Below are 72,089 nucleotides of genomic sequence, written 5' to 3' on the forward strand. Positions count from 1 at the left end.
TGGAGCGATCCACCCATCTTCCCCTGTCAGCTTCTGGCAGTCAGAGATTTAGGGTCACCCTGAGCATAGGGTTTCATCCCTGACCATCATGGCTAATAGCCATTGATAGACCTATCATATATGTAGTTACCTAGTTCTTTCTTGAACCCACTTATATTTTTGGCCATCACAACTTTCCATGGCAATGAGTTCCACAGGTTGACTCTGCATTGTGTGAAAAAGTACGTCCTTTTGTTTATATTAAACCTGCTGCCTATTCATTTCACTGAGTGACCCCTGATTTTTGTATTGTGGGAAACAGTAAATAACACTTCTCCATTCACTTTTTCCACACCATTCATGATTTTATAGATCTTTGTCATACCTTCCTTTAGTCATCTCTTTTCTAAGATGAACAGCCCTAATCTTTTTAGTTTCTCCTCAAATGGAAGACTTTCCATACCCTTCATCATCTTTTTTGCCCTTCTCTGGACCTTTTCTAGTTCCAGTATATCCTTTTTTAAACAGGGCAACAAGAACTGGACACAGTATTCAATGAATGGGTGCACCATAGGTTTATAGAATAGAGTTATGGTATTTTCTGTCTTATTTTCTATCCTTTTCCTAATAATTCTTAACATTTTGTTAGCATTTTGACTGCTGCTTGCACACTGAGCTGAAGTTCTCAGAGAACTATCCACAGTGGCGCCATGATTTTTTTCTTGCACGGTAACAGCAAATTTAGAACCCAGCGTTATCTATGTGTAGTTTGGATCATTTTTTCCAACATACATTACTTTGCACTTATCAGTGTTGAATTTCATCTGCCATGTTGTTGCCCAAGAAAGACAAGGTGGGTGAGGTAATATTTTTTATTAGATGAACTTTTGTAGGTGAGACAGACAAGCTTTCGAGCCACACAGATCTCGTCTTCAGATCTAGGACAGAAACTCTCAGCTTCAGAGTGAAATGCAAGGTGGAACAGATTGTGTAGCATAAGTAGTTAGCACATATTGTAAGGGATCATTCAAGGTAGATGGACAGATTAACATCTCTGCAGTCGGGACAAAAAGAGGGGGTTAGAGAGTTACAGATTATTATAACAAACCATAAATCCAGTGTCTTTATTAAGATCATGATTTTTAGTGTCTAACAAAACTATGAATTTAAGTTCCCAGGCTCATCTTTTGAAAGTGTTGTGCGGTTTCCTTTGAGGATGAGGACTGAGAGGTCAGATATAGAGTGATCGCTTTGCAAAAAGTGTTCACCCACAGGTGATAGGGTGTTTTTCTCTTTTATCATTTTCTTGTGTTAGTTCATTCAAAAGTGTAGTGCTTGTCTGGTTTCACTCACATAGTTATTAGGGCATTTAGTGCACTGGATGAGGTATACCATGTGTTGTGATAGGAATGTGTAGGATCCACGGATCTTGAAAGCTGCCATGAGAGGACCTTTCCTATTATCCCATGAATACTTAGTTTCTTTAATAGTCTTTAGTGAGAGACCTTGTCAAAGGCCTTCTTAAAATCCAAGTACTCTGTATTGCAGGGGTGGGCAAACTTTTTGGCCTGAGGGCCACATCGGGGTTCTGAAATTGTATGGAGGGCTGAGTAGAGAAGGCTGTGCCTCCCCAAACAGCCTGGCCCCCACCCCCGATCTGCCCCCTCCCACTTCCCGCCCCCTGACTGCCCCCCTTAGAGCCCCCAGCCCATCCAACCCCCGCTGCTCCTTGTCTCCTGACTGCCCCCTCCCAGTACCCCCCACCCCTAACTGCCCCCCAGGACTCCACCCCCTATCCAATCTCTCCTGCTCCTTGTCCCCTGACTGCCCCAACCCCTATCCCCCCCTGTGTGCCCCCCCCGGACTGCCACTCCTATCCAACCCCCCCAGTTCCCTGTCCCCTGACCGCCCCCCCCCCCACCGAGAACCTCTGCCCCATCCAACAGCTTCCTGTCCCCTGACTCATGCCCTGGACCCTCTGCCCCTTATCCAACCCCCCCACTCCCCACCCCCTTACCATGTCGCTCAGAGCAGCAGGACTGGCAGCCACATGGCCTGGCCAGAGCCAGCCATGCTACTGTGCTGCCCGGCAGGAGCTCGCAGCCCCACTGCGCAGAGTGCTGGTGGCACGGCGACCTGAGGCTGCGAGGGAGGGGGGGCAGCGGGGGAAGGGCTAGCTTCTCTGGCTGGGAGCTCAAGGACCAGGCAGGATGGTCCCACGGGCTGGATGTGGCCCGTGGGCCATAGTTTGCCCCCCTCTGCTATATTGACTGGCTTACCCTTATCCACATGTTTGTTGACACCCTCAAAGAATTCTAATTGATTGGTGAGGTATGGCTTACCCATACAAAAGCCATGTTGACTCTTCATCAACAAATCATGTTCATTTATGTGTCTGATTATTCTGTTCTTTACTATAGTGTCTACCAATTACTATAGTGTCTACCAATTTGCCCAGAACTGAAGTTAAGCTCTCCAGCCTGTAATGTCAGGGTCATCTTTGGAGCCCGTTTTAAAAATCAGTGTTATCTTAGCTACCAGTCATCTGGTACAGAGGCTTTTCGGTGATAGGTTACATATCACAGTTAGTAGTTCTGCAATTTCATATCTGAGTTCCTTCAGAACTCTTGGGTGAATGCCCTCTGGTCTTGCTGACTATCAGTGTTTAATTTATCAGTTTGTTCTAAAATGTCTTCTATTGACACATCAATGTGGGACAGTACTTCACATCAGAGCTATCCTTTTTGGGTGTTGAAGTCAGTGGATCTACTCACATGCTTAAAGTTACACCCTGATACTGTAAGCATGTATCTAAGTAATTTTCTCATGATCACATAGTAAAACAGTGGTTGCACTGAAAATAGAACTCAAGTCTTATTATGCATGGTCCCCTGCCCAAACCACTAGATTATGCTCCTTCCCATAAATTAATTTTGGAGGAGACCTCTGATTATACCAGCTGAATTCTTTGGAAGTCCCATAACAAGACAGTTATTATTATTTAATATTTATGTTACAGAAGTGCACAGATGGCCCAATCATTAGTAATGCCCCATTCTGTTGGGTCTTGTTAAAACACAATGATGCCCCAAGAGTTTACAACCTAATCTAAGAAGGAGTTTACAATCTAAGGCCCAATCCACCTGCAGGAAAGGGGTTTAAACATTGTCTCATCATTATTACACTTCTAGTAGGGTTCTAAGGAAATAAAGTTAATTGTTAAGGTACAGTGATTTCCAATTATCTTAAATTGGATTGAACTAATCTTTAGTTCTATGGACATTTTAAATACCTTAATACTGCCATCCATTATCAAAATATTATAATACAATAATGGTTTGCATTTGTACAGTGCCTTTAGTGCAAGATTCCCAATGTGTCTTATAAATATTAATTAGTTAGGCACCACAGTACCTCAATAAGGTATTTTAATATCCCTTTTAAGAATAGGAAAACTAAGGCACAGAAAGGTTAAGTGGCTTGCCCCAGTTTGCTTAGAGAATCAGTGGCAATGGAATGGTTGAAGGAATGGAGTCCAGGAATCCAGACTCCCAGTGCTCTGTTCCAGTCATTAGATAATATTGACTCTGCAATAATAATGGCCCACAACATTGGACTTTCAAATTATGGTACTTTCAAATTATGCAGTGTTTTGAACCATTGCTAAATATACTGTAATAATTTGTAAGAGTTTTAGTGCAGTTATGTTCTGAAAAGTGATTCTGTGACAATGTGACTGATATATTTTTTGTTTCTCCATATCAAATTTGCCTTGTTTACTAGTTAAAAGATGTTTTCCGAGCTGAAAACTCAAGTTGGGTTGTGAGAGTAAAGTTCAATTCTTTCAGAATCATAAAATCACGAGTAATAATTGAAGTTTCTGTAACTGGAACCTAGTTAGCAAGTATACTGATGATGTAGAAGCCAGAAAAGAATTCATTACACTTTCCTACTGCTCAGTTGACTCTGCACTGATAACACAAATAAAAAGGGATAAAAACGTACTAGCATCAATAAAGTCAGCAGATCTGACTTTGCATAGACACAGGTAGCAAATCTGTTCAATATGCAGGTGTAATTTTTATCAGTTGAATGATTATATACATTCTCTGAAATCAGCAACCAAACCCCATATCCTGTGGTACCTATTTTCTTCTCACAATTTAATCTAATGGATCTATCTGAGCAGTTATACCATGGCCACCACAATGGTCCATAGATTCTAACGCCAGAAGGGACCATTGTGATCATCTAGTCTGACCTTCTGTATAACACAGGCCATAGAACTTCCCCAGAATAATTACTCTCTGAGTTAGAAATTTACATCTTATTTCTGAATCTGTCTAGCTTCAACTTCCAGTCAGTGGATTGTGTTATACCTTTCTCTGCCAGATTGAAGAGCCCATTATTAAATACTTGTTCCCCGGGTGGGTACTTATAGGCTGTAAACAAGTCACCCCTTAACCTTCTCTTTGTTTAGCTAAATAAACTGAGCTCCTTGGGTTTCTCACTGTAAGGCATGTTTTCTAATCCTTTAATCATTCTCATAGCTCTTCTCTGAACCCTCTCCAATTTATCAACATACTTCTTGAATTGTGGGCACCAGAACTGGACACAGCATTTTAGCAGTCCCCACACCAGTGACAGATACAGAGGTAAAATAACCCCTCTTTTCCTATTAAAGATTTCCCTCTTTATGCATCCCAGGATCGCATTCGCTGTTTTGGACACAGCACCACTCTGGGAGCTCACGTTCAATCGATTATTCACCACAACCCCCCAATCTTTTTCAGAGTCACCACTTCCCAGGATACAGTCCCCCATCCTGTAAGTATGGACTACATTCTGTGTTCCCAGATGTACACATTTACATTTAGCCATACTAAAACCCATACTGGTATCAGAGTGCCTAATGGATTATTGTATGTAACCCCAGCCCTGCCCCCAACCCTTAAAAACCCCACAACAATGAAGCACCAAGAAAATCCCTAACAGGAAAGAGGAGCTTGGGTTTCATTCTCTCCTGTGTCAGGGGAAAGGGAGTGTTTGTTTCTCCTTTTCCACCAAAACTAAACTACAATCAAAACATCTTTATAACTCTGTCCTCCTGATGAAGAAGCATTAGTAATATTATATGATGTATGACTGATTGCTGATATACTCAAGCATATATCAGTATATATTTTAAAATCTGCTGCTTCAGATGGTGGTACATGCCATACCACCTCATCTTGGGCCAGGCCCAACACCTGCTGAAGACACTGGAAACTTTTCCATTGACATCAGTGTGCATTGAATTTTTGCCTTCTGTAGGATGTAAATGCACTTAAAGGGAAGAAGCAGTGGTAAACCCTGCTGTTTCACTTCTTTTTCCCAGGTTTGTAAGCACACTTATGCTTTACACTAAATATCAAGCATATATTTAGCTGTAGGTTAAAATGAGTTTGAATACAGAAGGTATCTCTAAAACTTATGTTGGTGGATTAAAAGGAAGCTAAAAGTCAAAGTGTGGAGCCTGTAGCATATTAAATAGACCTAAATGAAAATTAATAGATGAATCTAGAAGAAAGTTAGTCTAAAGGATTAATTTCTTTTCTATGGCCCCAGTTCTGTAATCAGATCAGGGGTCTGTGCTAACAGATCTGATTGCAGGATATGGGCTACATTTCTTGCCCTTTTTACCAAATCTTGTTCTGATTGGTAAGATCCCCAATCAGTTTGGAGAACAAGTTCTGTAGGGTTTCTCCCACTAATAAAGCAGCAGATTAAGAAGTAAGATCACAGAAGAAAAGGCAAATATCAGCCCTGAGAGAGGAAAAGAAACCTCATTTTGTTTGCTGAAAAGGAAGTATTTTAAAACAGCAACAGATCATTTAGATTTACCAGCTGCTTATTTACAATGATATTAGAGATGGGTTCAAACAGCAAAGTTCTGGATCTGAACTTCCCCAAAGTTTTGGAGGTGTTTAGATTTAAGGCTTAGATTCAGGTTTAGCTCCAGAAAATATGAAAGTACTAGAGATAAAATACCGAGGTAAAGTAGGAAGTGGCTGCTTTGCAACAACAGTTGGGATGTGTATTAAGGAGTGAAGAAAAACATGGCATTTTTTCTCTAAGGACAATGAAATCACTAGGGAATTGTTATAAATGCATACATCATGAGTTTTATAATACAATTATCACCAATGGCATTACAGTCTATGAACCCTATTTTTCAGGGAAGTCCCTAGATTTCCCTAAACACTTCCTCAAACTTCACATCTGTTTACTCTGGTTTATCAAATACTAGGAGATAAGGTGTACAAACTGTTCCCCTGGTATTATATTACCATAAAAGTACTTAATATATAGGTTAATGGCAAAGAATGGGTGGATTACCAGAATATAAATCAATGGAGTAGCATGAGACAGGCCCTTCTGTCCTATTCCATTGTTAAAGAAATATAGCGATAAGATACAATTTTATGACAAATTTTAAACAGTTTACTTTAAAACATTTCAATTATTTAACTTCAGAGAGAATATTTATATCCAATGACAGGAAAGAAAAATCAGAGAACAAACAGAAGCATCAGAACTAAATTAACCCTTGACATAACAGGTGCTAATCCACTGGTGTTATATGCCAGTGGTGAATTTGTTCCTCTGTTTTTAAAAGATATATTACACTGAACTAAAGAAACACCAGTAAAGAGATGGAGGGTGAACTCTTGATCCCACTGAAGTCAATAGGAGTTTTACCATTGATTTCAATAGAGCTAGGATTTCACCTAGGTAGTTGCACCTTTTAAATAAAGATGAATTTGGATTAGCCCAAAAATCTAACTTGATAAATAAAAAAAAAATAAAAGAACATAACTTCATGGTGCCAAACCTAGAAATCAACAACTGGTTCTAAACTGTAAAAGTCTGGTGTTTGAAGGGATGTTAAAAATAGATATTTCTGGAATAGCCATAGAGTAGTTGACTAACTGGGAAGATTTTTTTATAGCTATATAGTCACATGGATCATTAAAACTCTTGACTGTGAGAAATTTACATTAGAAATAATTTAATATATTATTAATTATTATTTGGTTTGCACTTCTATAATGACTTTGATCCTAGGATCTGAAAGTGCTGTTTAAATTGATATTTTAAAAAGATGGAAATCTGGACTAGTCCCCATTTACTAAAGCATTTGTTGGAAGTACTTCCCAATGGCTTTGAACAAGCACTCTGCACAGTCTTATAGGAGACCTGTTTGGTTTCCAGTCCGTTTCCTGCTCCCCAAGATGACAAAGCCTGAGAACATTGAGGAGGCAGTATGCTTTCTTCAGCTGGAGAAGTGGGAGGAAGGCATGCTTCTGAAGAATTCAGTAGCAGTTTCTCTGTCTCTCAGGGCTGTGTGGTGAGCAGCCTAGAGTAGGCTGCTCAGTATCTGTGCCAGAGAGTCAACGGTCATACTGGGGCCAGCCCAGGTCAAAACTGCAAAATCAGAGACCATTACCAAACTGAGTTCATAAGGCAAGAAGTGGGGTCAGGCTATGCCAGGGTCTTGCACCAGGGTCAGCAGTGGCTCTAAGCCAAGATCAGGGTCAGGAACCAGACTGAGGTCAAGAGCCAAGAGTTTGGGATCCAGGCAAATCACAGAGAGAAGCGGTACATGGGGTCTGAGAAAAGAAGCATACCAGAGGTTTACATTGCTTAGACACGTTCCCAGCCATGCCTTCCTGCTTTATATGGAGAGTGTCAGGAAATCACAAAGGACTGTCGTTCATCCCCCCACTTCCTCCAGGGCTTAGCGTCTCAGTACTTTTCGGTGGCATCTTTCCATGGACTGATGAGGAAGCAGTGCCTGCCTCAGATTTGCAGTCCTCAGTTCTAGGCCTCTGGGTTCTTACATGACTTTCCCTCTTCAGGCTTCTCCTCTTTGGGGTGCAACCAGGCCAGGCTTGTCTGGATGAGCTTTTGAAACTCTCTCACCAGGCTGGGGGCATGGATGAGGAGGCAGGTTCCCAAGTCCTCTCTTTGGATCCATATCCTTCCCAGTCTACAAGGTAGTATAGTCATCATTAGGTGCATTTGGAATTGAGGATGGCGTGCACCTTGTATTCTTCATGGTTCTCGTCTTCAGCAGGTGGAGGTGGAGGAATAGTTTGGCCAGGGAAAGGGTTTTCAACATAGGGTTTTAGGAGGTACGCATGGAATCCAGGGTGTATCTTGAGGGATTGGTTAAACTGTAATTTGAAAGCAACTGGATTGACTTGCTGGCAGAGTTAGAAAGGTCCCAGAACAGGTGGTCCAGTTTGTGGGAGAGTCTACTGGATGGAAGATGCTTTGAAGTGAGCCAAAATTTCTGTCCTTTGGAGAAGGCCGGGGCCTCCTGGTATCTCTGATCAGCATATCACTTATAAGCTCTCTTTGCATTCTCTAGTTTCTCCTGAGTATGATGGATTTGTTGGACCCAGTCAGCATCAGCTGGATTCGGCACTGCTGCTGATTGTGCTGGGTGGAATAGGGAGTGGAACTCATAATTTGCAAAGAAGGGTCTCTTTCCTGTAGATTCATGGTCCACATTGTTGTAGGAAAATGAGGCAGGTGGTGAGAGGTTGTACCAGTTACCCTGATGACAGTGAAGAAACTGAGGTACTGTTCCAGTACCTGGTTCACCCTTTCAGACTGTCCATCGGTTTGAGGGTGGTAAGTGGTGGAGGTAGCGGCATAGAAGTCCAAGAGTTGCAGGATTTCATGCCAGAAGTATGAGGTGAATTGGGGTCTGGTCTGAGACAATGGGGTCAGGGAGCATCTGAAGACAAATAATACGTATTATCAACAATTGGCTGATTCTCTTGACCGAGGGAAGGCAGCTGCAGCAGACAAAGTGGTCCATTTTCATCATACAGTCCACAACTATCAGGATGAGAATGTGACTGTCAGAGCTGGGGAGTTCTACAATGAAGTCTAATGTAATCGATGTCCAAGGCTTTGGGGGTATTTCTAGGGATATTAAAGTACCAAGGTTCAAGGTGTCTTGGTGTGGGCACAGAGCTCACATGAATCTACATAGGCTTCAACTTTGGCCATCATGTGGGGCCAATAGAAAAAGCGGGCGGTTGTGTGGGATGTCTTATGATAACTGAAATGTCATGACAGTGGGTTGTTATGACAATGATGTAGTACCTTGCGGTGGGGGCCCTAGAGGGGCATGCATGTGCCCACAGAAATATGTTATTTCTTCTTTTTGTGGAGAAGGCATTCAAGTGCTCATCCCGAGTGCTCCCGAGTGTTCAGAGGCATCCCGAGTGCTCAGGAAGTGGTTCCTGGGCAAGGGGGTTCTCCTTCAAGGTGGACTGAATAAGGGTGATCAGAACTTGGCAAATTGCCACATTGAGGAAATTACTATGTTTGAGGAGGCATGGTGGTTTGGAGGATGGTTCCTCACCCTCCTGTTAATGCTCTCCTTTTTGCAACAGGTGTTGGTCTTCCTTTTCAGGACTTAAGCTGGTAGGTCATGGTGAACTCAAACTGAAAGAAAAACAGGGTTCGCCTTTGGTTTAACACTCAGGTCTTGCAGAGATACTCAAGGTTCTTGTCTGTGAAGACCTGTGTAAGGTGCCAAGTCCCCTCAAGGTGGTGGTGCCACTCCTCGAATGCAGTTTTAATTGCGAGCAACTCCTTATCTAATATTTTGTCATCTCTTTCCACTGGGGTGAGGTTGCGGAAGTAAAATGCACAGGGGTGCAAAACTTGCTGGGGTCTGAGCTTCTGTGAGAGTACCATCCAAGGGCCACATTGGACGCATCAGCTTCCACTATGGACAGCCAGGCTGGGTCAGAATGCACCGGATGGGGGCCATTGTGAAAGCAGATTTGAGCTATGTGAAGGCATGCTGGGTTTCGGGCGACCACGTGAACCAAATGGTCTTATGCAGGAGCAAAATCAGAGGAGCCATTTTTCCTGAGAAGTCAGTGATAAATAAGGCTATGATTTTATCATGGAAGTCACGGAATCCATGACTTCCAAAGACCTCCATGACTTCATCCCTGGGGGCTGGAAGCTGCAGGGTCCCATCACTTCCACAGTGGCTGGGAGCTGTGAGGTACCCCTGCCGCCTGAGGCAGCGGGCGCCTAAGCTCCAAGCCACCCTGGGCAGTGGAGATACCCTGCAGCTCCTGGCCACCGTGGGTAAAGGGGATACCTCGCAGCTCCCAGCTGCCATGGTCGACAGGGGGACCCCCGGCAGCTGTGGTGGCAGGGGGATTCTGGCAGCTCCCCCGCCTCTGCGGCGGGGCAGGGGGATCCCCGCGGCTCCCCACCACTGCAGGGAGGGGCAGGAAGACTCCCACAGCTCCCCGCCACCGCTGGGGAGAGGGGACCTTGGAGCTCTGAGCCCCACGGGTGGTGGGGGCCCCAGAGCTCCCAGCCACCCTGCAGCTGCCCAGCCCCTTCCCATTTTATCATGGATATTTTTAGTAAATGTCAGGGACAGGTCATGGGGTTTCGTGAATTTTTCTTTATTGCCTGTGACCTGTCCATGATGTTTACTAAAAATATCCATGACAAAATCTCAGCCTTAATGATAAACCACTGATAAAAATGGGCAAAGCCTATGAAGTGTTGTAATTCACAGAGTTCCAGGGAACTGCCCAGTCACAGATTGCTGCTATTTTTTATGGATCCATCCGAATGTCCTATGTGGAGAGATGTAGCCTAAAAACTCCAGTTTGGCTAACAACCTGTGCTTCTGCAGCCTTTCTAGAACACGTCAGACATGACAACGGTGTTGTTCTTGGTTCTCCGAAAATATCAGGTTACTGTCGAGATAAACGATGACATATTGATCCAATATGTCCCTGAACAGGTAGTTCACAAAGTGTGGGAAAGTTGCGGGGACAGTGTTAAACCAGGGGTATTCAAAGTGCCTGTACTGGGTATGGAAGTTGGTTTTTCATTCATCCCTGGCTCTTATATGCACTAGGTTGTAAGTTTCTTCAAGCTTTAGCTTCATGAAGATCCTGGCCATTCACATGCAATCTAGCAATTCTGGAATATTAGGCAGAATATACTGGTTGTGAATTGTGACCTGATTTAGGGCTCAATAGTCCATGTAAAGTTGCAGCAATCCATCTTTCTTCCATACAAAAAAGGATTGGTGCCCTGAATGGGGAAGTAGATTAGCAGATGAAGCCCTTCTCAAGATTTTCTTAGATATACGTGCACAGTGTTTCCAGTTCTGATTAAAACATGGTGTATGTTCATCCATTAGGGGCCTTTGCCCTGGGCTGCAAATCTATGGGGCAATCATAGTCCCAGAGAAGGGGCAGGATGTCCACATTTTTTTTCTCAAAAACATCAGTGATTTCTTGGAGGGACATGGTTGTGGGCTCAAGGTACCTCGTTTCTGGCTGGCTCCCACTGCCCGGGATGTCTCCTGGGGTGGTAACATCCCTTCCTGGAGAACAAAGGTTAGCTCATATGGGGGTTGGAGGCCCACTTTTTCGCAGTAATTGAAAGAAAAGTTGACATTCTGTCTCCTCCAGTAGATAAGTGGTAGGAGATGTACCTGCTCTTTCCATCATCTGTTGAGAGATTAGCGGAAAAGGGAAGTCTGGGGGTGGTCGGAGCAGTCTTTTAGGGCTGGGTTGTGGGTGGCCTGTGGGCATGGGGTGAGCTGCTCAGTGTCTAAGCTGAAGAATTGAACATCAGTCTGGTGCCAAGCCAGGTCAAAATTGTGAAGTCAGAGTTTAACAAATTGAGAGCATGAGGCAAGAATTGAGTTCAAGCCACCTTGGGTCTGGTCCCGGGGTTAGCAATGGTCCTAAGCCAAAAAGAGTAAACCAAGATCAGAGTCGGGAGCCAGACTGAGAGTCTGGGATCCAGGCAAGTTGCAGTGAGGAGCAGCAAGCAGGGTGTGGGGTATAAACATACAAGAGGTCTGTGTTGCTCAGACAACTCCCAGAAGTGGTTTCCTGGGTTATATGCAAATTGCCAGCCAAACAGGGAATCAGAGGGTAGTCTACACAGCAAAGAAAAACACGCAGCTGGCCCATGCCAGCCAACTCCAGCTCACAGCGCTTGGGCTGTGGGGCTCTTTCATCGCTGTGTATGCTTCTAGGGTTGGGATGGATCCCAGGCTCTAGGACTCTGCAGGGTGGGAGGGTCCCAGAGCTTGGGTTCCAGCCCAAACCCAAGCCAGGAAGTCTACACAGAGATGAAATAGCCCTGTAGACCAAGCCCTGTGAGCCTGAGATGGCTGGCACAGCCACGGGTTTTTCTTTGCTGTGTAGATGTAGCCAATGAGGCCAGTTGTTTAGACCCTGTTAGGCAAGTCTATCCCTTTCAAGTTCTTCTCAGGGATAACTCTGCCTGGGTCACCGGTGGCAACGAGGTAGCAGCACCTGACTTAGACCCTCTGGTCCTACGTTCTAGGCCCATGGGTTCTAATAGTGACTGATTAATTAATAGTGTTGACAAACTCTTGCAGGAGTACCCTTCATTTCTCCTCATCTGAATGACTGTGACACAAGCCAAAACGTATGCTACATGGAATATAATGACTGAATTGGTTAGATATTGAACATGCTAAAGTAGCAAACACATGAGTCCTGTCCCTTAGATCCCCCCAAATGATTAATTATCATCACAGTAGTACCCAGAATTCCTGTCAGGATAAGGTCCCTGCCATGATAGGCACTATACACATACACACAGCAAGTTCTTACTCTGAACACACAGGAGTCTTTCTTCTGAAGAGATTACAGTCTGCTTTGAAAAGCTGAATTTTCCTCTCTCCGTAATTATAATATCTGCTATGGCCTCATTTTGGGGAACTTGTTTGAGAATGCTAAAATTTGCAATAGATTTTGGAAGTTAGATCTAAATCTTGTTAGTTATGTAAAAAAGGGGAAACCTTAATTAAGATTACAGACACACATAAAAGTCTGGAAATAGAAATATTAAGATTCTTGTAGTAGACTTAACTCACTCACATTGCTAGTTGCTATTAATCTGTAAATGTACAAGCGAATCAATGTAATGGTGCTAGCAGAGATTCTAGTTGTAAATTTCCATTTGGTTCCTGACGCTAGGCCTTGGTATTGAACAAAAGGTCTATTGGGCTAGATTGGTTCCCATGGTACTGGTTTCCCAGTAGAAACAGATTGAAGCTTTCTGATGGAGTCTTCTGGAATTTCCTCAAGGGTAAGAATTTTACTTTCTGAATCTAACAGTTCAGCACATAGTTGCTTTGGGGGGGGGGGGGAGAGGTGCTTTATGTATGCAGATAGATAGATTTCAAGTAAAAAGAAAAGGAGGACTTGTGGCACCTTAGAGACTAACAAATTTATCTGAGCATAAGCTTTTGTGAGCTACAGCTCACTTCATCGGATGCATTCAGTGGAAAATACAGTGGGGAGATTTATATACATAGAGAACATGAAACAATGGGTATTACCATACACACTGTAACGAGAGTGATCAGGTAAAGTGAGTTATTACCAGCAGGAGAGCGGGGGGGAGGGGGAACCTTTTGTAGTGATAATCAGGGTGGGCCATTTCCAGCAGTTGACAAGAATGTCTGAGGAACAATGGGAGGTGGACGGGGGGAAATAAACATGGGGAAATAGTTTTACTTTGTGTAATGACACATCCATTCCCAATCTCTATTCAAGCCTAAGTTAATTGTATCCAGTTTGCAAATTAATTCAAATTCAGCAGTCTCTCGTTGGAGTCTGTTTTTGAAGTTTTTTTGCTGAAGAATTGCCACTTTTAGGTCTGTAGGTCAGTAGGTTTCCGGTATAGGGTGGTGTTTATGTGACCATCACTTATTAGCACCGTAGTGTCCAGGAAGTGGATCTCTTGTGTGGACTGGTCCTGGCTGAGGTTGATGGTGGGATGGAAATTGTTGAAATCATGGTGGAATTCCTCAAGGGCTTCTTTTCCATGGATCCAGATGATGAAGATGTCATCAATGTAGCGCAAGTAGAGTAGGGGCATTAGGGGATGAGAGCTGAGGAAGCGTTGTTCTAAGTCAACCATAAAAATGTTGGCATACTGTGGGGCCATGCAGGTACCCATAGGAGTGCCGCTGATTTGAAGGTATACATTGTCCCCAAATGTGAAATAGTAATAAACACAACCCTGTACTGGAAACCTACTGATCGCCATGCCTACCTACATGCCTCCAGCTTTCATCCAGACCACACCACACGATCCATTGTCTACAGCCAAGCTCTACAATACAACCGCATTTGCTCCAACCCCTCAGTCAGAGACAAACACCTACAAGATCTCTATCAAGCATTCTTACAACTACAATACCCACCTGCTGAAGTGAAGAAACAGATTGACAGAGCCAGAAGAGTACCCAGAAGTCACCTACTACAGGACAGGCCCAACAAAGAAAATAACAGAACGCCACTAGCCATCACCTTCCGCCCCCAACTAAAACCTCTCCAATGCGTCATCAAGGATCTACAACCTATCCTGAAGGACGACCCATCACTGTCACAGATCTTGGGAGACAGGCCAGTCCATGCTTACAGACAGCCCCCCAACCTGAAGCAAATACCAGCAACCACACCACACAACAGAACCACTAACCCAGGAACCTATCCTTGCAACAAAGCCCCTTGCCATCTGTGTCCACATATCTATTCAGGGGACACCATCATAGGGCCTAATCACATCAGCCACGCTATCAGAGGCTCGTTCACCTGCACATCTACTAATGCGATATATGCCATCATGTGCCAGCAATGCTCCTCTGCCATGGACATTGGTCAAACTGGACAGTCTCTATGTAAAAGAATAAATGGACACAAATCAGACATCAAAAATTATAACATTCAAAAACCAGTTGGAGAACACTTCAATCTCTCTGGTCACTCGATTACAGACCTAAAAGTGGCAATTCTTCAACAAAAAAACTTCAAAAACAGACTCCAATGAGAGACTGCTGAATTTGAATTAATTTGCAAACTGGATACAATTAACTTAGGCTTGAATAGAGATTGGGAGTGGATGGGTCATTACACAAAGTAAAACTATTTCCCCATGTTTATTTCCCCCCCTCCAGCCCCCATTGTTCCTCAGACTTTCTTGTCAACTGCTGGAAATGGCCCACCTTGATTATCACTGCAAAAGGTTCCCCCCCACCCCCTCCCCCCCACTCTCCTGCTGGTAATAACTCACTTTACCTGATCACTCTCATTACAGTGTGTATGGTAACACCCATTGTTTCGTGTTCTGTGTGTATATAAATCTCCCCACTGTATTTTCCACTGAAGGCATCCGATGAAGTGAGCTGTAGCTCACAAAAGCTTATGCTCAAATAAATTGGTTAGTCTCTAAGGTGCCACAAGTACTCCTTTTCTTTTTGTGAATACAGAATAACACGGCTGCTGCTCTGAAACCTGTCAAAAGATTTCAAGTAGGTTTTTTGTACCTAAATATGTCACATTAACAGTGCATTAACAGTTCTTTTTATTATTTGTGTATTAGCATTAGGAGAGGAGATTGCATTTAATTTCCTTTGTGCTTCTACCGCCCACACTATATTTTATTAATACACACAAAAAAAATCTGCCAGTGCATGTTAGCATTTGCATGGTCTCATTTTAGTTGTACAGTTCATAGATTTTATAGATTTGAAGGTCAGAAATTACCATTATGTTCATCATTCTAGTCTGACCTCCTGCATAACACAGGCCATAGGATTTCACCTAGTGATTCCTATATCTCCATTCCTGCACTTACACATACCTCATCAAGATGAATGGCCTCTGGGTAAAGAGATCGCACTTCAGGAAGGTGAATAAGGCAGGGATGAGCTCACATCTTTGTTGTTCTCTTCCTTCAATGCTCTCAAGACCCACTTCTGCAGTGATGTCTATGAGAAATCAGCCAAATTAACAATGGCCATTTAAGTGACACTGTGGAATAAATGGATCCTGTTTAATTCATAATAAGAAACTGCAAATGCGTATCTCTGTATACAAAAATAGTATATATTTGAATGCGTCCCTCTTCCTACACTTTGTGTATTACTGGTTTTCTTAGGCTCTGATTCTGTAAACTCTTTATTAGTATTATTTATTATTTGCATTACTATAGGACCCAGGAGACCCAGTCACGGACCAAGACTCCTTTGTTTTAGGCACTGTATAAACACAGAGCAAGAAGACAGCCTCCGCCCCAGAGCGCTTATGCATGTGCTTTACTTTCCACATATAGGTAATTTGAAGGAGACATCAATTGAACTACTTAGGGGTATAACATGAAGCAGATACATAAGTTTTTGCAGAACGGGGGCCTTACATTCAAAGCTGTTTGGGGCAGGAACTGTCTCTTAATATGCCTTTGTGCAGCGCCTAGCACAATGTGGCCCCAATCCTGATTGGAGTCCCTGAGTGTTATTGTAATACAAATATTAAATGCTGAAAATAGTAACAAGGGCAACAGTAATAGAGAGAAACCAGGGGGCCAGTCCTGCAGTCCTTACCGCAGCAATCAGTCTCCTAATTTGTGTTATGATGAAGGCCTCTGCTTTATGTTTCAATGAGATACTTATTGCAAGACAGGCCCACTGTATTTTCTTCTGGCTTCCATCTGCCTCCTATATATTGTTCCAGCAGCAGCCGTATAATCAATGAGGACATGCAGGGAAGCTGTACAAAGTGATGTCACAGAATGGCCAGAGCTTCTTTAGGCTCTGATAAAATCTTAGCAGATGCCCACTGAGCATGATCACTGTTCTTTTCCAGTTCAATATCTCTCTGTTTTTAATGTCCCTTTCACGCACCCACCTCCTAAATTAACGAAGAGCCTTCTCCTGGGTAAAGACTATTTATATGCAATATTTGTTTGGAGGGGTTTTGTGGCTTTTGCTTTTGTTAAATATTTTTGAGTTATCCTTCAGCCAATAAATAAATAAACAAATAAATAATTGAACAAATAAAGAAGGTCTTAAGCCTTGATTCAGCAAAACACTAAGCACATGTTCAACCTTGCTCATATAGTCCATTGGCTTCATTGTTGAAGCCAATGGGATATAAGTGCTTGGCAAAATTGAAGCCTGACTGTTGAAAATGTGCATTTTGTGTGTACTAACGTAGTAATGTTCACTTCTCTTATTTCAGAACAAAATAATCATTTTCAAAACAGCAATTTTCATCAGATCTCAAAGCACTTTACAAACGTGTTCAGTATCATTCCCCATTTTGCAGATGGAGAAACGAAGGCACAGAGAGGCGAAGTGAAGTCACTTGCCCACGGTCACCCAACAGGTCAGGGGCAGAGTTGGGAATAGAATCCACATTTCCTGAATCCCTGTCCATGTCTCCATCCACTAGGCCACACTGCCTACTAAGCAAACTAGGATGCCTCCACATTGCACAATTACCTAACACACCCATCCATGCAGTCTTATTACCCATGGTCACCTTTCTGTTCCCATAAACCCTTTGACTTGTGCACCTGTCTTGTCCCTATTTAGGTAATCAGCTCCATATGGGTGGACCCTTATGCCTCTGTAGAGTTGCAATGAAATCACTGGAGCTCCACATAGCAGTAGGGGTCCATCCATGTGGTTATTATCTCTTATTCTATGTTTACACTGTAAATAGAACCTAAACCTGACTTGGACCTCTGGATGCTACTGCTATTCACTGGCATTGTGGCTAAGTTAGGGACTTAGACTCGAGATCTGGGTTCAGTTCCCTGCTCTGCTATTGGCTGCCTGCATGACCTTGGATAAGTCACTTAACATCTCTGTCTTAGCCCTATTCTACAGATTAGGACATAATAGTATTTTACTTTCTTTGGCTATTTAGATTGTAAGCTCTTTGGGGCAGAGACTGTCTCTTACTACATGTCAGGACAGCTCAAGAGGGATGGGGGTCTCTAGGCTCTATTGTAATACAACTAATAAATGAATAATAACCTCCAATAGCTGACAAATAGCTGAAGGGATTGTCCTCAAAAACTCACCTTTGGGCTAAAACTAAGCCTGGAGAGAGTCAGCATCAATGGGATATTTTCATAAAAACATAGGGTTCTAATGCAAATCACTAGAGCAGGTTTTCAATAAAGTGAAAAAATAAATATAAAGAAAAAGAATTATTTTTTTTCAAATTTAATACAATATAGATGGTTTAAAATCTTGGATAAAATATCACCAGCCATCCAGCTTTCCTTCTTTATGATCGTAGATGTGGAAAGCTATCATTATAGTTTGCAAATAATGTTACCCTTTTATGTATGTTGTCTGAGCTTTTTTATGACAAGTCTTCCACTAGACAGTTTCTTACATGACGGCATTCTTCTTTTTACTTCAGAGGAAGCTGTTAGGCAATGATTTTTCACTGGCAGATTTTGTTAATAATATCCACCGAAACCTGCACCTTCAAGAAATTTTCCACTTTGAAACTGTCATGACATATTTTTTCTTATTAGAATGTTTGCCTAATGCTAGACATAGAAACAAATATTTATCACTCTAGGTATGCTTACACAAATCACCATTATTAATCTAAATCACTTCAATTAAAATTGACACAATTGAGATAATTAATACTATTTTGATTGATAAATAAACCCTTGTTCCTTTTATCCTGGCATTCATTAATTACCTGCCTAATGTTGTTGCTGACCGGGAGGGATATACTCCTGTTCTGTGGATGTTGTGTATTTGTGTGCATTCCATTTTACCAGTGATTGGCTGTGTCTTGAAAATAACAATATTTTTGGACTATGATATAAAGTTTTGTCTATTTGTCTGTCTAATTGCTGGGGTAGAGTGTGCATTACCTCACATAGAATAGGGTAAATATTATTTGCTATTTGATTTGAGATGAAATTCCAGTATTATTTCATTCCCATATTTCTTCCTCCCCACTTCCCCCCAATTCTATGGAGCACTGGTATCCACCACAGCACTCTAGAATAGTGAGCAGACTGCGACACTGTTGCAGGGTTTCCCTACAGCAGACCTGTGCCAGTACTATTGATCAAGACACAGGCACTAGCTAAGCAATGCAAGGTTGTTCTAATTCCCTGACTTATCTCCTCCTCCCTCTACCCACTGGAAATAGTAAACCCTGGTTCTCAAAATCAAACTGCAGTCTTCTGACTGCAGGGAGTCTAAGTAACTTTGATTGCTGAGTCATTCAATTGACCCACATATATAAAATTTCTGTGTGTAGCTAGTGATCATATAAAATGCTTATTGTAATCCTGTAAAATTGGAAGCTCTAACTAAGCACTATTTTAAAATATATTCAGCTTGAGATTCTACAGGCTCCCCAAATCACCATTCACTCAATGTTCACCAAATAATATTTCATTATATCCGCTGAATTAGTATGTTCTTAGGGGTCCTTTTTTTCATTCACAAGTCATCTTAGTGCTAATCAGCAGTCTGGTCTTATACCTGCTACTGCTGAGAAAGTCAGATCTTGAAAAGCCACAATTTCAAGACAATTTTTTCCCGTCAAAAATCATATATGGGTTTTTTGGATCTAGTATGTGATGTGGAGGAAAACTGAAGATTGACTTATTTTCAGCTATGTATTAAGTCTGTTTTTAAGCAGCCAAGACTTCTCTCTGCTCTGCATTATGAAATTCACCTTGTAACCCACTGCATCTTTTTGTAAACATTGTTTTTAGGAGTGTGAGCTGTTTTTTGGAGTAGCTGATCAAAATGTATATTCCAGTACCACTGCACCAACATGAACTACTAGTGTTAATGTTGTTTGAGGGGCTCCCACCAATCCCTTCCCCCATTTCTAAGGGTGTTATAACTGGGCCAGGAACATTTTGGTCTCGTCTGAAACTTGACAAAATGTATGTCATGTATGCATGTAAAGATGGATGCATAAAAGGTGATTCCTGCATCTATATTTTGTTGGGCAAGTTATTAAACTGGTCTCAATCCTTCAGGATGAAAGTTGCTGTGTCAATGTGATTGTAATAATTATCCTTCATTAGGAAAAATGATACTTCTTGTTAACCAGTGCAAATAGTGGATGAGAATGGATGCTCCAGGTACACTTTCAAACTGGCTAATTCATAACAGTCAGGTTACAATTCATACCAAAATAAGACAATTTAAATAAAAGGAGAAAAATCAGAGAAGACATGATCAGATGAAAAGGTATGTGATCAATCTACAATATGAATGAGCTTCTTCTGCAACAAATCTCTTAAATTGCCTTCTTCACTGCCACGTGAATCAGAGCTCATCAGCCAGCTGTCCAAGAGAAAAGGAATTTTTCCATCTACTTTATTTTCACTTTTGGGCTGGCCAGTTTGGGATGTATATGCTGTATTCCAATCACTGCCCGGATAATCTGGTGTCTTGCTGAAGTAAATGGGAGTGTGACTCTGGCAGACAAGGTGCAAACTTATGTCAAGATTTCTAGACCTCACTGAGTGCTGACAAATGTATAGCTAGAAACCAGTCTGGCTCGCCTGTGTGTTAGTAGTGTTAAAATGGGTATTAAAGTTATAAAAATGTGTTTAGACTTTATGAAATGCTTGTGAGTTTCTTCATGCATTAATCTCTGTAATATCTGTATCCCATTTGCTCTGAAACTATAAACCCTCATAGTCAGGAGAGATGCATTACCAAGTTCTCCACAAGAGGTGTCATCTTCTGCCCAACAAAAGAAGGCCCATAGACACCAGATGAGCCACTGTGGAACATCAGAGGAAAAAAACTTTGTTGATTGCTTCCCCCACACCCATGAAGAGGAGATGTGCAGGTGGACTCATCCCATCAGTTTGAACTCTGGGAGAACGGAATAAAAATCTCTGACTAGAAGGAATTGTATCTCTTTATGCTGCTTGGACTCTGAGAGGCAAAGATTTCTAAGCATAAGCAAGAGATCCCCAGCTGCTTAGCCTGGCTTAGCCCTAAAGGACACATAGAGCTTGCATATCACAGCACTTCTACCACCTTTTGAAACCTAAGCCTGTAATTCATTTGTGGGTGTATGTTTACCTACTTTAACCTTGTAAATAACTCATTTCTCTTTCTTAGTTAATAAATCTTTAGAGAGTTTATTATAGGATTGACTACAAGCATTGTCTTTGGTGTAGGATGTAAGGTGTGGTTGACCTTGGGTATGTGACTGGTCCTTTGAGACTGGGAGTAACTTGAATGGTGTAAGAGACCATCTATCACAAAGGCAAGCTTGCCTGAGTGGCAAGATAGATGGGAGTACACAAAGAGACTGTCCGTGACTCCATGACAAGGTTGTTCTAGTGCTTGAGGAGTTTACACTTGATATTTGGTTGATGAAATCTAAGTATAGAATTCACAACCAGTTTGGGGTTTGTGCCCTGCTTCTTCACAGTCTGTCCTGAGGTTGGTATTCATGCTCGTGAGCCACTCCAGACAGCTTGACAGGAAGTCTTTTCATTGATTCGTAGATTATAAAGCCAAAAGAGGCCACGTTGGGATAATCTAGTCTGACTTCCTGTATAACACAGGCCATAGGACTTCCCTGAATTAATTCCTGTTTGAACTGCAGTGTATCATTTAGAAAAACTTTCAATCTTGATTTAAAAATTGCCAGTGATGGAGAATTCACCACAACCCTTGGTAATTTTTTTCAGTGGTTAAATTACCCTCACTGTTAAATATTTGCACCTTATTTCAAGTCTGAATTTGTCTAGCTTCAGCTTCCAGCCATTGGATCTTGTTATATCTTTGTCTGCTAGATTGAGGAGCCCTCTTTATCAAATTTCTGTTCCCCATGTAGGTTCTCATATACTGTGATCAAGTCACCTTTTAACCTTCTCTTTGATACACTAAATAGATAGAGCTTCTTGGTCTTTCACTATAAGCAGGTTTTCCAATCCTTTAATCATTCCTCCAGCTCTTTACTGAACCCTCTCCAATTTAACAGCATCTCTCATCCAGTAAGTACTGCCTGCATTCTTTGTTGCTAGATGAATCACATTTGATCACATCAACATGCATATTGTTTGTTTGTCCCCAGCTTACCAAGTGATCCAGATTGCTCTGTATCTGTGATGTGTCCTCTTCAATTATTTACCACTCTGATCAATTCTGTGTCATCTGCAAACTTTATCAGTAATGATTTTATGTTTTCTTCTTTTATGTTTAACATTGATAAAAATGTTAAATAGCATAGAGCCAAGAACCAATCCTGGTAGGACCCTCTAGAAATACACCCAACTTGATGATGACTTCCCCTTTACAATTACATTTTTAGACCTATCAGTTAGCTATTTTTTAATCCATTTAATGTGTGGCATGTTGATTTTGTATTGTTTGGGTTTCTTAATCAAAATGTTATACAGTACAAAGTCAAATGCCTTACAAAGGTCTAAGCATATTCCATCAACACTTATCAAGCAAACTTGTAATCTCATAAAAATATCAAGTTTATTTGAAAAGATATTTTTTCCATAAACCCAACTTTATTGGCATTAATTATATTACCCTCCTCAAATTCTTTATTAATTGAGTCCTATCTCAGCTATTCCATTATTTTGCTTAGGACCAATGTCAGGCTGACAGGCTCATAACTACTGCGGGTCGTCCCATTTACTCTCTATAAATATTGGCACATTGATTTTCTTCCAGTCCTGTGGAATTTCCTCAGTGTTATAAGACGTTTTGGAAATTAGTATTAAAAATCCATTGAGCTCCTTGGACAGCTCTTTTTCAATTCTCAGATGCAAGTTATCCAGAACTGCTGATTTAAAAATGTCCAATTTTAGTCGCTGCTGTTTAGCATCCTCCTGAGTTCCTACTGGAATAGAAACTATTTCATCATCACCATATGATATGACTATATCATCTGGCTATTTCCCAAATACAGAACAGAAATCTCTATTACATACTTGTGCATTTTCAGCATTATTATTAACAATTCTACCATTCTACCAATGGACCAATACCATTAAGATTCCTTTTGTTCCTAATATACTTTAAAACGCTTTTTTGTTGTAAACTTTTCTGGACTTTGAGTTCTTTTTGTATCCTTTTGCTTCCTTTATCAATTTTCTACAGTTCCTAGCTTCTAGTTTATATTCATCATTATCAAATTCCCCTTTTTTCCATTTTTTATATATTGTTGGGTATTTTCATAGCTGCTTTTGCTTCCCTCTGAGCCAGGTTGTTTTTTAAAGCCATGTAGCCTTGTTTCTTAATAGTGGTATTGTGGATTTGGGGGCATTTAGTAACATATTATTAAACAATTCCCAACATCATTCACATTTTAATGTTAAAATTCTTCAGGCTGATTCAGCTCATAATTATTTTTAGTTTTGTGAAGTGGCCCATTTGTCTGTATTACTGGTCTGGACTTTATTCTGTTTGCACATAACAAATGTAATCAAGTCATGATGAATTATGCCTAAGCAACCTCTAATTTTTAGTTCTGTGATCTGTCCTCCTTATCTGTCAAGATGAGGTCTAATACAGAATTCTCCCATGTTGGATGCAACACTTTTTGATTAAGAAATTGTCATCTGTAATATTTAGAAATTCTGAAGACATTTTAGTCATGGCAGTATGAGACCTCCAGCACTTGTCACTCAAATTCAAGTCCCCCACATGATCATGCTGTTCTTTTCCCCTACACATTATAGATAGGTGTGGAAGGAGTCAGTCATCCTGTTCCCTAGTGTGATTTGGTGATCTGTAGCAGACACCAACTAGTACCCCATATTGTGCTTTATCTGTTAGGACATGGATCCATAAGCATTCAAGATCATTTGCTTCCAAATTGTTAATGACTTGGAAACAGAAATGCCATTTCTGGCATAAAGTGTCACTCCTCTTCCCTTTTTGCCCACTCAGTCCTTCCTAAATAGTGATTTTAACATTCCAATCATGCAAATCTCCCACCAGGTTTCAGTAATATCAGCTAGATAGAATTTATGCTCATAAATGAGAAATTCCAATTCCTCTTGTTTATTACACCAAGCTAATAGCCTTGGTGTGTATGCAATTAAAACGTTTAGTCTCTTCATTTTCCTTAGTGCCTTGATTATTTTTGTTCTATTGTTTGACTATTTTGTTTTGTTTTGTTCAAGATCATGACTGGGTTCTAAATGGGTATGTATTTCTCCTTCCTTTCACGCTTCCCTTTTGTTATTGGCAGAACGCCTTCCGGACGAGTCTAGTTAGCACCTGTGCCCAAAGAGATTGGATCCCCTAGAGCAGGGGTCCCCAACGCGGTGTCCGCAGGCGCTGTGGCACCTGCTGGGGCAGTTGTGTGCGCCCAGAGGACACAACGCCGCCGAAATGCCGCCACTGAAGAACCGCCCGTCGAAATACTGCCGAGAAGCGTTGCCGTTTCTCGGCAGCATTTCGGTGGCAATGCTTCTTTCCGCTGCTATTTCTTAGCGGCATTTTGGCAGCGGGTATCTGGTGCCCACCACAGTCTTCTGGGAATAGGAATGTGCTATTCCCACAGAAAGGTTGAGGACCACTGCCCTAGAGCTAGAGGCCATCTCAGCTCTACAGCTCCCTCTCCCCCTTGAAAGTGGACCAATGTTCCACAAAATCTAACTCCTCTACTTTATATCACTTAGCCAGCAGTTCACTTTGGATGGAGCCCTCGATGGTGACCACAGCTGGGGTTAAAGGTGTTGTTTGTTTTTTAAATAAAGTTCAGTCCACTCTATTCCATTGGTTCCCAGCCTTTTGCAGGGGAGTGTCTCATTGGAATGCACTGTCAAAGGGGCACATCCACTCCTGTCCCCACGCACAATATCCTGGCAGAGCTTTGATTTCCTTTTCCCTCTTCTCTCTGCTCCTCTCCTTTCTTCTCATCTGTAAGGGGGTGTAAACCCCACAATGGCACTGAAAGGGTGTAGAGGAGCTGGAGAACTCACATAGTGATGGGGCAGGACCACTTTAGGATGAGTCTCATCTGGGGAGGAGCTGGGTGGCTTCTATAAAGGAAGAGCTTCAAGGCAGAAGAGAGGAGGAGGAGGAGGTCCCGGGGTAGAGGAGGTCTTGGAGTGGTTTTTGAAAAGATGCTTTGGTAAAGGGTCAGGAGAGATGTGGAGCAAGCGATGGTGATGAGTCCCGATAAAAGCACAGGACTTCCAGGTAGAGAACCCTGGGAGATGTTCAGCTGAGGAATGGAGCATGAGAAACTTACAAGGGATGAAAGATCAAGCCCAAGGAGAGAAGAAGTTGGCTTAAGTTTATATTTTCAATTTGAATTTGTTGGAGGATTCCAGGGAGGATGCCAGTGATTCCCTGGCCCTGAAAGACAGGAGAACCCTGCACCTGGAGGAGACAGAGAAGCTGTGGAGTCTGAGAAGAACACAAGTACCCAGTGGGCCAAGGAAGGGGCTGTGGGAAGGCCTGCTGACAGGCTGAGATAGGAAGACCACCTGGGAAGTAGCAGGAGGTGGCTCTGAAGAGACAGAACTTGCCTGCTCACAAAGGAGTGGGAGGACCTGGGTTCTCCTATCAGCCACTGGGGAAGGTGATGTCAGGGGCTGAAAACCGATGTAAGGACGGTGGACTCTTGTTTGTTGGACTCTCTGTCACCTTGGAAGGGTTGAGACTAAATGTGATCTGGCTGGAGGGCTGAGTCATGAGAAGCGGCAGAACACTGCAAGGCCTGAATGGCATCTACAGGGGATGCTAGCTGAGGAGAGCCTGTTGACATGCAGGGGGTGTGCCACTGGTGTATCTATTCTTCTACATTACCTTTTTATCTTCTGTCTTTGGTTTGTTTGCTTGTTGTACTTTCCCGTTTTTATTCTTGTGGGGATTTCTTGCTCTCTGGCACCCTCTCACAGTGGCCCATTCATACATGATGTGGGGGCCAGAGAGCATCCTTCTGCGGCCCCTTACACTCTTTCCGTTTAGCTGACTGTTGAAGGAGCAAAAGCAAGATGCAGCCCTGTAAATACAAGCTGCTCTTTGAAAACTCGATTCATTATGAGCTTGTGACAGACCGGGGCACAATCCACACTAATGAGTAGCTGTGTCACTCCAGCCCTCTAACCTGGGGTGCCCTTTACAAAGCTTTGCTGCTGTAGCTTCCAGCCTGCCTGGATTGCTCACAAACAGCCTCCAACATGCAAGTTACTCCCAGCCATGTCTATGTGTGGGCTGCAGCCAGCCAGCCACACCTTGGCTCTTACCAGACTGGGTTATACCCCAGGATGACCCCAACACACTCACAGTCTTAGATTTCCTCCCAGAAATGTATGTCCTGTACTTCCCTGTCCCTCCCTGGACAGTACAAGTTTATATAAAGTCTGTTATTGCTTTAATAGAAATAATATGCACATAATTTGCCACCACATATGGCATTTCCCAAACACTTCAATTTAAACACACTGGATTATATAAAATATTTATTAACTACAAAGAGGGAGATTTTAAGTGAGTACAAGTAATGAGGCATAACAGTCAGAAATGGTTACAAGAAAGATAAAGATAAAATGTAACTGGTGCCTAACTTAACATACTATGTTAAATTCAAAGCAAAGTTTTCTTACCACATGTTTTCAGCAGTCTTACTGACCAAACTTCTTAGGTCAGGACCCCTTCTCCCCAGAATCCAACAAATGCTTCCTTTGTTTTGTTGCTTCGGGTGCCATGAACACAATGAGCAGGGAGAGAGAGATGAGGGGTGCCTTGGGGTGTTTGTCCCTCTTTTTTATAGAATCAGTCCCCCTCTGGAAAAACATTTCCAGTGGAGATTCAGGAGACCAAGAGTCTACAGGAAATGATGTTCCCTGCTATTTTTGCCTCACCTGTTTGAGTGACATTTTTTCCCTTCCTGCTTGATGACTCTGTTGACTGCTTAAATGCAAATTCCTTTGTCTGAGACAGACCTGTTTGGCCCATGTGTTCAGAACACCATGCAGTGGAGTCTTATAACTTCACATACAGTGCTGCCATACACATTTTATCAGCACAATAATGATGAGTAAATTATGAGTTTTCAAATGATTCCTCACAAGGCATGCTTTGTACAACAGTTATTACACTAGAGTGTAGGGCATGGACACAGGGGTACATTCTGTCACAGAGATGTTATAGGAGCACTGACAGAAAGTAGCTGGCTGTCAGTGAATCACTCAATGCTTTCCCTATTGCCACAGGATCTGACTGGCGTTGGGAGGGGAACAGATCCTGCAGGCATGCAAGTTTCTTCATTCCCCACTGTCTTGTCCCAGCCTCCACTTGACTAGTGTGGGCCATTCTGCCTGCAGGGGCCTACGCCCCCAGATTGGGAAACTCTGCTCTGTGTATCACAAACATAGATTCGTGAAGGGTGACGTTTGAAAAGTTTGGTGATTTGGTTTAGGTCAGACAAGCACTCAAAAGTTCAGATGCTTCTCCGGGAAATTCCCTGTTTCCTGCCACCTATCTTTGTCTTGGGAAGACTTCCCACTCCTCCTCTGGCAGCAGTGCTCTTCCAAGGAGTCTTGCCACCTGTAAGTATCTTCAGAAGACAGGCTCCTGGTCCTTCCTCACCTAGCCACAGTGCTAAATACATTGCTGCTCGGTTGAAAATCAGCATGGTTTGTGGATTCTATGGTAGTGATGCCAAAAGATACACAGGATGCCTGGGAAGCCCTAGAATGTGTGTGATGTTGTGTTCCTGGTCAATACTGAGTATACAATGCCAAGGAAGCCCCAGTAGCTTATAACAACAGCAACAGTGAGCCAACATCACTGCAGTACACATTAATCAAAGCAGCCTATGATCTTAAAAAAAAAAGCTTTAAGTTCAGAAGAGTTTAGGGGCTATTACAGCTTTACATTTTCATCCCCAACCAAACACATCATTATCCAACTTTCCTTATCTTTGCTTTAGAGTCTTGTCAAGGTTCAGTTCATCCCTGTATATCTAGATATCTAACTATCTGTCTAGCCATCTAAACACAACCCCCAAAATTTTGAAGCCTCACTCTATTTCAATTCACCATGTACCCAATCAGAAAATATAATTTATTCTCCAAAGATGGTTCAACACTGTCAAAGCTCATGTCTCTGATGTACGATGCTGTTTCTTTCAGGCAGAGGTATAATTGCATTCACCATGTGTTTCTCAGACTGTGAAGCTGGTTTCTCTAGAAAAGCTCCATCTTCTTCAAAGGCAGGTTAAAGCACAAATGATAGATATGACAAAGGAATATTGTTTTGAATATTCAGTTCACTACTAAATACTCAATTGGGAGTTCCCCAGTTGCCTGAATCCAAAGTGGAAGAGAGAGAGAGAGAGAAAATTTTATATACAAGTTGCTCAGCATAAAAATATACTTCCCAAATACATCTTTTTTTCTCCAATGATAGCCCTTCCCTGCCCAACTTCCTCATCTTCCTATTCTCTTCCCCACAAAAAATAATTCCATTAAAAGACACACTGAGTACTCTTTCTGTCCTTTAGGGTCTGATTTTTTTTATCTTAATGAAGTCAGTGGGAGTTCTGATTAAGAACACAGTGTAATCATGACCAGGCCATTAAGGAAGGAACTCTGATCCAAAGACTAGGAAGATCGCTTGCAGCATATCCTTCAAGATACTTGTGTTGATATTTCAAAGAGATGAATTTCATCCCTGTGCAGAGGGCTAGCATAGACACTGCATCGCTTACTGGCAAGTGGGACTTAACTGGTGCATAGGTTTTCTGTCAACTCTCTGCACAGGGGGGAATTTCTCCTCATGCAAGTTAGCTTCACTAATAGAGATTGACTGTCGGGGATCAGCCATATAACCATCCAAGCCATTGCACCAGATCCTCACTGAGTATAGATGCCACTATCATCATTTGTGTAAGAGACCATCATACTCCAGTTTTTCAGACCCCCCCTTTTTTAGATCCACACATTTTATACTAGCTTTAAAACCATCAGTTGTGGCTACATAAATACCTACTCCAACTTTGGATGTATAGGCCACATGGAGAATCAGAGCCCGGTCAACCCTTTGTCTTACTGCTAGTGCACTGGGTTTCAGAACTGGGCCCCGAATATTTAACTTTAAAACCCAATTGGTAAATACAGAACTTCAGCCATCTTATCCTCTGAACCTTATAAAAACATAATATCGGTCCAGATCCTTAGATGGCATACACAGCCTAACTCCATTGAATTCAAGCCAATTTACACTAGTTGACAATCTGATTGAGTCTCTCTTACACTGTAGACCTAATAGGCACCAGTGACATTGACCTGTAATTTGACACAGTTTAGTTACCATCTTTTTGGAGAGGCAATTTTGCGACTTTAACTTGCCAGAAATTCATATAGATGAGTAGGATGGTTAAATGGAGAAGTGAAATGAAAAGGCCAAATGTATCCAGTTCCCTGTTAATTGAAATGCTGTCCAGACCTCTGTCCTGGTTAACTTTTATTTGACCTAATTACTTCAGAAAACTCTCTTTTTGTCGCTTATTTAACGTTTGGATAATGCTTTATCACTGGCAAGGAGATTTACCTCTCCCCTATGCCAGTAGTGCACTTAGTATTTTGATCAAGAAAGCAGTAATAGCAAACTGGTCAGATGAGCTCAAAGGACTAATGTGCAGCTCTCCAAAAGTTCCTTTCACTTTTCCACAGTGTTTCAATATGACAGGCCTGATTCTCCCTCACACGTTACTATTTGTATTCTAGTAGCACACAGAGCCCCTAATTGAGATCAGGGCACCATTGTGCTAGGCATGGCACAAACACACATTAAAGGGCAGGCCCCATAAAATAGACGCAACAGACAAAGAGTGTGAGGGGAAACAGAGATGTGGAGATGTTTTCGTAGGTATTAAAACCAGAAGGGACCATTGTGATCATTTAGTCTGACTTCCTGCAAATCACAGGCCATTGTATTTCCCTGAATTAATTCCTGTTTGAATTAGACCATATCTTTTATAAAAATATCCAATCCTAACTGTAAAATGTCCAGGTATGGAGAATCTACAACAGCGCTTGCTAAGGTGTCCCAATAGTTAATACCCTCATTGTTAAAAACATGCACTTTATTTCTAGTCTGACTTTGTCCAGCTTCAACTTCCAGCCATTGGATCGTGTTATACCTTTCTCTGCTAGACTACAGAGCCCATTATTACATATTTATTCTCCATGTAGGTATTCATAAACTGTGATCAAGTCATCCTTAAACCCTCTCTTTGATAAGCTAAGTAGAGTGAGCTCCGCGAGTCTGTCACTTTACAGCAGATTTTCCAACCCTTTAATCATTCTTGTGGCTCTTCTCTGAATCTTCTCCAATTTATCAACATTTTTCTTGAATTGTGGGTACCAGAACTGGACACAATATTCCAGTCATAGTCACACTAGAGCCAAAGACAGAGATAATATAACCTCTCTACTCGTACTCGAGAGTCCCCTGTTTATGCCTAGAAGGATCACATTAGCCCTTTTGGTCACAGCATCACACTGGCAGCTGTTTTTCAGGCTATCCCCCTTCCTAGTCTGTATTTTTCATTGCTAGACATATACATTTACATTTAGCTGTATTAAAACACATACTGTGTGATTATACCCAGTTTACCAAGCAATCCAGATCAATCTGTATTAGTGGCCTGTCCTCTTCATTATTTACCACTCCTCCAATCTTTGTGCCATCTGTAAACTTTATCAGTGCTTTTATGTTTCCTTCCAGGTTACTGATAAAAAGATTAAATGGTGTAAGCTCAAGAACCAATCCCTGCAGTACTTCACTAGAAAAACAACCTCCTTTCCATTTCTAATCTGAAACCTATCAGATTGCCAGTTTTCAATCCATTTGATGTGTGCCATGTTGGTTTTGCATTGCTCTAATTTCTTAAGATAATTGGCATGTATTACCAAGTCAAATACTTTACAGAAGTCTAAAGGCTTGTTCATATAGTAAGTTACTATGCAACAAACCAGGGTGTGGATCTACCGGGCACCAGCTTGCCATACAGTAAAGTCCTGCATTGACACTGGTACAGCGCAGTGAAAGTTCCGGAGTGTGGCTCAGAGTACTATGCTTTGAAGTGTAGCCCCACTGACACTTCAGAGGAGAATCAGGCCTGAGATGTGTAACCATGCATTTTGTTGTCCTTGTGTTGACTTGACTTCTCGGTTTTCTATAGCTGGAGACATGTCAGTTGGATGCTTCGCCAGATGTTTCCCACAAAGTGTCACATAAAGGAAGCAGGACTGTATTCAGCTGCAGTGGTGGATTAATGCACGGGCCAACTTGGACCCCCCGCAGAAGCACTGGAAGCTATGTAGAACTGGGGGGGGGAGGAGGCCACCAGCACCTGAACAGTGGCCCCACCCCCTGCTTTTCCACTTCCCATAGGGGCGCTACCCCCTGGCCAGGCCGGCAGCCGGAGCCAAGACATGGTAAGAACCACCCAGGGAGCTCAGGCCACTGTGGGGAGCCCCAGACCCTCCACCTGCTCCGGGCAAGGAGTTGAGGTGCACTAGAGCAACCCCCAGCCCATGTCCCAACCCCCTGGGGGTGCACCTGACCCTCACAGGAGCAAGAGCTCAGCAGACCTCCAGGAGTATGAGGGTGAGGAGCCATGGTAGCTAGTCCCTCTTCTCAGAAGCAGCCATGGAAACTGAAAACTGCCATCTTCCCAAGGACAGAGTCACGGATGCCATCCGTCTGGCAATCTGGCTTGTGGGAATGATGTCATGGGATGTACTGAGTATCCACCAAGGTCATATGTGCCAATCAGTCAGTCAGGAAAAATAATTTAAATGGCCCACTGGACCTGAAGACGTCTCCTTTGCTGATCTCTCCTCTCTAAAGGTCAGTGTGGGAGAAGAAAGGTCCCACACAACTGAAAATTCTACCTGATTGTTATCTCTCTCTCTCTCTCTCTCTCACTCACACACACACACACACACACACACCCCCCAATGATCAGGGATGAGCCTCTAGCTTTAAGGATTTCCCATAAGAGCAACGGGGAACTGGGGACAGACCGAAAAAGAGCAACAGTGACGGGATATAAGGAGCTCCTTATTTTTCCCACTGAAGAAGACTGTGGGTGTTTATAAAATATCCCTTGCTGTTAGGCAGGAACTGGTCTGTTTTGAGACCATACGGCAGGGTGGGTGTTACTCAGCTACAGAGCTGTAGTAACTCCGGCAGGGCAGTTACAAAGCTCACTGAAATGCACTAGCCTTCTCTACAACCTTTTTCTACAACTTTCTGTGGCAGAGCTACTCTCTTGAGTATTGTGGTGTTTCCAGGCTGGTGTTTCCTCTGGATCAGAGCCTGAAACTATGGCTTTCCTGGGCTTTTGTATCACAGGAAGCAGTGGGTATTTGATAGTGGATCAGGCCATAAGCAACTGGCCACTCCCTTCATTTATTTGTTTTTTCCAAATTATTTTTAACAAATCTACTAGCCAGCAGGTTTTGAGCATAACAGAAGATACGGGGAGGGCTAACTCTTTGGGCTAAATCCTGCTGTCCTTAGTCAGGCAAAACTGTTCATTTGCCTTGGCTACACCAATGTAGCTGCACTAGTGTCAACTCCAATGGTGTAAAAAAGGCAGCTTTACCTGGAGTCAAACGAGTGTAAACTGTGCTGGTGCAAGTCACAATTTACACTGGTGCAATGCATCTCCAACCCACTGGTCAGCATGTGTGCTGTGTGTCCCTCTCTGTATCCACGCTACACAGGAAGTAGTCCCCCACATGCCTGAATGAGGAGTTTTCTCTAGTATAGCCATGGTGGTGTAATTATTCCAGTATCAAAGCCCTGTTGTGACCAAGGCCTAAGGCCTGCAGGATTTGGCTCCGGGCTAGAATTAGATGTAGAGCGCACATGGGGATGGCTACTGTGGTAGCATGTATCCCTGTTTTAGTTACAGCTGCTTGGAAAGTTTTGAATTTTGAAATGTTGACAAAAATTCACATTTTGAAATTTCATAAACTGAAAAAAAAAGTAATACTTCAGTAAAAATCCTGCTCTTCATTTTTAAATAAACTGTAGAGCTAGTCAAAATTTTGAATTGGGGGTTGGGAGGAATAGGAGAGAAACAGAAGAAATTTTAGGGGAAAGTCATGATTTTCTCCCCCTGTTTTTTTTTCAGCCAGATATAGTTTGATTTCATTGATCAAATGGCCAAGGTCTCCACTCATTTTGATCCCATTGGCCAATGACTTTAATGGAATCAAGATTTCACCTCCAATCTTTATCCATCATCACTGACGAACACAACCAGTGCAATCAACAGTGGCTTGTTAAACTCAGCAGCCTTCTCCAGAACTAATTTATGGTCTGCAGAGAAATAACTTTTCACCTGTGTTGATTACAGTCCAGAAGTTTCTTTATCAAACATAGGATATTGGGTCTGTCATGAAGTTCTTCATTTTTCCTATGTTTTTTCACCTTTTTTATCTTGTGGGCCTCTTCCAAGTCATCAACCATCTTTTGGACAAGTTAGCAAGACAATGAGTTCACCATCTGATAGAGCATCTATGGCAAAGTCAAAATGTTCTGCCAATGCTTTGCTCATTAACTTAATTTATTGTAACTTCAGAAATGTCTTGTAAGGTATCCATCATAAAGGAAGTCAAATGGCACACTGAAGCCATGTTCTGCATGAAACCTTCTAACTCACTTAACGATCTTTGCTCTGTCAATTACTTAATTATATCACTTTTGTAGCACTTCTGAAATGTTCACCTCTCTATTTTCTAATCTTTTTTCCTTCTCCCATTTACTGTGGTCACAGATTTGTCTGGCAGTTTAATTCTAGCCACTTTTTGTGAACAACTTCTGTGATTTCTTGGCTTCTGGAGTCTTTCTTCAGCTCGGATTTGGTTTAAAGCATTGAAGTTGACATGCCTCTAGATTTCTTTACAATATTTCTCTTTTAACTCTCTATATTTTTGAGTTTAATGAAATTTGGACCTTTGTGGACATGTCATATGAAGGTATCTCACGTTACAAGCAGCTGCTCCAGTGGACAGGGCACTGCAGTGGGAGTGAAAAGACTTGGGTTCTATTCTTTTTCCTGCCAATGACTAGCAGCGTGGCACTGGAAATCTGTGCACCCCCACCTGTAAAATGGGGGTGATGATACTGATCCCCTTTGTAAAGTGGTCTTTGAGAGCGATTGATATAAAGATCTATATAAGAACAAAATATAATTATATTACCGTAAAAGACATCATGTACATGCTTGGCTGAGTCATGATGAAAGGAGATATTTAATTATTTATGGTGACGGAGCTGGCTTTACAGGTATTCAAAACAAGCATGTCTGACCATGCCAAAGTGCACGCTCTTTGTTGTGCTTGCTCTTCATCCCAAAGAAGACTTAATCTAGTTTCACTTCAGTCTCTCAAGACCTATGGTCTTCTGTGCCCAGGTTTCCTCATGAAACTCCATTTATTACCGAATAAAAGAAAGTGGTAAAATTAGGGCTGGTGGGAAATTTTCCATCAAAACTTTTTTTAAACAGAAAATTGGGTTTATGAGAAAATGAACATTTATACAGAAAGTGCCTGTTTTCCTCAAAAAAATCCATTTAGTTGGAAAATGAAACACCCCAAAACAAGGTGTTTCTCTTTAGCCCAAAACATTTTTTTGTTTGTTATTGTACTTTTGGGACAAATGTTGTTGTTTGTTTGTTTTTCAGCCAAAAACTGCCAAAAACCAGCAACAATTATTTTTTTTAATAAAAACAAATTTTTCTGCTGAAAATGAGAACTTCTTTTCTATGGAAATTTTTGATGAAAACATTTTCTGGCCAGTTATAATTAATATAATTAATCTTCTACTTTCACTATTCCCGTAGAATTATGCTGCCCTATTCCAAGTTTCTCCTTGTTTTCTTTCCTTTACTTTATTGCCAGTATTGGCATTGAAGCTTCCCTTAATGATGACATATGTTCCTCACTCATTCAGAATATGAGATAACTCTTTACATAGAGCATCTGTTTATTTATCTAGGGGACACGTGGCTGGAACATAAACTTCAATGAGCTCTGGGAAAGGCCATTTTAAAATATGAAAATGGATTAATATTGGTGTAGCCAAAATCCTTCCAACCTCTAATTTGATTACTAGCCACAGAAGATTCTGAGACAGTCTCATTATAATTAATATAAACATTATTCTTTTCCACTGGACAAATGTTGTCATAAGACAACTGATGTACCAAACAGAAACAGACCTTCAGTATGAAAAATAATGTATGTTATTGCAAGCTTCTTTTTAAGGATCCCATCCTGTGATGTGCTGAGAGTTCTGATATATAGCAGTCCGGTATTTTCTTTGCATGCACCTGATTTGCAGATATTACAATACCATATATATTTCACCACAGTTTCTAATTATTTTATGACATTACATTGTTAATATATATCTGTGCATTGATTATGATATGTGTATTTTATATATAAATGTGAAAATTAATTACACTTTAATGTTTTCATAATAGCTAATGTGAATAATTTGATAGAGATTGGCATGAGACCAAATAACTTTCTGGAGAAAGAACTGGGGTTTTTTTTGTCTCTGGTACAGAAACCAAGATTTTCAAGGACATCAATAATAGTAATTTTCACTTTGTCCACTGCTTAAATCAGCTGATATGAAGCTGTTCTCCAAATCAAAGGCAAAATTTGTCTACTACCGAGAAAGGGGAAATGCATTTAGTTGTCTGGAGTATTTGATGCTTGGAGAATTGATGCTGAAGCAACAGAACATTTAGCTAGCATGTAACGATGCAAAGACCTTTTGTAGTCCTTTGAAACACATATACATTTAATTCTTGCTGACTTCAGTGCAGGTAGGATAGAGCCCTAAATGTGACACATCCTCATACTGCCACTGCCATTCCGAGCGCAATATCATTCTTTCATTGCATGCTAATACCTGAGTTGTTTGTTAAAGCACCAATTTAAAAAATCACTCTTCTGTCTAAAACATTGCTAGTCACCGTTATTACAGGGAATCTGAGATTACTGAAACTGAAAGATTAGAGGGGGAAAAAGCCATTCTCGCTATTTTTTTTCAGGGTTTACTTTGTGTACTTGACAGCATTTTCTATATAGTCCATCTCACGATTTCTTCTGTCACATCAATCACTTTTCCTTGCAGTTTCTGTGCATTTCTCACAGAGCCGAAAGGGAGAGTAAATACATTTTTGAAAATAGGAAAATGTGACTGTAAAACTAGAAAACTTGCCAAATGGGTAGGGGCAGCTGCAGTACTAGAAATGACTTTGATCTAAGTTCTGATTTGCTGAGGTTCCTTTAAATATGAAATTCTTCATTTTTATATTCATAACATCCCTGCTCCATAAGACAGAGTGAAATGACTTATGGAAATGAAATTATTCAACTACATGCTTTTCTTTTTTTCTCATTACTCTTCATTTTCACTACTCTTCACTAAGTAATATTGCTCCATGAAGGTTTTTCCATCATTTCTGAAGCATCTCAAGTGGGATTCTAAACTCTCCAGATATCAGTTTATTAATCCTCTGGTGCAGTAATGCCATGGTGATAAGTGCAGTATAACTACCTAGACAGAGAGATAGATAAAACCTCCTTAAACCAACAGGAGAGGACAACAGACAGTTTCCCCCCTAGATAGCACAAAGAAGCAACTTGAGCAGTTAAGGCCACATCCAGGCAAAATTTCAGTGAGGCCAGAGGACAAAAGCAGTTAACAAATTGTTTGGTGTGTGAATACGGCTTGGTCTGCACTAAAAACGTAGGTCGATAAGTCAGGAGTGTGAAAAAAATGAGCTAACCCCTAGTGTAGGCAGAGGTATGGCAACAGAAGAACGCTCCCATCAACGCAGCTACTGCTGTTTGGGGTGGTGTTTCTATACCAAGGGAAAAAACACTTCTTTCAGTGTAAGCTGCCTCTATACCAGTGTAAGCTGCCCCTGTAACTCTTGCTGGTGGCCGCTCTCACACTTTCCCCCCTAAAATATTTAATTAGCTTTAGGAAAATCAAATAAGTATGCACATACACATGCCCAAATCATAGTAATTTATTTATTGCTAGCTAGTAAGCCTGTTGTGAAAAGTGATATTAACAAACGTACAAGTATCACTTTTCACAGCAGATTTAATTAGCCCTGGCGAGCCCTGGGGACAAATTAAGCCCTGGAGGCAGTGGGGGGAGGGAGGGCTGGAGTCTGAAGCCCTGCAGTCAGAGCCTGAAACCCCACGGCCAGAGGATGGAGGTCCAGGGATGAAGCCTGAAGCCGCGTGGCCAAAGCTTCTGCCCCACCAGCCCAGGGCTGAAGCCCAAATCCTGAGGCCACCATGCCTGGGAAGGTGGGGAATTCACTGACTGCCTGCTCCTACAGCATTGTGCCCCAGGTGACTCCAGAGGGGGGGCAGAGCCCAACTCCTGCTGCTGGCCGCAGCACCCAACAGGAGGGCTCTGCATCCAGGAGCAACAGGGACAGGGAAGAGCTCCACCCCCCACCCCCCCATCACAGACCAGGAATTTGTGCTGTAAGAAAAGTCCTTGGTGGCCGCACGTGGCCACATTTGAGAAACGCTGCTCTATACTATGGGGTTATGCTGGCAGAGCTACGGCTATGCCAGTAAAGAGACACAGCTATGCTGGTACAGAGACACAGCTATGCGGTATAGTCTCCCTAGCGTAGACACACCTTAAGAAAGATTGATTGTAGTGCATCTGTACTACAAGATTGATAGCACTGGAGAATGAAGTCCTCTTTCTCCAAAGGACAGGTGCAACGAGGACAGTGGCAGTGTGAGCTTCTCCGCAACACCCTGACAGTGAGCTTCTACACTAACCAAGAGAGACTGGCCTGGTCAGAGATCAGTTTAGACTCCATAGTCAACACAGTTCTTGGCCTCTTAGCTGGTGACAAGCCTGCCAAAATCGTGTCATGGCTTACGGAAGAGGTTGTGATGAGGAGTCCTATCCATTGGACTGAGCTCACAGACCAGCAAACTCTTTCACCTAAGTCACTTAAGTATTTTTAAATATCTGCAACAAGAGTGGTCTTTTCCCTTTTTCTTTAATGTTTGGGTTCCATTTTTTTGAACAATCAGAACATATTTACTTTAAAAAGAATTAGCTCAATGGCTAGATGGACTCCAATAACAGAGCTCCCCTTGGCTGACCAGCAAGCGACTGTATGCTGCTTGTCCTTTTCTGTTTCAGTATGGTTTGATTTTTACTTAACATGTGCTTGGGAGTTGTGGGGACCACCATTGAGACATTCTCTATATGAGAGACTATTTAACAGCCTTCTAGTGGGTGTATAAGTAGGAGCGCTATTGATATGAGACCATATCAGTTCTATATAATGCAGAATTTTGAAGTCTGTAAACATTTTAAGCTATTTGTTCTTATAAAAGAGGGTGACACTCCATCAATGACCTTTCTTGGAATGCCTAGGAGTTTATTTTATTAACCTTTCCTGTATATAAAGAAGTGCTTGGAGTGTTCTATGGGTGCAGGGGCAAAAACAACTACAAAGTCAAATACATTAATGAAGGGCCCGCTCTTACAAGCCTTCTGGGCACAGAAGTCCTATGGATTCCAAAGGGAGTTACATGGGCAGAGACTTGGAGGATTGGGTCCCAACTACTAGAGTGCCAACTAATGGTATGGGAGGGAGTCACCAGGTTGCACTGTGACACATAATCTTAAAAGATCTTTTTCTTAGCATTCAGCAGTGTACTATGGTGGAACAAATGCTGTATTGTTACTTTTGTGAAGTAAATTTATTCGGGGGAAGCCATTGCAAACAGCAAGAGTTCCTTGCCTTAATCTCTCCAACTAGAATCAATTCTTGCTGTAAAGTTGGTTCCTGAGAACTTGGTATTGTTGGCTGGGCTGAGATCTCTGAGAGGGGATAGCCTGCTTGCAGTTTGTGACCATTTCTGTTCAAGGACTGGTGTACATAGTGTAAATATACAATTTATACTCAGAAAATACCCTGATTCTGTGTCCCTGATTTTTCCTCCTACAGGAAACTGACCTGTGAGACCTTGAAATCTGCTATAGCTGGACAGAGAGGTCACAAGAATAGAGAACTTTTCCAACCACTAACAACCTTAGAATCGTAAGGATATGAGACCAAAACGTAATGTTTCATCTCCCATGTGCTAGTCTAGCTTGCTATAATGGGATGGATTAAGCACTTCTCTGTTACCTTACTATTGTCATCTTCTGTCACAGTCACAATGTGGTTTGACCTGTTTTAGGCTCAGCTTTTTTGGAACTCTCCCCCTCTCATTTGTTTCTCTGATCCTCGTCCATAATTTTAAATCTCAATATTTTGTTCTCACTAAGAACTATGAGTTGTGGACTTCTTTTTACTGTTGATCGTTGCTTGTTTTGTGGCTGTATCTTTCTGTGATGCTTCCTCAGCACGTTAGATCAAAGACATAATATAAATAAATGTAATGTAATGTGCTCATTTCTTATTATTATAGACTGATGTTAGAAAACTAAAATCTTACGTGTAGTCCTCACTTTAATCAAGAAACTAAAGAAAGTTTATGAGCACTATATATTTCTTTTAATTTTCCAGAAGAAAAAATATGGTTGGCAGGGGAAAAATATATCATTTCCCCTTACAAGTGTACTTTCTAATGTTAAGAAATGATACCGAATAAAGTGGCAACATGGATACATTAGAAACGGCTAAATGTTGGTTGCCACATGCACCATCGCCAAGCTGCCTAAAAAGACAACGGATATCATTTTTATGTGGGATTTTCCTCCCCCTCCCTCAGATCAAAAGGACAGCAGCGATGCAATCTGCTGTTTGTGTAGCAAATGTGTCAGGAGAGGCAAGGAGGGCACACACATGGGAACATCTGCTCCAAGAAGCCACTTGAAAATTAACCATTTAGGCCCTGAGTCAAAGAGGTGCTTAAGCACATGCCTAACTTTAAGCATGGGAGTAGTCCCAGTGACTCTTGGAGTCACACTCTGGATCCTGCTTTGCTCCTGGGGCAGCACAGCTACTCGCTGCCTCTTGCAAAGCCACAAGTAAGTCCTCGGGGCCCAATCCTAAGACCACTGACGTCCGCAGGAGTCTTTCGCCTGAGTTCAGTGGGAGCTGGATCAGCCCTTATGCCCAGATTGTGCACTCCTTTCTCATGCTGGGGAGCAGTTACTCACATGAGTCATCCCATAGGCTTCAGTGAGATTACTCACATGAGCTCCCCACTTAGTGTCATTTCTAATAGAAAGTATATTATGTTTTTGACCATCAGACTTTAGGTACAGAAACCCTTCCTGTTATGCACTTGTTGCTCATTCTGCTTCCATTTCTTTCTGCAGCAGCTGTATGCTACTGTGTTCCCTTTCGGGGAGGCTCATCACAAAAAGCTATTAGCCAGCCCTGTTTTAAAAGCAAAGGGGGGGCGGGGGCAAGTCTCCTGATTGGTTTCGTGTGTTTGTTTCAAATATAGGTGCACTGCTCACTCTCAGCTACCTCTTGTGCCCTTTGCATGAAGACTTGTTGCCAACATAAAACTATTTGTCAACCCAGTTTTTTAATAATACACACAAAAATCATTCTTTGTTCCTTCTATGTATAAAAGTGAAAACTCCACCTTGTCCCAAACATCCGAGACTGGGTGAATGGGGAAAAAACAGCCCAGTGTTGTTCTAGGCCGATAGCCAAGACAACTTGTGCAAGTTTGCACTCGAAATAGTTTTTATAGGCAGAGGGTCTGCCTTCAGCGAAGTTCAAAACTAGCAGCTAGCCATCTGACCTGCCAGTTTCACTGAGTCACTTCCCAGTTATCCCTTTGCTACCCTACCCTACCCCACCCACACTTAGATTTAGAACTGGACAAAAATTATCTTCTCACAATTGCCCCTTATCGCTTGTGGCATATTGAAGACTACACCTCCTTGTGAAAATGTCAACTCTAACCGCTCTCTGGGCCCAGTCCTGCCAGCCATTACTCATGGAAGTAGTCCTTACAGGAGCAGTCCTATTTAAATCAGTGGCTGAGTGAGTGAGGGTTTCTGGGATCTGGCCTTTACCTGTCTCATTTTTCTGGTAACTACCATTCCATTTATTTATTTTTTCAGTTTCCGTGTAGAACTTAACCCAGACTCATCTTTTTATCATCTTGCTACTCTTCTCTGGGACTTTTTTATTGCCTCAGTGGGCCAAATTCAGCCCTGGGGCACATGGGCACACCTCCATTGACTTCAGTTGACTGTACCGATTACACCAGGACTTATAATAATAATACAAGGTGAAAATTTGGCCCCATCAAAGTCAGTGTGAGTTTTGCCCTTGATGTCAATGGGCCCAGACTGTATGCCTAATATTGGGCACAACAGTCAACCAAATGCTATAATGCATTCCAATTCTCTTCTGTGCCACTAATTACAATAGCCCCTTTGCCTTCTGACCCAAGGACCTGTCATTAATTGTGCTAATGGTTTGTTTTTTGAGGGGTTCTCCTGCTCTCCCTGTATATTGACTATATAACTCCAAATGTCATGACCCCTCATTTAAAATGAGACTCACAATGCCGTTGTCCTCCATTCTCCCCATCTATTTAAATCTCTCTAGATATTACCACTTTACTTTAGAGATGGCAAAACCAAGAATCTTGAATCTAATCTCTTTCAAATATGGGAAAAGGTGGGGAAGGTTGTCTGGATTTGCATTTCTGGATCAGAACCTGCCCCTTCTGTTTTGGTTCTGGGTCACATGCAAAATCAGAAGTGGACTATTTTCTGGTTACAATTCATATGTGCCCCAAGATGACACAAATCTCTCAAACAACTGATTTTGTGGGATTTTTGATTTTTTAGGCTGCAGTTGCACAAGTTTGGTGCTATTGTATTCAATCATGAACGCTAGCCCATAGTCGCCCTCAAACCAGAACTTTGAACCCAAGTCAAACCTAATTCAGATCTGAAAACCACCTTTTTGACCCATTGCTACTTTCCCTTATACTATTGCCTAGTCCATTTAGTTTAATATCTCCTGCAAACTTGGATTCCATGCTAGAGTCAACTTCATTTAAACTACTTAGGAACAGAATGAAAAATATCACCAATGCTTTCCCCATGGTAATACTCCACACATTCCTTCTTCCTCCCTGACCAATGACATACTACTATTAATATGTGCTATGGTTACCTTATCATTCAGGATTGTTCCCTTCTACTTACTAACCATATAGTCTAATTTCCTGTTCAGTGCAGTGTCAAGTGCCTTTTGCAAAGCCAAGTAGATGGCATCCACCTGCTTTCTAAATATGCCACCAGTCTTGTCAGATGAGATTTATACTTTGCAAAAGAATAAATACAACTTTTTAATGAGCTGATATTTTGTCATATACTCTTACTTGTTCTTTATTAATGTCTCCAGGATCTCACATCACCAGAATTCAGACGGACTAAGTCTCCTGCAAGCCCTTGAAAATCTTCAGCTCCAACTGGAGTAAATGGGATTTGAGGATTCACAACAGTTTGCCGAAGGAGTTCAATACCTTACAGAGCTGGGTCCTACTTTTCACTCTCTTCCATAATTATTTTCTCCAAAAAGGAGCACCAAATCTGTCATGCGGACATTTACATACTTACAAGGCCAGGCCTCTACCCAGCAAAGTATTTAAACAGTTGCATTATTTTAAGTCATAGAACTACTCACAGGCTCAAAGTTACGCCTGTGCTTAAGTGCTGGATCAGGGCCTATACTAGGCTCTTACTAACCAAGACGAGCATCCCATTTTAATTTCCTGGGCAGGAAGTGACAAGTTAGATAAACCCAAAGCAACCACAGTGAAAGTGCAGTGTACAAGTGTCAAACAAATGCATAAGCAGAATAAAATAGAGACTGGAGTTAGCTTCCAGGCAGGCAGGAGAAGGAAGTTCTGGAAAGACATTTCTATTTGCACTTCTTTTGTTGCGCTGCCTGGACTTTCCCTTCAACTGGAATAAGACTGAGGGAGATGGAAGGGCCACTGTTACCGTGCTGGCTTCCTTCTGCTATGTGTCACAAAGATCGCTGTGGTTCTCTTTGATGAGAGGAATGATCTTCTCCCTTGCTCACCTCATCTCCAATCTTCCATTTTCCTCCTCCAAACTTTTCTATCCCTAGTGGCCCAGCCAGGTAGGCCTTAATCATCCAAAGATCCCAAAAAAGCCAACTGGAGTTTGGGTTGCACAAGGATTGCAGGGTCAGGCCCCAGAGTTCCTGTAACCGTAAAATTATCATAATCTGTGCAACATTCGCCATGTCAGATGCTGCTTCAGCACTACCCCTCCTGAAACCCTTATCCACACCTTCACCAACTAAGTAACAGCACCGTCTATGGCCTGTTCAAACCCCTGCTCTTCAGACTAGCATGAGCAGAATGGTAGAGAGGGAAGATGGTCTTGTGCTTGAGGCTAGCACAAGTGTCTTGAAGGTCACAATAAAGTGTTTTAAAATGGGTCTATGATGTTTTAAATGCATAGTTGTCTGTATCTTACAAGCCTTCCTGTGGAAGTGTTGGGGGATTTTTAGTGAAAGAGGCATGACAGATTGGGTCAGGCAGGGTGTTCTAGGAATATGGGGCAGCATGAAAAAGATGGACAGTAGACATTGGGAAAGAGGGACACAAATGAGTGGTTGGGCTGAGTGCGGAGGGAGAGTAAAAGGAGACAAAAATTCCTTCATGAAGGAATTAAGTTGTGGAGGGTCTGGAAGGTGAGAGGAAGGAGTATGAATTCAGTGAGGGATAGGGGAAAGCAAAGGTAGAGTTGATTTCTGCAGGAGTTTTGGACAGATTAGCAAGGGATAAAGTGAGTTACATGAAGGCTAAAGTAGTATGCTGTTTTATATACGTTTTTAGAACATACTAATCACCACAGTACCTGAGCACCTTTCAATTGTGCATTAAGCAACGTAACTACACATCTGTCACGTCTTGTTTGTGCTTTCATCCTCTCCCGAGGGGCAGCAGCATGTGCAGTGGAGGGTACTGGTGTGGTAGGTTTGGGTTTTTGTTTTCTTAATATACTTGTTTATATTAGAGGAGGGTCAAAGAAATGTGCCTTGCATTGGAGCAGAAAGTGGTGAGGTTTGGGACGGTTTACTCCACAATCTCAGGCCATCCTCTGTGAAGGTTCTGTCTCCTGCACAGACGAGCTTAACACTTATTATTAAGAGTTCCATTGTGCCAGAGGAGAGAAGTTGTCAATGATGGTCTTTATCCTGTAGTCATGGTTGGAGCTGATTACTGTCTGCTTTGGGGTTTTGGCATGGGGAATGCAGAGAAATGGGCTGTTTAAGTTAATTTTTGTACTTGTAACTTGCACTAGGGTGCCTAGGGATAAATACAAATAAATAATCAAGGGGCATTCAGGAACTCAGTGCAAAAAGCAAAGATCAAAAGAGGATAAAGGAAGAACCCTTCTTTTCCACTTATCGGAGAGCATGGGCAGAGACAGAGCCATTAAAGCTATGAGAGAGCAAGGCATTTATCTAATACAGATCACAACACATTTTCTACCAAGATGTTAGGCTGACTACACGGTTCACAAGAGAGGAACTGATCCTACTTAAGAGACCTTTTATGGACAATGAGATAGGTGCATCAATCCTCTACCTTGCAAAGCTCTGGGTAACAGAGGTAAGCTGATTTATCCTAGGATATAAAGTGTGCTAGATATTGCAATCCCATGTAATATCTTTGGGGACCATATATAGTATTAACTTCATGTATCACTGTAGGCCAAGGATTGTATGCAACTCCAGGGGGGTGGGTTACCACAGTTTCTCCCGGAACGAAAAGCAGTGAGGGGGATTAAAGTGAATCACTTAGGGTGTAAACACCTCCAGAGAGGTACCATCCCCGGAGGAGGCTTGCATATACTGGTTCAAACTGGGTTTCCCAGAGACCAACATACAAAGAAAGGGCTTTGGCATAAAAATGCTGTACTTAAACTTCTTTCTGATAAAACAAACAGACAGGACCTGCTTTCCATAGTGGAAGCATTGGAAAGATCTTGGCCCACTAGGGCCCCATAAGACTGGTGGGTGACCTCTGGTAGGCTTGTAGCATGGTATAGGAACTTGAATTGTTTTTATATGTTCTGTAATACTTTTACCTTAAGAATAAAGGTGCTTGCTTAGAAAAAGCTGTGTGGTAACTTGTAACTACTGGCAATACACTATTCACAGCCCTCAGAAAGAAAGCAACGCATGGGTTCTGGCCTTTAGGCAGACTGGCTTGCTGGGGAATATCACAGTGCAAGGCAGGGGGTTGTGCAGCCTTCAAACCCATGGTTAGAAAGGAGTGGGACAAGGGTCTTTGTCCAGACACAGATGATGGCTGGAGACCTGAGACCTGACTGGGACCTCCTGGGGTTGACCAGAGATGGTGGTGGGGATATACAGATGCAGTTATGCTGAAACTGAGCTGTAGTTCACAAAAGCTTATGCTCAAATAAATTTGTTAGTCTCTAAGGTGCCACCAGTCCTCCTTTTCTTTTTGCGGATACAGACTAACACGGCGGCTACTCTGAAACATCTGCTGGGAAACTGTTGCTAAAGGAAGAAGTTTTCACCAGAAGGTGATTGGTATCAAGCCTTCATGCTAGTTTATTTTATTGCTTAATATGTATTTTAATCACAAGATCTCCCCGTTCTCATACAGCAAAATACCATTGCTGCAGATAAACACTTATGTATACATTACAGTGTGTTCTTCCTGGTATTGCTAAAATAAAGCCTCGTGATGAATTGTTAAAATAATGTCTTATGCAATTTTAAACAGAACAATGTTGGTTAAGCTCTTTTCCTTTAACAGGATACTTTCTTATTCCCTGGCAGTCTGGCCTTTAACTGAATTACTTGGCTTATCTGTGACTGTAATGGCTTCTGCTTTAAACAATTTCGTTAGGACATGATAACTCCTGGTACCCAGTCCCCAGTTGACACCAAGTTGATCTATTGCTATTCCCCATTCAGTATAGTGAATACTAACTTGCATTCACCTGTTATTTTGTAATGTAGGCTACCAGATTGCTTTTTTCTGGGAAAATTTAAGAAACAAAATGTTAAAAAATGAAAATTCTCCTTTACCGCTACTGTATTTTTTTAAAAAGAATAAGACATTCTGAATATAAGCCTATAATACAAAAGAAGGCCCCAAACATTACTTTGGGAGTAAAAAAGGGTAAATGTGTGTGTGTGTGTGTGGAATATTCAAAGACTATACAAAACAGAAAAGTGTAAATTGTATCCTACCATATTCCTGCAAATTTGTAATGTCAGCAGAAGCCAGTGGATATGGTTTCAATGAGGATAAATGTTCCATATAAGGAAGAGGAAATCTCAGGCTGCACAAGCACCTTTACTGAGAGCTCTTGGACACAGCCTACAACAAAACCAACCAGAAATGAAAGGTGTCTAGCAGGCATAGCACAGAGGTCATGGCAGCCGACAATATCAGCAAAACTAGGCAGACAGACAGTACAAGTGTGAAAGATGCATGTCTAATGGGAATGCATCCCCAAATCTCAGGAGTGATAATCACCCTTTAACACTGGAGGTAAAACAGAGATGTAAGAGCAGAAACGCTTGGCTGACTTCAGTGAGAACATGTGCAGACACTGCCATGTATAATAGTGCTCCCCAAACAGTATCCATTTTGCTGTACCTGTGCATGCATGTCAGTTCTGGATTGGTGTGTTCTTACTAATCCCCATCATTGAAATAAAGTGGATGAATAATTTTTTTACATACACACACACACACACACATATACACTCAGCAACATAGGGATCCCATTCAGGGATGAATATACTATGGATATAGAACGCTCACACTTAATTACACATACATGCGCATCAAATAGAACATGGCAAACAAGTTTTAGGTGTCAGTGGTTTAGGTGTCAGTGAGATATCAATAGGACATCCATAAAACAAATACGTCTCTTGAAACAACCATCACTGGTGCATTGGCTGGACATCCAAGAATCCATGGAGGAGACCACACTGGCTGCAATATTTACTGTGATCATGTAAGGAGCTGCAAAGATGCAAGTTAAAGCTGCCTCAAGCAGCTGCCTTGTTTGCTGCACTTGGCACTTGACCATGCCTCCTTTTCAGAAAGCCACACCCACTTTTTCCACAGCAGGACCGAGTAGTGAGGAAGCTGTCTGCATCATATCATGTTTCCCTAAAATCATAAGGTAGCAGGCCAGATGCTCAACTGATGTAAATTGGAGTAGCTCCACTGACTTCAATGGGGCCACTCCAATTTATACCAACTGGCTCCGCATTCTGTTTGGTATAACTCCCACTTGCATTGAGAGGATGAGATGTAACTGGCAGCCTTTCTAATCTATGCTGTGAACCAGTTGGCATAAATGGGCTTGAGAAACAGAAGCACAGAAACTTAAATACATAGAACCAATTATGACCAATGTATTTGATAACCCTTCAGTTCCTGAGAGTATGTCCTGTGTCTTATCACCAATCCTCTTTGCATGAGCAATAGATTGGGTGATGAAGAGGCACCAGAAGGTATCATGGACGGAGCAAATTGGGTTAGCAGAGATGAGTTACATGACCTTGACTTGGCTGACGACACTGCTTTCCCTAAGTATGACAGAGAACAAAATGATTGCCCCTACATCACAGGTAGAACAGAAAGCAGTAACAATTGGATTGAAAGTAAATTCAGAGAAAACCAAGATTATGAAGGTAGGAAACAGGACAACAGATGCAAAGGTGTACGTGGATGGAAAAGAAATCAACCAGGTAGAAGAGTTCTGCTATCCGGAGAGTATGATGACATTTGAAGGTGGCTGTGCTAAAGTTATTCATATGAGATTAGGAAAAGCAAACATTGCTTTTGGAAGGATGAACAATATCTGGCCAGACTGTGGTCTCCACACCAAACTAAAATTGAGATTATATCATGGGACTATACTGAGCACACCACTGTGTGGAGCAGAGATTTGGCTCATGACAGCGACTAACTACAAGAGATGGGAGGCTGCCCGTCACAGATGGCTGAGGAAGATATTACACATTTCATGGAAAGACAAAATAACAAATGTGAGAGAAAGGGATCTGACAGAGCAGGACATGTTAGAACATATCATCAAAGAAGGTTCAGGTGATTGGGACATGCACACCGTATGCAAGGTGGGAGGCCTGCTAAGAAGGCACTGAAGTGGGTACATGAGGGTGGAAAGAGAGCGTGAGGAAGGCCCAGGAAGAACTGGCAGAAGAGAGTGACAGAGGATATTGAATGCACAGGCATCGTCCTTGAAGAAGTACCACAAGTAGCAAATGAGCATAATCAGTGGAAGAACTGGACTGCCCAATATGTCAGAGACTCAGGAGGAATTAAAGTCTAAGGTAAGGCCCTATGAGTATAATACTATTTCTAAAACTGATTCTCCCTCTGAATTGATATCGGACTAACCCAAAACATAAAAGTAAGATCACATAGTACTTAAATAACAGACAGAAAACACAGGGAAGCCTTCTATACAACGAGATGAGAGAAAGTGAGAGACTATTATCAAATCACATAAAAAACCCTGTTGCTACCACTGCCAAGGTTGCCCATGGAGAGGGAAGAGAGATACCATGAGGTAATATATACGCTTGTTGGATCAAAGGGAGAAAAATGACAATGAATCATCAAGCTTTATGGGCCTGATCCCATGCCCATTTTAGTGTTCAGTCCCTCCACTGATTTCAATGGACTTTGAATCAGGCCCAAATCGCATAAACTATTAGGGACACATATTACCCTTGAACTGCACATGAAAGACTAGTTGACATCAGTGCTTAGTTCTACTTCCAATCTATGGCCCAGCAGTCTTTGCCCAGGCAAAATGCTCATTGAAGTCAATGGGAGTTTGCCATGAGTATTAACAGCAGAACAGGGCCCAGTGACAGCATATGACACCATAGACTGCACTCTTGAATAGTCTAATGCAGACGTTCTCCATTTTTTCTATATTGGTCCCTCTCTCTCTCCTTTCCCCAGCTGGGGTCTAGCTGGGACCCACACTTGCATTCAATGATATGGAAAGAGCAGTATAGTCACAACTTGTTCACACACCCCAGCTGAAGAACCCCTGGTCCAATAGCTTTGCAACGGTGGAAGCAGTGGTTTAGATGGGACACAACCTCCTGCTTGGCTCCCTCCTCATGGAATAATTTAAAATGGAGCCTCCTACTCAGTTTATTAGTAGGGGAATTTTCATTCTGCAGGCTGGGAGGGACTCAGAGACCTGCAAGGGAGGTGAAAGCAGGTTGCTTGGATATTCACATGTTTACATGAGGGTCTTCAGAAGTGCAGAACCTGTCAAAATGTGGTGCCAAGGGCATTTGTCCCTGTTGCCCTTGCCAAGGTCACCACTTACATCTTGTCTACACTAGAAAGTTGTACTGTTTAAACTATATTGGTATAGTTAAAGTGGTACAATCCCCTAGTGTGGACACAGTTATATCAGTATAAAGGTGTTAGATACACAGCTAGCTATTCTTGTAAGGTGTCACTATTCCCATCTTGTTTTTAAATAAAAAGTTTAGATGTGACTAAATATAGATAAATGTTATTCCTGGAGAAAAACTGACTGCTGCCATATTTTAGTTACATTTCAAAGATAGTAACTAATCCAAAATTACTGTGGAATTATAATCACTTTACTAAAAATAAAGTGCTGTTATTTGTAGACAGTTATTCCTAGCTGATAGGAAGCCAACAGAAATTAAATCTAACCTTTTCTGCTTGATTCTCTTTTTCTTTCTCTTTCTTTTCCCTTGTTTTTAAAGAAGAGAAGTGGCAATTAAAAATATGGTGGTGCAAAATAAGGGACTGATACTTGCAGACCTTGTTAAGAGAAAATTCCCCTTGTAGCCATACTGCCAAAGTGTAGATTGTGGGATCAGATCCTAGACTGGAAAAATAGAAAGTCTCATTCATTTCAATAAAATGTTTTTGTTCCAAAAAAAAAAAAAAGCCAGAGGCACTAACAGGTATGAAATTTTTAAAAGATGGTATTAGTGACATTACAAACTCAGGATGAAGATGCTGAGATAACAGTTCACTAGTATGACTGACAGAGTGCCATGGATTTGCACTGTGCTTTACTCCACGCATAAGAAAAAGTCCCTACCCAAAGCAGCATAATTCAGATATATACAAGAGACTGCATAACATTTCAAACACACGAACGTATGGAGACTGTGTCAGTCCGGACATCAACAAAGAAAAGCCTTATGAAAACTTCACTTGCAATTTGTGAGGTAAACAGGAATAATTTTCTGGTGTTGGCTGGACTGTTGGCTGTTACAGTGGGGTAATGTAGGTTACCATCGTTGAAGGGACAGTTCCAGGACAGTGAGAAGATCAAGGTTATATTCCCTGTTCTGTTCCAGTGTGATAATGGCCAAATCACTTAAGCTTAAGGGCTTTGCTGCATAGGGATGGATTTAAGCTTAAGGGCTTTGTGGAATCAGAACCTATACCACTCTGTGCCTCAGTTTCCCTATTTGTAAGATGGAGATAATAATACTACCTCTATGTGAAAAGGACACTATGCAGATACAGTCATTAATTTTCATGAGGAACTCAGATACTTTGGTAATCAATGCCATAGAAAGGTCTTTAAAATTAACCAGCCATGGTGAAGTTTGATCTCTGAGAGCAACAACGAGTCAAAGGTGATATGAGTCAAAGGTGATACAGTCAAAGGTGATACTTCTGTGAACAAAGAGCCTGGAAATAAAAGGACAGAAATCTGAATTAAACTGAGAGTAACCAAACACATTAATTATAATAATATTTTATGATAGTACCTAGGGGCCCCATTGCTCTAGATAGTGTAACATACACACAGTAAATGATAGTCCCTGCCCCAGGCCATTTTACAATCTAGACAAGACGGACAATGGGTGGGAGACAGACTGTGTTATCCCCATTTTACAGATTTGAAACTGAGGCACAGACAGATTAATGACCTACCCCAGGTCACACAGAAATTCTGTGGCAGAGCTAGGAAGTGAGCCCAGGTATCTTGAATATGACAGCTTGAAAAACAGGATTACTTTTTTGCAAAAAATGTCATTCAGAATTTGTATGCAGTGTTGTTGTAGCCATGTTGGTGGGTGAGGTAATAGCTTTTATTGGACCAACATCTGTTGGTGAGAGAGACGAGCTTTTGAGCTTACACAGAGCGGAAGAAAAGCTCTGTGTAAAAGCTTGTCTCTCTCACCAACAGAAGTTGGTCCAATAAAAGATATTACCTCATGCAAATTTATTATTTTTTTAAATTCAACATTTTTAAAACTGGGTCCCAGTCCAGGTCTTTAATTTATGAGACCATCTTCACTCTGACATGCCTCAAATGTTACATATGTTCACAATCCACACAAATGCAGGACAATGAAAGTCACTTGTATTGTTATTCATTCCCTAGGGGCCCAACTTTCAATGGTGTAGGATCAGGCAGTAGGGATGACATCCTGGCTTCCCTGAAGTCACTGGGAGTTTTGCCATTGGTTTGGAAGAGGCCACGATTTCACCCTAGGTTCCTTTGGTGGGACTAGCTGGTGTTACCTACCACACTGAACAGAAAACCGGTAAAATGGCCAATGAATTTCTACACTTTTTAGTACAAAGGAGTTTACGTTTGATGGGATTACAGCTAATTAAAATTTAAAATTCAAATTAACTATCTAAAAGGTCATCTTGAAAATCCGTAGGCATCTGGTATTTATCAGCTGACACACAACTAAAGATAAATCCAGGAAAGCATGCCACCTTTCCAAGTGTCATGTTTCAGTCAATCCCATACTGAAAGCAGGAATGAGGCAATGAGCAATTAGCACCGCCTGGGGAAAGTGATAATGCGTAATAAAAACTTGCTGCTCAATTCGATTTTTTAAAATATAAATTTCTAATCTTTTGAAGGGATTGCTTCTTTAACCCTACAGCGTGCAGGGAAGGCATGCGCCATAATCTTCCTGCTTTCAGACACAGACCAAACTTTGTGAAAGCCTCTTAAATGACTCTTTATTTACTTGCAATCAAAGCGGTCTAGGTCAAAATACACTGCAGGGGAATGATCTCAGGTTTGCAGCATAATTATTCTAAAATATACTTGTAATTTATGTCTAAATTAGCCCCATTTTATGACAGTCACCTGATCCAATCCTAGCCACATGTCACGGATTACAGATTTGTGCTGTTAGTTCTTTACCAGCAGGCACGATTTAACCGTGCCAAAAGCATCCCCTGCGATCATCTAGACAGGATACGGCAGGAATGTACAGATACAAGCCCGCTGCGTTTCACACTGATAGCTACGCCACTCGGCAAACAAAAAGTTCCCAGCCCAAGACCTGAAAGTTGGGGGCTCACTGCTTGAGCCCGGTGCGAGTGACTGTAATGGCAAAACATTCTGCTTAAAAATCAGCAGAGTGTCCACATTCGTTGTGTAATATAAAGCCTCGGGCGAAGTCCCTGCTTTGCTGTGGTTGGAAAGCAGGGGTAGTTTCGCAGCGAAGCGATGACCAGTCCCCAGGACGGGGCGGGGGCGGGAGGAATCCCCCCTACTCCCTGCTCCGGGGGATCGATCGATCGATCGTTCGTTAGCAAACGCCACCCGGGGAAAGTGACTTTCGGCTCGCTGCCTCCTGGGCTTGCGGCACGTTGGGTTGCAGTTAAACAAGCTCCGGTTGGCGTCCTGCTGCCGGGGTGCGGGGCGAGGGGAAGACACTTTCCAGCCAGGATGAGAGCACATTTCCCTGCCAGCGATGATTTCTCCCTCCCCCTCTCCACCAGCACCGCCTGGCCGGGAGCTGGCGCGGCGTGCCAGGCCGGGGAGCGCCCCGCAGCACCTTCTCCTCCCCCCGCCGAGCCCGGCCACTGCAGCAGCGTGGGACAGCGAGCGGGCGGTCTCGCGGCACACGCCCGAAGCAGCGGGGCAGCTGCCGCCCCGAGCGGGATGCGGGCAGGCCGGGGACTGGGGGCGGCAGCAGCGCCGCCGCCGCCGCCGCCGCCTGGGGGCTGGCAGCGTCAGGGGCCGGAGCCGCGAGCGCGGCTGGGGCTATTGTGTGCACTAGACAGGCAGGGGGAGAGAGAGACACACACACACACCCACACCCCTCGCTCGCTCGCTCGCAGGGAAAGTATCGCGAGAGCGGCTGGCTAACAACCTGCTTCACAACACAAGAGCGCTGCTAGGCTGCCAGCAACAGAGCCCCGGGCTCCTGTCCGCCTCCGGCTGCGCGGTCCCCGGCGCCGCCAGCCACATCTGGGGCGGCTGGGCAGCCTCGCACGTGCGGCCGCGGCCCGGGGGCCGGACGCTGAGCCGCCAGCGAGGCAGGCTGGTAAGTAGCCAGTAGCGGTGCCTTCCCTGACCCCCTTCCCGAGCTGGGCTGCACCCCCCCCTCGCCTGGGGGCACCTGCCCTCCCCCCCCCAGCCCCTTGTGGGGGCTGGCTCTGTCCTCCCTAGTGCATTTGACCCCCCTCCCCCAACACCCCACCCCCCCGAGTCTGCCCACAAAGGGAAAGTCCCGGCAGTAGTCCCATAAAGTTGGGGGGGGGGGTTGTTGCGGGGAGCCGCAATGAGCCACCCAGCGAAACGAGCCCGAGGGCAACTCGGAGCCTCCCCTTCCCGGGAAAGTTTGCGAGCGGCGCGGGCGCTGGGAACTTCTTCCAGCAAAGGTCAAACGGGCTCCCTCGTCCCTCTGCGCGGCTGCCGCAGCAGCGGTGGGATTGTTATTAAGCAACTTTCCCAGTATTATTCTTTGGGGGAGGGGAGAGGCAGAGCCAGGGGAGGACTCGGTTTAAGTTTATGGGATTTAATAGATGGCTATAAATGGGGTTGCTGGAACTTTAAAAGGCAGCAAGCTGTGGTTGGCTGGTAGCTAGATTTGGAGTAACATATGGCATTAAAAGGAGCACAGCTGGAGGTAGCATTTCCATCGCAGTGAAGTCAGAGCAGCTGACTCTCCAGCTTGCAGTGTAATTAGCAAACCGAGCACTCCCTCCCTCACTCGCATACTCTCCTCTCTCGCACACGCACTCACCCGCCTGCGAGCCTTCCTCTACTGCCGAGCCGCAACATCGCCGCCTTCGCCCGGGGTGCCCTCTCCCACCGCAAACTCGGGCGCCTCCAGGAGGGGCGTTTTTTCCCATGCACCCCTCAATCCCTGCGTGGCAGCCGGGTAAGGTGAGCCCCCTGGTTGGATCTCCCTGCTTGGAGCTGTTGCCGCAGGTAGTTGGACTTGTAGCCTCACCGCATCTCTCTGGAATGGTTGGTTTGGCTTTTAATAACTTTCAGGGCAGTAAACTTTGTGTGTGCGGGCTTCAGTCGTAGGACCTTTCTCCTCTCACCCCCCAAATACGTGAAGCGTTCAAGTTCCTTTACTAGCCCAAGCAATGAATGAGTGATCTATTATTTAATGTCGAATGATTGCGCATAAAGTTAAGTGTGGGATTGGATTGATGTGGTTGTTTCATTAAAAGAACAAAACTGATGTCCGGAGTTAGACATTTCCAGGAATGCATAAACTGCTGGGTTCTCCCTCCCCCCCCACCCCCCGTCCCGCCCCCAGTTTGTTAGTGAAAGAGACAAAGGTTGGAGGTGCTGCTTCTTTAGAAGCTTTTGTTTACTTGCAATCAAGTTTTTCCTGTTCGGAGCAGGTGGTGAAGGATGAGAAGCATGTTGGCTTTCTTTGTTTTAAATAAAACTATTCTAGACAACGAACAGTAAACGTTATCTCCAAGGCTGTTTCTTTGGCTTGTATTACCCAAAAGCCAGTCTGTTTGTTACAGCTGCTGGGAGGCTTTAGTTTATAGTAGCATTCAAGTTTTTCCTGTTTTGAACAGGTTATGAAGGAAGAATGGAGTTTCCAGACCATAGCCGCCAGTTGCTGCAGTGTCTGAGTCAGCAGCGTCACCAGGGCTTCCTGTGTGACTGTACTGTTTTAGTTGGAGAAGCTCAGTTCAGAGCCCACAGAGCTGTTCTTGCTTCTTGCAGCATGTACTTCCATCTTTTCTACAGGGACCAGTTAGACAAAAGGGATATTGTGCATCTGAACAGTGACATTGTCACAGCCCCAGCCTTCAGTCTGCTGCTTGAATTCATGTATGAAGGAAAGCTGGAGTTTAACAGTCTTCCAGTTGAAGATGTGCTCGCTGCAGCGAGCTACCTTCACATGTATGACATTGTGAAAGTCTGCAAGGGCAAGTTGAAAGATAAAGAATTGTGTTTGGAAGAAAAGATGAATGATGATGTGGCTAATTTGGAAAAAGATGAGCATTTTTTAGACACGGGAGTGCCCCTGGTACATGAGTTCGACCCGGGACACAAACAAAAATTCAGTGTCACAGAATATGATAGAGCAACGAATAAAGATAGGGTCAGTGGTCACCCTGGCTGGTGCTCTGATCTTATATGTGTCAGCTCTGTGTCTGCAGAGGCAGAATCGTGTACCATAGCAGCTGGAAAAACAAAAGCTAATGTCAATAGTTCTGCAGGATCTTTGTCCCAAAGGTCTGTTAACCATACCCCGGCTTCAAGTGATGTGGACTGTGCTCTGGATTTGTCTTTCAAGCCTGTGTCTGGGAGAGATTCCTTACACCCCTCCTACGTCTTTGGACAGCTGGCTTCCGACAGCCAGCAGCAGGGTACTGAGCCACTTGTTAAAGATGAACAAGACTTGCTGTCAGATCAGGAGGACAGTGAAGCAAGGAGTCCAGAGAGTCAGCATTTTGGGAATTCAGCCAAAAGCCTAGTGACAGGGTTAGGACACATGTTCACAGGAAACTGCAGTTCTCACGCAAGAGAAGATGATATAGATCAAGATAGAGATGAGAGTGAAGATGACATGGATTCATCAGATATCTCCTCCTCTGGTGTACTTGTGCCTCCTGGGCATATCTGCATTTGCCCCCTTTGTAGCAAAGTTTTTCCAAGCCCCCACGTCCTGCAGCTGCACCTGAGCTCTCACTTCAGAGATAAAGATGGCTCAAGGACCAGGTTGTCTCCTGATGGTTCGGTGCCCACCTGTACGCTTTGTGGGAAGACTTTTTCTTGCATGTACACCTTAAAGAGACATGAAAGGACTCACTCGGGCGAAAAGCCTTATACCTGTGCCCAGTGTGGAAAGAGCTTCCAGTATTCCCACAATCTCAGCCGTCACGCAGTAGTGCATACCAGAGAGAAACCCCATGGTTGCAAATGGTGTGAAAGACGATTTACGCAATCCGGTGACTTATACAGACACATCCGTAAATTTCATTGTGGCCTCGTAAAGTCCTTGGTGGTTTGAGACAAGCTTTTTTTTTTTTAATGGATGTTACTAATGTGTGGGTTTTTTTTTTTTTAAGGCAGCATGTGATTTTCTTTTTTTACTGATCTTCACATCAGTTAACAATGTTGAAAGATGCTAAGTGTACACTTCAGTGGCCTTTTCGCCACGGCCGCCTTTTTTCCCCCTGTTCCCCCCCCTTGTCTGTTGCGCACCCATGTTACATTATTTCCAAGTTAGTAGAGTGAAAATGATTTAAGATTCAATGATTTGGCTTTGATTTTTCATGCTGGAAGTACTTGCTTTGTGTTCACTCCCCCCCCCCCCCCCCGTTTAAAAAAAGATTGATAACAGAATCAGAGAAATACTCCAAGATTTACTTAAGTCCCCTAAATGCTATCTGTGTATTTCATGATAACCTAAGAGTTGAACTATAGCTTCTTCTTTTGATGTGGATGCGGGAATCTGCTCACTTAACTCCATGTGTCTCAAGATGAGACCTACAGCCTTTTCAAGAAGTAGGCTTAAATTGGCCCAGTTTTTTTAAAGAGGTTTGAGAATTCCTTGACTTGTACTTTACATATCTGGTACAGTTTGGCTTTTGATTCTTACTACTGTATCAGAGTAGTTTTGGAGTCAATCCTAAAATCAGAATTAAAAGTCTTGCATACAGACTTGGCATACTCAGAAGGAAAGTTTTAAATTTCTTTCTCCTCTTCCCTCCTCCAAGGACTATTATGTGTTGAATAGCACTGAGCTGCTTTTGAATTTTAAAAACTGGGTAGAAACATGTTTCTATCTGCGCTATATTCACTCCTTAGCTGTTGAAGGATAAGCACTAGAGTAAACAGGTAAACTCACGGGATATATGAACACATCTCCATCCCTGTCTGGACAAACACAGGGACCAATCCTGCTATTGCCGGGGAAACGTTACTTCAGTGAGTAAACTCATAGAGGGTGCAAGATTGGGTCTGTAATATGTCCCATAACCTTGCTCAGACATTTGGGAATGGATAAAACTATACAACAACTGCAGGGTCTGGTGAAGGAAATGCAGTGGCTGAGTAGCTAGTTAGGAACTGATGACCAGTATTCTTAAGAGGAAATTGGTCAGTGTAGTAATATGTGACAGTCAATCTTTTTGTTTCGTTTTAAAACGGGGATTTCTGACTTGTTCAGGATACCTGTAGCATCTTCTGGTACATTTTAGTAAAATTACGATTTTTTTGAAATGACCGATATTAAAGATCAGTAGCTTGGAGATGTATATATTTTTATGGCTTATATATTGTTAAAGTTGGCAACTGCCCTGGGCCAAGTTCTGTGGAATTCATCTGATTTCTTGGGTAGCACAAATGCAAGCCAGCGGAGGGACTTGGCCCTGCTAGTTTTGCACCAGCCAAACGAAATACTAACTTTCCCATTGTTTCCTAAAATTTAGACCATCTGTAATTATAACAGGTTACTGAATTCCAAATACAGTAGTTCAGTTATCTGCCTAAGAGAACACCCTTTGGTCTGTGCATGTCAGTAAATATCAGATTATGCCTCTCCAGTTAAAGCGTCCGTTCAAGGCACACACACATACAGAACTGAATTCTTATGACATCTGTGCTTTTGAATTTCATTTTTTCTGAACTGAATCTTTTTTTTTCCTTTTAATTAAGAAAAAAAGTTTATTTTGTCAAGTTTACTGACACTCCTGGAATGGTTTCTTGAAGTTCAATCATTTATTTTTAAACGAATTTGAAGCACTGAAGTGGATTCTTCTAAATACTGTACTTCAGAATATCGGATTTCATCCCAAAAGAAGGAATTGTCCAGCATTTCCCTTTACATGTATTAAGTAAGCACTACTACCTATGTGGTTTCAACAGTGTAATTGTGATATTGATCTATTGTGAAAGTACTTTTAAAAAAAACCCCAGGACTTCACTTGTTGTGACCTCCTTATTCATCTCTTAAACTATGAATGTACATGTAATGTGAAATTTTACTTCTACTCTTAGTTTGTTTAGACTAATTTCTTTGCATTACTGTAAAATATTTTTGCTGAACCTGTTACATAGGAACATGTGGGAGAGCACTGTATGTGTAAACAGACGTGGCTTTGGTACTGTGGTCTTATTCTACTTAATCACTTTTTTTTTGTTGTTGTTGCTGTGATTGGAAATAGCACTGAACAAAAATCTACGAAAACTAAGTTATTTTTTTTCTCCTGATGATACTTGATATAGTATTTATTAGAATTTTTTGAAGTGGAATTATTACTGTTAAACTATTTCAAAATAAGTTAATCTATGCTTCCCCTTAAATCTTACACAAACTTCTGTACATGCTGTAAAGTGAACAACTAATACAGTAGTGGTATTATCTAAACTAGCAATATTTGTTTAAAGTTTGCATTTTTTGCAATACTGCTGTTGCATTTCACTCTTCACTTCCATTTTTTTTTTTTTTTTTTAAAGCTCAAATATCCTAAATTGTGCCATAAGACACTAGTAGGGGGGCGAGGGAAAGTCAAAACAAGTTTGCATCTGACTTTAGTCTAGAAATAACTCACTAAACTAATGCTATGAGCATGCTCTGTACTGCATTGAATATGGGGTAAAAGTAAAAGATATAACAAGCTGTGTGTTTTCTTTTAGTGCGTTATTAATGCACTGTTCTTTTCTCATAGCTTAGTATTTTTCTCCCCAACCGTAATAGCTTGAATTTCTAAAGTAAAGATGTTTGCACTTATTTTTATTTTAAAGTGACTTTTGTTTTGGTGCGCTCTGTCTTGGCTTTGTTTTTGTTTTTAAAGTTGCAATAGCTTTGAGCATGTCTTCAAAAATGGCTCATTACAGAGAAATACTAAAAACATTGCACACTTATGTTTTCATAAAATATTTCACTGTGGGGGAGTCACCTCTGTAAAGACTAATACTGCTCTAAATTTTAAACACTGGATTTGTCTTTGACTACAAACAAAAACTGTGAAGTTAATGTAAAAAAATCATCAATATTTTTAATTGTTTTTAATCCTGTTGCAGTTCAGATTAAATATGTATATTTAAAGACACTAATTTTTGTGGGAGAGTTTTATAGTATACAGTATGTAGAAAAGCTATTGGAATGGAATATATTTTATAAAAATGTTCGATCACTGTTTTATAGTGAACTGTTTTTTTCTTCAGTGTTAGTACTAAACTGTTTAGTCTAGAGACGACAATCGCGTAAAGAGTGACTTAAGGGAAAACTATGGTTAGCGCTTAGTATTTTTGTGTGGAGTTTTGTTTGCAACTGTATCGGTATGTGCTGTAAAATGTGACAATCGTGATTAGGATTGTTGTCTTTATAAATTTACACAAAATAAAATGTGCTAGAGTTGTACATCGAGCCCTTTCGCTCTTTAACGGAACTTTTAAAAATCTATACCTGATGGTGGTTTCACTGTCTCTTTGAATGACAAACTAAAAATCCAAGTGGCCCTGAAAAAGTAGACAGTTGAGGGAATTGCTATATCCTTGTCTGACAGGGACATAGACCCAATGTTTAATCCATTACCCTGTCACTGAGGAAAACTAAATATTCACACCCTGTTCTTCTGTTTTGATGTCCTAGTCATACTGATCCGAATTCAGAGCCTATTGATCTCAGTGTGAGCCTTTCCACTCCCCCTTTTTGAGCAACTCTGCAGTATATGCTGCTCTGTCTAGAGCTGTGTTTGCTTCTACTGGGGACATGGGTACCAGGTCACAGGTTCCTATCCTGTAAATGCTTAAGGATTTAAGTAACTCTACTCATATGGTCCAATTGACTTGACTGAGACTTCTCCTGCATAACTTTATTCAGGTGGGAGTAATCTCACTGAAGTCAATTGGACTGCTTACATGAGTAGTTACACACATAAGTAAGTATTGACAGGATTGGGGCCTTAAGGTCTGAGCCTATTCCCACTGAAGTAAATGTAAAGGCTCCCTTCAGTGGGAGTTGGAATTGGGTTTTCTTTTTTAAAGGGCCCAAGTTGGACATGCTGGCTGCTTCTGAAGAGACAAAATAAGCTGTGTGTTGCTATATTCTGAAGGCCCCAACCAGGGACAGAAAGTTTGAAAGAACCAGTATTGCAGAGCTGCAAGGAAGGAAATCCTATTTCACGGAGCATGTTTTGTCCTTTCTTTTGCTGTAATATCTTTATTGCAAAGTCTCTCATATTGTATTCAAGCACATTTCCTGCCTTGCAGCACTTCAGTACCTCCTGTCTCGCTCTGTAGGGAGGATAGAGTGCTGTTGGAGACAACTATCATTCCTACGGCACCCGGCTGTGATGTGATGAAGTGTTGGCAAGTTTTGTATAATTTTATTGGATGTGTAGCCACCGCTAGAGGTAAGTGAGTGTCTGTTGGTGGGATTCTTACAGCTGTCTGTCTGGCACCATTATCCATTGTTTTCTTCTGTCCCTGGCCTTCTGAATACACTTGCAGATAGACTGTTTTCAAGATGCAAACTGAACATATCCTATTTTATTGCTCTGCTGTACAAAAATACCTTCCTTTGAGGGATGGTAGACATAGGAAAAGTGTTTTTATTAAACTTAAAGATGACCCTGTAAGTGGATGATCTGCAAATATGCATCAAACAAATATTTCCAAACTGAAGAAAGCAGCACACAAGTGTTTGTTTGTTTTTTAACACTTTGGCTTGGGCATACTTTGCATACACTTTGGCTTGGCCCATTTTATTTATGCTGATTAAAAATGTTAAGGTATCCTAACACTCCAGATCTTGGTGCCTATTGCTTGATAACTTATTAAATTTTAAGGTGTATCTGTGCTGCCTGAAATATGCAGCAAATATCACGCTTTTCCACTATCCAAAGACTCAATAGATTATAAACAAAACAGAAGGGAGGAGAGGGACATGTATCAGAGTGGCTGCTGGGTTTTGATATCTTTTGGAAGATGGACTTGCTGTTTAGCTATCAATTCAGTCCTGGTTGGCGCTACGTTTCTTTGAAGTGCCAACTGCCTTCCACTCGCTAGCTCGAAGAAGGTCCTTAAGCCTTACAGAGTTGGCCCATATATTACTTCAAACAAAACTACACAGAAAAGCAAAACACCTTGGTACCAGACACACAACATTGTATGTCCAGCTGTGCAGTTCACACCGCCACATGTCACAATGCAGGCCAGAGACCACTGCAACAACAAAGAAATGACTTTGTGCTCTCTCGGCTGATGTGGGCTGATATAGCAGCCCAAATATAGTTACCAGCATTTTGCTATCATCAGTTGTTTGGAAGCAGAGTGCTATCGAGGGTTTTAATCATGTGGGTTCTCCATTAGTGTTTTGGATTCTAGATTGTGAGAGGTAGCATCTATGGTTGGCCATGCTTTTTAATTTTTTTTTTTTTTTAATACAAACTAAGCATCCAGGCCTTGTGATGTGATGAAGTACTGTCCTTTTGACATTGGAAGCACACATGAGCAACCTCTTGTTGCTGGCCTAAACTACCAAAATCTGACTGATTCAATCATTCTCAACATTAGCCTTGATAGGTCGAAAGTCGGTAAATACTGATCTGGGGCAGGAGTTGTCTGCTGGGTAACTGAACTTTTCTACTGACTGTGTAGGAATGGCTGTCTCAGTAATGCCATTCTGCTTACTGGTCATCACAAGATATTGCTGTCTTGGACTGCAGTTGCCATTCTTCCAAATAGTCTTGTGGGTATTTTTTCTTCTGCTCTAAGTATCCCTGAACGTAATATGAATCAGCAGCTGTTATCTAAGGGAAGCTGTGGCAGGTGTGACCCAGAGGAAGTAGTGTGTGTAGGACAAAGCTGGTATCAAGTAAAATGGAGTCAATGGTGCAGTTGGCCTCTGAAAACGTTTTGTGCTCGAAGTATAAGAATTGTTAACAGCACCATTGCTAGTCAGCCTGAAGAACAATTTGTCTCGAATCGCTTCTTGTTTGTTCTGGGGAGAGCCTGGCTGCAAGTGCAGCCGATTAAGCAAGTTGGTGCAGAGCTGCATCTTTCATAATGATGGAGAGACTCTGGTTTCTTACTCCTTTTTATTAATGTAGAAGGGGGGTGGTGAAACATTGCAGAAGAATGCAAAGCACTATACGTGTTAGTAACCTACATGTCCAAGGTTGTGACGTTCTGATTGGCTTCTGACTAGTGCCTTTCATCCAAATGAAAAATATTTGCTAACCCTGCTTAATAGGAAGGGAGAACAAACAATTTGCTTATTGTTACCTTTTCCTGTTTGTTCTCTTTTTAGTACAGCTGCACACTTCTGTGCACAGCTGGCTCTTGTGCCCTTTCAGAGTGATTTGTCACAGAAAATAAAAATACTTGCCAACCTGGCTTTAACCAAAAAAATCCATTAATAGCCTTTGGCCTTTATATGCATCAAAGTGACAGTCCTACGCTGCCCCAGTAAGAGAAGCCTGGCACAAACGCGGAGCAAAGTCTGTGCTGCTGCAGGCTGCCAGCCAAAACGTTTTGTGCAGGCCAGCAGTGACGACAGTTTCCATAGGCAGAGGGTCTGCTCTGACAAACCAGCATCCAGCCACCCACTTGAATTAACACCCAGGCCTCTTCCTCTTGTCCCTTCCCACCCGCTTGGACAGCTACCTCTTTCTGATTGTTTGTTTTTTGTTTTTAATAGTTTCTCTTGTGTGCCAAGTTGTATTTAAACTGTCCAAGACAGTGTCCGTGGAACTTGCATTTTTAGCTACTTCCCTGTTAACCCATCCATTTATGTTTAACTGCCTCTGGCTAGTCCAGTTTATTTTGTGTTCTTTCTAACTGGCTGAGTGTTCTCTGTGGGGCACAGCCTGTGTTTTGCATAGCATCAACCACACTGTTGGCAGCTAACAAACGTCTGAGGAATTGCTGGACTGGATCAGACCCACAGTCCAACCAGTCCAGTATCCTGTCTTTGACAGTGGCCAGGATCTGATGCTTCAGAGTGTGGGGCAAGAACCTTACAGCAGGCAGATGTGGAATTATCTGCCCTTCACACTAGGGCTCATAGTGAGCTTCAGGAGTTAGAGATTGGCTTACAACCTGAAGCTCAAGGTCACTTCTATAACTGTTAATAATTATGGTAACTGGATAGTCTTGATGTCATGTAAATATCCACTCCCTTTATGGACCTTACTAATGTCTTGGCCTCAATCACTTCCTATGCCCATGAGTTCCACAAGTTAATTACACATCATGTGAAAAATTATTCCTCTTAAAAGCTTTTATATACAGTCTCCCCTGTCTGATTCTTTGGTAAAATGTCTGTGACGAAGTGCTTTTGCCTTTCACAGAGTGCTCTAAAATGCTCAACTTGCTGTGTGGAGACACACACTTGGCCCTTTGTTGGGTTTAACTTTATTAATAAAGTTTAGCTGAAGCCTTATCCCCAGGCTGCTTCTACCTCAGGACTGCTCAGCCCACTTCCTAGATCCTCTCTCTCAACAGCCACTTCATCTCCCTTCCATGTAGGTGGCGTTATGAGCCATCTGCTTAATGCTTTCCCAGCAGGTTCAGCACCTGTTCAGAGGGTGGTGTGTTCCTGGCAACCTCTGCATATCTGTTAGATTCTCAGATCACATTAATGAACACTGTAAATGTAACATTCCACCACGGGACTTTCCTGGCTGCTGGCATGTGACCGAATTACTGCAAGGTGCATGAGTGGCTTAACTGAAAATATTTATTTGCTGTGTCCCTCTTCTGAGTTTAAAAGCAAACCAAGCCAAATCCATAGGGGATTGATAATGGACACACATCCTTTCACTGCCAGGCTAACTATTTCAAATGATCTAGCTTGGTCCAAATATATAAGTAGTCTTGGCCTCTACAGTATAAGAAATGAATCTCCAGGCCATGTCCTAGTGGACTGGTGTCCCTGTCACACAAAAGCCCTCATCATGGGCATCTTTATAGCTCTACTAGAAAGGCCAAGAAATGAACTAGGCGGCCCCAGTCTCTGATATTTGTATGACTCTGCAACTCAAGGTTCGAGTGAAAAACGTTTGGAAGGATAGTCTGCCCATGCTATTGTGTGAATAAATAGAAGACATCAGTTTTCCCTCCATCCAATGTCTCTCAAAAGTACTAAACTAGGAGCGAAGAGGTGCACGTGTAAACAAATTGTTTTCCAAGACACAGAAAATGGACCATTTGGATATAACCCATCTTTACCCCAGGAATCCTTTTTACACATTTGAACTTCTAAAACGTCGTTTCAGATCGTTAGAGAAAGAGAAAAGGATCACAGAGTTACGGTGCATTCAAGAGAAAAGACTATGTAAAATTGCTGGGTTAGATGGCTTGAACTAAAGTCAATTTCCCTGTTACAGATACTCCAGAGTGAGAAGCCAGTTTGTTGATTGCTCCAAGAAAAAGAGGATGATTATTAGATAAATAATGTTCCCCGCCCCTCCCCCGGTAATGGATCTACAGGCCTAGGAGTGATTTATCAACTAACCGATGGATAATACTCCTGACTTAGTGCCTGCGTTTGACTGCTCGTGTGTATTGTGTCTGTGTAAAAGGCAACTATGAGGCAAGGTATTTTAAAGACCTTTTAAAGCTTGGAGCCTCTGGTGAATTTTTCACAATATACATAAGTTGAACAAGCTGTTCAGAAATCCATCACATCTCTGTTTATTGCTTTAACCTATTGAAGCCAGGGGGAGATCCCACGGATACATCCTCTATTTACTCATGTATTGGAAGCGGATTTTTTTTTTTTTTAATCGAAGGGATCAGCAACAAGACATTGAGTTTTCTGTAAATTAGAGGTAAACTACTTTATCTCTGTGCCTCTAAGCAGGGAATCCCTATATGCAGGGATCCATCATCCCTGTCTACTGTCTAATCATTTTCTTTAATCATTTCCCTAAACCCACTCTCAATCTTGCTTTACTGGATTCATTTTATAATCAAACCTTTTCAGGATGCAGTTTAAAATTTATATGCATACCGTAACTGTCTGATGGTTCCTCTGATTTGGATAAGCGAAGAACTTCTATTGTCAGTGTGACAATTAGGCTATAAAAATGGATTTATATCAGTTTATCTAGTCATGTTATGGGGTAATGGATGAAACTAACCAGAAGAAATACTGAAAATAGAACTGGACCCAGTGTCCCAGGGAGAAGGAGCCACTCTACAGGAAAAAAGCAAACCCCAATTTGAAATCCTACAAATGTTTTTATTATAGAATCATGTTAATGTAGGGCTGGATGAACCCTGGGAGGTATTTGTCCAACCTGTCCTTTAAAACCTCTAAGGAGTGGGTTGTGGAACCTCCCTTGGAAGCTTATGCCAGAGCTTAGCTCCCCTTAGAGTTACAAAGCTTTTTCCCCCTAATCTCTAATTTAAATCTCCCTTGCTGCAGACTAAGGCCTTTACAACTTGTCCTGCTGCCAGTAGAGGTGGAGAACAATTGATTACCATCCTCTTTATTACAGCCCTTAATAATATTTGCAGACTGTTATCTGGTCCCCTCCTCAGTCTTCTTTTCTCAGGACTAAACTTGCCCAGGATTTTTAATCTTTCCTCATTGGTCAGGTTTCCTAAACCTTTTACCCTGTTTGTTACTCCCTCCAGGTTGTGCCCATCTGTCCTATTGTGTGGCACCGAGACCTGGCCGCAGCACTGCAGCTGAGCCCTCACCATTGCAGAGCAGAGCGGGGTAGTTACCTCCCAGGTCGTCCCTACAACACTCCTATTAATACCCTCCTGTGCAGGGCTTAAATGCAGCTGGAGCTGTCTGGATTGGAGCTCTGGTAAACGTTTTCAACTCCCGTGAAGTTTTTATAGCTTGCGGGGGGTGGCTCTGGGAAATACTCTGAGAATTTAAGCCCTGTTCCTGTGCCAGTTCTTGGGGCACCCGGGACAGAGAGTCACCTCATTACCCACTGCCTCTAGAGAGTGAGAGAGTCTTTCCAGTGGTAGGTGGGTAGGCGCTCCCTGACCCACCAGCCTTTCAGCCACTCAAGTGCTGGCAAGTCCTGACTTTGCCTTACAGAATAACAATAGGTGCTTCCCAATCCCCGTGTCTCTTTGGATCATTCCCCTGTGAAGTCCAGCCCCTCACGCTGGTTATTTACAAAAATTCCACATCCTTGGCACCCAACAGTGCGGTATATCCCAGTTTTACCTTAACCTGCCGCTTCTGTAAACCATGCAGCGCTTGTGAGCACTTACAATAAAACAAAGAAGGCTTAAATAATTGAGAATAAAGATTTAACTAGAAATGAGAGAGTGGTGGAAACAACTGGTTACAAAGCAAAACAAAATGCAAACCTGGGTCTACGCTTATCAATAGTTACCTTTCTTATCTAATAAAATAAATTTCCCCCATGCTCTCCAACGTTCACTCTGTTGCAGAGCTGGCTGGCTTCTCAAGAACCAAGGTCCAAACATTTGTGAAAGCAGTCTGCTCCACAGGGTTTTCCTCAGTGAATGGGTATACAGTACTTCTCCCTCCTCTGTGTTATACTGAGAACAGCTTTTTGTTTCTATGTACAGGCAGGGCCAACCCTTGTCTTCTTGTAAAGATGCTTAATTATCTTTAAGTGATTTTGATTATTGATGGATTGCCTCTGTTTTCCTAGCCAAAGTCTTAGTATTGCACAAAGCTAAACAAATTGAGCCTTGCGCTCTATCACCAGCCAAATAGAGAAGCAGTGACAACTCCCCCGTGCCTGAATGGGCCGTCACTGAAACACGTTATCTCCTGGTGACTAACTTCTACTCCAAGTCCATGAAGCAGACTTTCAACATAAATACACCACTAAACACCTTAAATATTACCTGTACATACATCTTACAATGATTATGAATCTTGACAAGTTGTGAACTTTCTGTACATACCTTATACGTTAGTCTTTTTATGGATAAATATGCTGTAAGAAGTGTACGGTGTAGTGCAGAGGTGGGCAAACTACGGCCCATGGGCCACATCCGGCCTTCAGGACCCTCCTGGCCCCTCCCTTGCTGTTCCCCTCCTGCACAGCCTCAGCTCACTGTGCTGCCGGTGCGATGCTCTGGGTGGCAGGGCTCTTGCAGAGCCACAGCCTGACCCGGTGCTCTGTGCTGTGTGGTGGCGTGGCTCCTGGGGGTGGTCGGGGACAGGGAGGGGTGGTTGGGGCAGGGGTCCCAGGGGGGATGTCAGGGAATGGGGGGGGGGGGCGGGTTGGATGGGGCAGGGGGCCCGGGGTGGGGCTGTCAGGGAATGGGGGGGGGAGGTGCAGGTTGAGTGGGGCAGGGGGCCCGGGGTGGGGCTGTCAGGGGGTGAGAAGCGGGGCGGGGGGATCGGATAGGGGGCGGGGGCTGGGCCACACCTGGCTGTTTGGGGAGGCACGGCCTCCCCTAACCGGCCCTCCATACAATTTCAGAAACCCGATGTGGCCCTCAGGCCAAAAAGTTTTCCTGCCCCTGGTGTAGTGAGTTGGTCAGGTGTATTGAGAGCTTTTTGCAAAGACCAGGGGACCTTTTGCCAAGGGGTCCATGTCACAACACCCCAGAATGATCATAGCCTTTTTCCCAACTGCATCCCATTGTTGACTCTCATTCAATTTGTGATCCGCTGTAACTGCCAGATCCTTTTCAGCAGTATTACTGCCTAGCCATCTATTCCCCATTTTATAATTGTGCGTTTGATTTTTCCTTCCTAAGTGTAGTACTTTGTATTTATCTTTATTGAATTTCATCTTCTTGATTTCAGACCAATTCTCTAGTTTGTCAAGGTCACTTTGAATTCTAATCCTGTCTAAAAAAGAAAAGGAGTACTTATGGCACCTTAGAGACTAACCAATTTATTTGAGCATGAGCTTTCAATGAAGTGAGCTGTAGCTCACGAAAGCTCACGCTCAAATAAATTGGTTAGTCTCTAAGGTGCCACAAGTACTCCTTTTCTTTTTGCGAATACAGACTAACACGGCTGTTACTCTGAATCCTGTCTAAGTGATTGCAATCCCTGCCCTCTTGGTGTCATCTGCAGATTTTATAAACATAAAATCTCTACTCCATCATCCAAGTAATTAATGAAAATATTGAATAGTACCAGACCAACATGGGGCCCCATTAGATATGTCCTTCCAGTTTGACAGTGAACCATTGACGACTACTCTTTGAGTATGGTCTTTCAAACAGTTGTACACCCACCTTACGGTAATTTCAATGAAACCACATTTCCCTAGTTTGCTTATGAAAATGTCATTTGGGAGTATGTCAAAAGCCTTACTAAATTCAAGATATATTGCATCTGTTGCTTCTCCCCCATCCACTAGATCAGTAACCCTGTCGAAGGAAACTTAGGTTGGTTTGACATGATTTGTTTTTGGCTATTACTTATCACCCTATTATCCTCTGCATGCTTACAAACTGATTTCTTAATCATTTGTTCTGGTATATTTCCAAGTATTGAAGTTAGGTTGACTGGTCTGTAGTTTCCTGGGTGGTTTTTAACATCATGCTGTTGTGCCTTTTAATACTGTCTTTTTGAGACATTGACAGCATTCCTGAACTCTTTATTCACAGGGACTGTACTGACCAGTTCTCTGAATTTGTTAGTCTGCTTTTTTGAAGTCCATTATCTTGATTCTGCTGCTTTCACTCCTTCCTTTCCCTAGAATCATGAAATCTACCATTGCATGATCACTTTCACCCAATTGAATTCAGCCTTCAGATTGGTAGCCAATTCCTCCCTTTTTGGCAGAATCAAGTCTAAAATGTCTGTCCCCCTGGTTACTTCCTCCACCTTCTGAAAGAAGTTGTCCCCAGTACATTCCAATAATTTATTGGACATTTTGTGTTTTGCTGTCCTATGATGGTGTCCCTTGAATAGATTTATGTGGACAGAGTTGGCAACGGGCTTTGTTGCAAGGATAGGTTCCTGGGTTAGTGTTTTTGTTGTGTGGTGTGTGGTTGCTGGTGAGTATTTTGCTTCAGGGTGGGGGGCTGTCTGTAAGCGAGGACTGGCCTGTCTCCCAAGATCTGTGAGAGTGAGGGATTGTCCTTCAGGATAGGTTGTAGATCCTTGATGATGCGCTGGAGAGGCCCACATATCTATTCAAGGGGCACCATCATAGGACCTAATTACATCAGCCACACTATCTGGGGCTCCTTCACCTGCACATCTACCAATGCGATATATGCCATCATGCGCCAGCAATGCCCCTCTGCCATGTACATTGGCCAAACTGGACAGTCTCTACGCCAAAGAATAAATGGACACAAATCAGATGTCAAGAATTATAACATTCAAAAACCAGTCGGAGAACACTCCAACCTCCCTGGACACTCAATTACAGACCTAAAAGTCTCAATTCGTCAACAAAAAAACTTCAAAAACAGACTCCAATGAGAAACTGCAGAACTGGAATTAATTTGCAAACTGGACACCATTAAATTAGGCTTGAATAAAGACTGGGAGTGGATGAGTCATTACACAAATTAAAAACTATTTCCCCATGCTAATTTTCCCCCTACTGTTACTCTCACCTTCTTGTCAACTGGTTGAAATGGGCCATCCTGATTATCACTACAAAAGTTTTTTATTTCTCCTGCTGATAATAGTCCACCTTAATTGATTAGTCTCGTTAGAGTTGGTATGGCAACCCCACATGAAAAAATGGGTGTGTGTGTGTGTGTTTATGTTTATATAATCTTCCTACTGTATTTTCCAGTGCATGCATCTGATGAAGTGGGTTTAGTCCATGAAAGCTTATGCCCAAATAAATTTGTTAGTCTCAAAGGTGCCACATGTACGCCTCATTTTTTTGGGGATGAAGTGTGGCCCAATGGTTAGGATGAAAACCAGAGACCCAAGTTCAATACCTGAGACTTCCTGTGTGGGGTTGTGGGTTTTTTGTTGTTTTGTTGTTGTTGTTTTGGGGTAAATCACTTATTACCCCCATTTTACAGAGGCTAATACTGGCCTTCCTCACATTGTGAGTTTTTGAAATGCTATGGTGATGGTGGGGAGGGGAAGCCTATAGAAGTATTTTAGATGGATAAAATACCACTTCTCCAGTGGCTTTAGCCAACTGAACTTCAGAAGTGCAGAGAAACTCACGCAAGACTGCTGTGCCAGAATGAATTTCACCCATGATTATTAATAAAATTAGAAACAATTATCTCTGAGAATTAGGTTAAAAAGTCACCTGAGATTTTGCAACCACAAAGAAACACCTGTTCCTTGCTTCTTGGCTTGTAAAACTAGATTTGACAAGATCAGACAACACTTTGCTCTGCAATGTTTGCAAACGTCAAAATATGCTGAAATTTATTCCAGTTCTGTCCTGTGTTCAGTATCAGCACAATGATTTCCTTGTGGCACTTTTTCTGTGCCTTCCATGGCATATTTGCAGTTTCTTGCAACATTTTATTATTTACCTTCAAATAAAAGGGTATGACCTTTTTTTTTTTTTAAAGAAAGCCACATTGATTTCAGAGTAAAGAAAGTTGAAAGATCTATTTTAAAATTCTTTTATCATGAAGGATCTCCAAAATGTGCTATATTCCATACGTCTGACTACTCGATCTTTAATGATACACAGCAACACTATGAAACAAGTGAAGAACCCTATGTCCAAATGAAAACGGTAGGGAAAAGGTGGAGGTGCAAAATGTAATTACTCAACTGGAATTTGGCCAGGACACTGGGGCTGTCTTATGAACAAGTCAGGAGATCTGTAATTTTCACAGCATCAGGATCTCGTTTGCCATCTCAACTTGGGACCTTTTTAACAGCACAATGCTCCTGACACTCGGTAAATCACCAACACTGCTTCCTGTGGCACTTGAGTTTTCCTTGGAATACTTTATCCAAGTACTGACGTGGCACAGACTTGCTTAGCTTTTGCAACAATATCACATTCTGATGTGGTGGTGACAGCAAGGTGGATACCTTAAGGGAACGTTCTGACTCTAGGATGGATTTCAGCTTTGGTTAAAGGGCTGGAAGATCCTTTAAATGTGCTGAGCTACCCAACTATTGCATTTGCAGTGTTTTATGTTTAAATCCTAAGAGCTGTGCTATCCCCTTCAGTGATGCTACATCTGACTATTTACTTGAGTGCCACAAAATTGTTCAAGAAGGAATGTACATTTTGATTTTTTGTGTCTGCTTCACCAGAACTCAAGTGAAAGGTTCCATCCTACAGTCCTTACCAAGGTGAAACTCCCACTGGAATTACTGAGAGTTTTGCCTGAGTAAGGAGTGTAGAATTAGGACCATAATGTCTGCAAACTTTTAAATGAAAATGGGTAGCAATGAACAATAATACCCAATGCATGAAGAAGTGGCGAAAGGGCAGGTATCCATGAGAATAGCTGTCACAATGTAGCAGTGAAGCATTTTATATTTGTAACTTTGGTTTCCATTAGAGAGACGTATAGAGTGTGTTCACTGAGAAAGGGGTGAACTAATTTGACTGCAAAGTCAATGCTATAGCTGGTGACTAATAAAACCTCTACCTCAAAAGAGGTAAGTAGTTATGCCTAAATCGTGACAATATGCAGTTTGGTTCTTAAGACCACAAAGTTACACCCCCTCATTCATCTACTGATATTCTTAACTCCTTCTCCTAGCTGGCCCCTTTATAATGCCTTTTATTGAGAGCAGAATTTACATTGCAGAATGAAGGCATAATAAAGGAAGAGTTTGCTCAAATTATCCAGAGTCTGATGTGATTCGTTTCTTCACATAGGCGTTTCTGTGAATGTGCCCACACAATTAGAAGCAGATTTGACGTCTAAACTTTTTCTTTGTAAGTGGCAGTGTTCATTGCTCTCTAATCTCCTCCTTGTCAATACATCCTATCCCCAAAACATCAGGTATAAACACTAAATTCATGCCCACTAAAGTGATTTTA

General features: G+C 42.4%; 1 protein-coding gene and 1 long non-coding RNA gene across 4 annotated transcripts; one reads left to right on the forward strand and one right to left on the reverse strand.

Annotated features, from left to right (window-relative positions):
- Positions 1 to 852: 852 nt before the first annotated feature.
- On the reverse strand, positions 853 to 54,367 carry LOC144930671 (uncharacterized). Of its 3 annotated transcripts, none has more exons than XR_013635992.1 (3): positions 53,984 to 54,362; positions 15,724 to 15,893; positions 853 to 1,033 (listed from the first exon to the last, which is right to left on the reverse strand). It is a non-coding gene; the product is annotated as an uncharacterized LOC144930671 (long non-coding RNA). The 3 variants fall into 3 exon arrangements; XR_013635990.1 differs by having other exon boundaries at positions 15,724 to 15,850; positions 53,984 to 54,356; XR_013635991.1 differs by lacking the exons at positions 853 to 1,033; positions 15,724 to 15,893 and adding an exon at positions 49,613 to 50,666 and having other exon boundaries at positions 53,984 to 54,367.
- ZBTB42 (zinc finger and BTB domain containing 42) lies at positions 53,107 to 59,585 on the forward strand. The gene is made up of 2 exons (XM_073349813.1): positions 53,107 to 53,281; positions 54,786 to 59,585. The coding sequence occupies exon 2, from the start codon at positions 54,800 to 54,802 to the stop codon at positions 56,228 to 56,230; it is 1,431 nt and encodes a 476-aa protein (XP_073205914.1). The 5' UTR covers positions 53,107 to 53,281; positions 54,786 to 54,799; the 3' UTR covers positions 56,231 to 59,585.
- Positions 59,586 to 72,089: the final 12,504 nt, after the last annotated feature.

This window comes from Lepidochelys kempii, chromosome 6, assembly GCF_965140285.1.
Source record: "Lepidochelys kempii isolate rLepKem1 chromosome 6, rLepKem1.hap1, whole genome shotgun sequence".
Taxonomy (NCBI): Eukaryota; Metazoa; Chordata; order Testudines; family Cheloniidae; genus Lepidochelys; species Lepidochelys kempii.

Excerpts from the sequence above, each read along its gene's own strand:
- ZBTB42 (XM_073349813.1), top strand. The coding sequence starts at position 54,800 with ATGGAGTTTCCAGACCATAGCCGCCAGTTGCTGCAGTGTCTGAGTCAG.